We start from the raw sequence: 70680 nt of genomic DNA, 5'->3' as shown, positions 1-70680 counted from the left end.
TTGGAAACGAGCACATAAATGAACACTAAATAATATGTCTGGCCTAGATGCAGTTAAGTATAGAAGTGAACCTATCATGCCACGATAGAGCTTCTGACATACTTTACCACTTATATCTTCTTTTTCCAGAATGCATGTTGGATGCATTGGAGTCTTGGCCACTGTAGATTCCAGCATATTGAACTTCTTCAGAAGTTCTTTAGTGTACTTGCTCTGATGGATATATGTTCCTTCTGGTGTTTGATCAACTTGTATTCCCAGAAAGTACTTTAATTCTCCCATCATACTCATCTCAAATTCAGCCTGCATCATCTCAGAAAATTCTTTGCATAGAGATTGATTAGCAGAACCAAATATAATATCATCAACATAAATTTGCACAATTAAGATATCATTTTTATAAGTCTTGCAAAAGAGAGTTGTATCTACTTTACCCCTTACAAACTCATTCTCCAGAAGGAATGAGCTAAGTCTCTCATACCATGCTCTGGGAGCTTGCTTCAGACCGTAGAGTGATTTCTTCAATTTGAACACATGGTCTGGTTTCTTTTCATCTTCAAAACCTGGGGGTTGATGAACATAGACTTCCTCTGAGATATAACCATTTAGGAAGGCACTCTTTACGTCCATCTGATGTAAAACTATGTTGTGATTTACTGAGAAAGAAATCAATAGTCTGATTGCCTCCAGTCTTGCTACTGGAGCAAATGTTTCAGTGTAGTCTATTCCTTCCTGCTGGCTGTAGCCTTGAGCAACTAGCCTTGCCTTGTTTCTGACTACATCTCCTTTCTCATTTAGCTTGTTTCTGAATACCCATTTCGTTCCAATAACATGGACATTCTCAGGCTTCTTCACTAAGCTCCAAACATCGTTCTTGGAGAATTGATTCAATTCTTCTTCCATGGCCAGAATCCAATCCTTGTCCTGAAGAGCTTCATCTATGGACTTGGGTTCAATTAAGGACACCAATCCTTTCAGACTCAGCAAGGTCTCTTCAGAGGGTCTGAAGGCAGATCTGGTTCTGACTGGTTCATCTTTGTTGCCCAGAATCAATTCCTTAGGATGAGCTGCAGTGATTCTGCTCTTCTTCAGAGTTTGTGAGTTAGAGGGACCAGCTTCTTCCTCTGGTTCATCTTCCTCTGGCTCAACTTCCTCTGGAGCTTTGCCTTTGTCAGAAACATTAATGCTTAAATCTGCAAACTTTTCAACTAGCTTTGACTGGTCAGAGTCAAGCTTATCATCAAATCTAACATGAATAGATTCTTCAATAGTCTTAGCATCAGTATTATAAAATCTAAAACCTTTAGATCTATCAGAATAACCAAGTAATAGACACTTAGAAGATTTAGCATCAAACTTATGCAATCTATCCTTAGTATTGAGAACATAACAAACACAGCCAAAAGGATGAAAATAAGAAATGTTGGGTTTTATGTTCTTCCACAATTCATAAGGAGTCTTATTCAGAATTGGTCTCACAGAGATTCTGTTCTGAATGTAACATGCTGTATTTACTGCCTCTGCCCAAAAGTGCTTAGCCATGCCAGTTTCTTGGAGCATGGTTCTAGCCATCTCCTGAAGAGTTCTGTTCTTCCTCTCAACAACACCATTTTGTTGAGGAGTTCTGGGACAAGAGAAATCATGTGCAATTCCATAGGAATCAAACAGACTCTCAAACTTGTCATTCTCAAACTCTCCACCATGGTCACTTCTGACACGCACAATTCTACAAGCCTTCTCGTTTTGCACTTGAGCAATGAAGGTAGAGAACACAGCATGAGACTCATCCTTGCGGGTTAGAAACTTTACCCATGTCCAGCGGCTATAGTCATCAACGATAACCATCCCATATCTCTTGCCACCTATAGACTCAGTTTTCACTGGTCCAAACAGGTCGATATGCAGAAGTTCTAACGGCCTTGAGGTTGAGACAACATTCTTTGCCTTGAAAGGGACTTTTGTGAATTTGCCTTTCTGACATGCTTCACAAAGAGCGTCTGAAGCGAACTTCAGATTGGGTAAGCCCCTGACAAGGTTTAGCTTGCTCAGCTGAGAAATCTTTCTCATACTGGCATGCCCTAACCGTCTATGCCATACCCACTGCTCTTCATTAACAGACAGAAGGCACTTCACATTCTGAGCCTCCAACTCAGATAATCTGATCTTATAAATGTTGTTCTTCCTCTTGCTGTTAAACAGAACAGAGCCATCGATCTGACTTACAGCCCGGCAGGACTTTTGATTGAATATAACATCATAACCCTTGTCAGCTAATTGACTTATAGACAATAAGTTATGTGTTAAGCCGTCTACCAATAAAACATTATCAATGCATGGACTACTATCTACACAAATAGTACCAGTACCAATAATTTTACCCTTTTCATTTCCTCCAAAGCCAACTTCGCCTCCAGGCTTAAGTTTCAGCTCTCGGAACATACGCTTTTCTCCCGTCATGTGACGCGAGCATCCACTGTCCAGATACCATGATTGGTGTTTCAGTGGAGCTATCAAGGATATCTGCAACATAGATAATCTTGTCCTTAGGTACCCACTTTCTGGGTCCTCTTTTGTTAGTTACCCCAAAGGTTCTGATCACCTTGGGTGTCTCAACATGATATTTTAAAGGAATATTTGCATGATATTTAGTCATAGAGAAAGATCCCTTTTTAAGAGGGTTTTTAGCAACTTCAGCAGGTACAGGATCAGGCAATATGGTACCAGAGGGAACAAAGCATTCATACAAGGATTTAGCTTTAGACACAGAAGGCTCATTTCTAATTGGTTTAGAATAGCCAATGCCATGCATTCCATTTCTGCTTACACCATAGATCATTGAAGCCATTAAGCTTCTATCTACGCTTTTAGCCAGGAATCTTTGAAAAGATTTTTCATACTTAGATTCATGCTTACTATCAGAGGCATCGCAGGCAATAACTTCTTCTAACTTTGCAATTTGATTCTTAAGCACAGAGTTAGAATTAACTAAAACATGGTTATCATTTTTCAAATCAGATATGATTTTCTCATGTTCAGAAGGAGTTTTAGAAACAGCAGATAAGTTCTTTTTCAGCTTCTTATGCTTAGACAACAAGGAGTTATACTTATCCATGATATCAGACAAAGCATGTTTCAGTTCAGAGGTAGAGAAGGAAGCAAATACCTCATTTTCATCGTCAGAGTCTGGATCTCCTTCTGATTCTGAGTCAGAGTCAACAGCTTCCTTTGACTCTGTTCCTTTGTCTTTGACAATAGCCATGAGTCCTTGGACTTCACCATCAGAGTCAACATCCTCTGACTCTGATTCATCGAATGTCACCATCAGACTCTTCTTGGTCTTGAAGTGCTTCTTTGGCTTCTTGTCCTTCTTCAATTTTGGACAGTCACTTTTGTAGTGCCCTGATTCTTTGCACTCAAAGCAAGTGACTTCCTTGATTGATGACTTCTTCTGACCTGAGGATTCAGACTTTCCTCTTGCCTTTCCAGAGCCTTTGAACTTGCTCTGCCTGTGCTTCCAGATGCGGTTGAGTCTCTTGGAGATCAGAGTCAGCTCATCTTCATCAGAATCTTCTGATGCTTCTTCAGATTCTTCTTCTTCAGCTTGAAGAGCCTTTGACTTCTCAACCTTAGCCTTTTCAGATTTGGATTTCAAGGCTATGGACTTTTTCCTCAGATCTTGCATCTCTGAGCGCTTCAGCTCATGGCATTTCAAAATGCTGATGAGTTCTTCTAAACTCATATTCTCAACATCTCTCGTGAGCTCTATTGAAGTCACCAAAGGCATCCAACTTTCAGGAAGACACCTGATGACCCTTATGACGTGATCTTTTGTTGTGTAGCTCTTGTTGAGAGGACGTATGCCAGCTACAAGCAGTTGAAATCTGGAGAACATTTCTTCAATGGACTCATTTGGCTCCATGATGAAGGATTCATACTTTTGGATCAAAGACAATGCCTTTGATTCTTTGACTTTCTTGTTTCCTTCATGAGACATCTTCAGAGAATCAAAAATGCCTTTAGCAAACTCACGATCTGTAATCTTCTGGTACTCCTCATAGGAGATAGCACTTAGAAGAATTGCTCTTGCTTTATGATGTTGTGAGACAGCTTCTTTTGATCTGCAGACATCTCTGACCTTGGGATCTTTTTGCCATCTGCATCAACTGGACGCTCATAGCCATCCACAATAATATCCCAGAGATCTGCATCGAAACCCAGAAAGAAACTTTCCAGTCTATCTTTCCAATATTCGAACCTTTGACCATCGAACATAGGAGGCTTTGCGTTGTAACCATCTCTTTGAGTTTCACTGGTGGTGGCAGCCATTGTTTTTCACACCGGCCCGGATCACTGAACACTGTTAGGTGTGGTAATCAGAACTTGCGCTCTGATACCAATTGAAGGTATGAAAAACGGTAGAAAGGGGGGGTTTGAATAACGTTTTCAGTACAAAACTACCACCTTAAAGATTTTAACAAATCTTTTCGAGAACTAAGTGCAAAAGATAGAGATAGAAAAGCACACAAGTATTTTATCCTGGTTCACTTGATAAATCCCTCAAGCTAATCCAGTCCACCCGTTAAGGTGATTTCTTCCTTCTTAGAATGAAGGCAATCCACTAATCAGATAATTGTTACAACTGCACTTGAAACCTACAAGTGACTAACAATACACTGACTTAGCTCACACTAAGATTCACTCTCTTAGTCTTCTCTAGGATCCGATCAACCTTGATCTCCTAAAGGAAAAATCAAACAACTGTTTGAGGTTGGTGTTTACAAGGGTTTGCTTCTGAATAAGCTGAGTGTAAACTAAATAAATTACAAGATGAAAGAAAGCTTAGAATATTTTGAATGTCTTGCGCGTGTGTTGCTTCTTAGTTTCTTAGCCGCTTCTTTCAATCTTCAGCCTCTATATATACTCCAAGGATTAGGGTTGAGCGTTGCATGGGAAATGCTACCGTTGGAGGGCAGTTCTGGAAAATCCAGCTTCTGCTGTGTCTGAGACTGTTAGGTAGGTCGTCAGGATAGTACATATGCTTTTGTACTTGGATAGCGACGCGACCTTTAAACCTAGGAGACTTCTGATCAGAGGAATGCTTCGTATTGGAACTTGTGAAGCCGGTTGATCAGAGTCAGAGGGAAAGCACAGATCCTCTGACCATTGTATCTTCTGATTCTGAACTCAGAGGGAAGAACATGGCCTTCAGAGTTTCTTGCTTCTGGACTTCAGAGTTTCCACTATTCAGCTTCTGGATCTTCAGAGTCTTCTACACCATCAGAACATCTGAACCTTCAGTGTTTCTTGGTTGTCAGAACTTCTGGATCATCAGAGCTTCTAGCGACTGAGTCCTCATCAGAGTTTGTATAGCTTCAGATCTTCTGAAGCTTTTCCACTGTTCATACTGAACATGGTGAATGCGAAAGCGTTGCTTGGGTTACCCTTTATACACAGTGCTTCTGATTTGTGTGAAATTGAGTCAGGGTCAGAGCCTGTAAATAGCACACTCAGAAAAACACGTTAGAGTACCACAATTGTTCATATCAAAAGGTTAACTTGTAATCATCAAAACATAGAGTTGTACTACTAGATCAAAACTTGATCTTACATTTTCCCCCTCAGATCTCACACCAACCGTTTTAAAGTAATCTCAAACACTAGATGTGAGCATCCTATCTCTCTTCTTATTTTTAGCAACTTCTGCAGATGATTCAGTGGGATTTTCAGTTTCAATGTTCAAAGGATTAGCATTAGAATCACCCACATTAACAGTTTGATCCAGTTCATTCATAGAGTAATCAGAAGAATCAGATTCAGACATATTTCCTCCTATAAAACCAAAAAATAGAACAATTTTTAAAACAGAAAAATTTGTCAAAACTACATATTAGGAAACTACATATAATTTCAGCCAAAAAATTTAAAACTACGTAATCATATAAAGCAAAATATATATATAACTTCTGTAAAAAACAAATAATAACTAAAACTACATATTAAACAAAAACAACAATGAATGGAAGAGATATTAAACTACACAAACATTGTATGTGAACTTTCAGTGAATTCACAAAACATGAGGCCTATAATATTGAATTATTAAACTACATGTACATTGTACAACTTTCAGTGGCCAATAATATCATAAAACAACAAACACGAGGGGATGTGAACAAAATTGTGTGTGATTCAAACACGAGGAGGACTGATATGGTTAATAATTAAGTTGAAGAGATATTGTGTGTGTTTAATTGATTGGGGAGGTGAACAAAATTGTGCAGGAGTTGGTGAAGGTTGAATGCAGTAGATGGAGAAGCATAGGGGGGTCACAGTATGATGTGAAGGATAACAGAAATGGGTACAAAGCAGCGAACCTGGTAAATGCGGCATCGGATCACAGTATGGGCGTGGGCGGCGCGGTGGCATGGTAGGCGGGCGGCTGCTGCTGGGACTCAAGAGGAAGAGAGGCCGAAGCATGTTGTTTACACAGAGAGAGTTACAAACGTGTTTTTAAGAGAGAGAGAGAGAGAGAGAGGAACCCAAAAGTAATTTAGGGTTTCTTAATTTAGGAGTGAATTCAGATTTTAGAGAGAGGAATAAAAAAATCTGAGTTGGGAATTATTTTTTAGTGGGACCCGCGAGAGGATTGGGTTGGACTTTGGAGACTTTAACTTTTTTCTTTCTGTCGGGCCAGTACTTTAAGAGTTCAAGTACTTTTTTTTTTGTTATGTGGTCCAGCCCGTGAAACCACGGTTTAACCCGCCTGAACTTGCGGGTTGAGCGGGCCAAACCGCGTAGGCCTGCTTTTAAACGGGCCAGCAATCACCGGGCTATAGCCCGCGCGGATTGCGGGTTCAGCGGGCCGGCCCGCGGTATCCGATCCTTGCAAGCATTGCAAGAGAGTTGCTTGTTATAGCTATCTCTACGGTGGCTTTTGAATCCACCTTTAGTGCACGAGGAAGGGTGGTTTATCCGTATCGGAGTTCCTTAACTCCGAAAACATTGGAAGCACTTATCTGTACTCAAGATTGGATTAAGGGGAAATCTTCAAAATCATTACTTTTAAATGAGGAATTTATGGAGCTTGAGAAATATGAGCAAGGTATAATAACAAATTTTGTTTGATGATATGTTTATTGTTACTTATAATATTATGAATTTTTAGATAATTAGACGCATTTGTTTATTTTGCAGAAGTGGCCTCCACTGAAGATATTGCTACCACCTCTATTGCGCTTGATGAAGATTGAAGGGTATAATATAAGTTTATTTTTTTATGAAAATAGTTACACCTTTTTGTATATTCTTGTGCAATTGGGTATATTAAAAGTTTACTTGCATGTTTTGTTTTTATTGCTGTGCAGTAGGTGTAACGCCTCAATTTCTCAACAGAGGAATCGCATTAGAAACCTATCAAAGTCTAATGACTATTTTGCAATCCTAAAAAGCAAGGATATATTTTTTTCCTGAAAAACAACTAAACACTTCAACCATAAGGTTTGAAACATAACATAGCCTTAATTAAACATCTTATTCCCGACATATAATAATAGTAACTTACAATGACATAAGTAGGATTCCAAAATAAGTACGCACACTTAAACAGTGGTGAAACAAGGTTTTAGTAATAGAGTTTCAGAAGAGGAAGAAGACTCAAATGTAAACTACGAAAAGGAAAGACCAAACAGCTCCTTCCATCTCTGCTCCGCCGCTTACTATCCCTTTTCCATCTCATGCATGGCTAAGCGTTGTCGGAAGACTCTTCATCGCCTAATAGCGTTAAGCGCCCAAACAACAAGTAGCAAGCAGAAAGGGTTAACTCCATACAATTACCACATATAAAAGAGAAAAGCATGTTATTCGAATTTAAGTGCATAACATGGCACATAAGCTAGCAACTTAATTCAAGATAGATGACAACATATATCCAACAACATGAAATCAAATCATATATCAGCAAAATCAACAATATGGTTTTAACTCAGATATCAACAACTTAACAACATAGATTGACTCAGATATCAACAACTTAACGACATAGATTAACTCATATATATCAACAACTTAACAACATAGATTAACTCAGATATCGACAACTTAACAACATAGATTAACTCATATATCAACAACTTGACAACATAGATTTAAATCAGATAACAATAACCTTAACAATATAACATCAAATCAGATATCAACAACCTCAACACTATAACACCAAATCAGATATCAACAACCTCAACAATATACGACACATCAAATCATATATCAACAACCTCAACAATATAACATCAATCATTTCGAAGAATGTGACAATCTCATGGGACAAATTACCATTTCATTTTCAATACAAACAATATAGTCATTTCGTAGAATGAGACAATCTCATGGGACAAATTAACATCTCATTGTCAATACAAACAATATAGTCATTTCGTAGAATGAGACAATCTCATGAGACAAATTACCATCTCATTGCCATAGGAACATTCTGAAGAATGGGACAATCTCTTGGGACAAATTACCATCTCATTGTCACGCTATAACATCTCGAAATACGAGACAATCACTTGGGACCATACCCACCTCATTGCCACTTCAAGTCAGTCAAAACATCTCATCCAACTCAGTAGTCACTCAAACAACAATCTCAAATTCAACAATCAAATCAGAATAATCACATGTTATTCATATTATCAACAAGCATAAGTCTTATCAAAATGCATACTAACTCAGTTCACTATTTCAACATAACAACAATCAAAGTATCAACAATAACCAATGGCCAAAACCCCATAAAACGGAGACACACGTCTCTATTGTTTAACAATGGTCGAAGCCTCATAAAACATTTGGCGAAAGCCTCAGAAACAGTCAACATAAGCAAGTATACAACATTGCAAGCATACCAATATTTCAATCAAAACGCCAATCAAATCAAACACCTTCATCTCAAACGCAAGCAGTGCGATTAAAACATGCAAGACTCAAAGACGCTCTAAAACTGAGTTACCATTACCTTTTATTTCTCCATCCAAACTTAACATCACAATTCGATCCAAAAGCAAGTCCCCGAACTCAGCAAGTTCCCTTGAGCGTCCTCCTCCGTCGTGAAACTTCACCACTTGCTCCAAAATCTCCCCCCTCGGCTCAACTCGTTCCAAACCTTAAGCAAAGTATCATTTCTTAGTCACTACGAAAAGAAAAAAAAACTAATAACACTAAACGAAGCCGGTAAAAGCTTTCGAAGCTTCAGAGTTTGACATTTAGGCACAAATGGACAAAAGAAACTTCGTTCGCTAAAACGTGCATAACTCGAGCTACAACACTCGGAACGACACGAAACCAAAGCCAAAATTTCGACAACTGAAAGAGCTACGCTATAGCTCAGGCCATATAGACCCAAAAATTATTTTTAGACAAGGTACCATACCCACAAGTCTCGGCCACTACCAAAAATAGGGGTTTCCAAACTTTTTCTTCAATCTAATTAAATTCCTAGGTATTCTTACATGATATATAGGGCAGGGAAACACTCGGAACAATTACGGGAGCTAAAACTAGCATAGAGGCTTTTTGGTCTATTCTATCCAAGAACATAGAGATGAGGTACAATACCTAGAGTGAGAGGATTGCGATGTGAGAATCTTAGAGAGAGAGAGAGAGTGTAACCGCTTGGAGAGTGAATGTAACTGAATTTAACGTTTCTTATTTCTCAAATGAGCTAAGAGCCCTTTACAATTGGTAACCGCCCTATTTATAGGCTTGGGGTTGGGCCTAACGCCCCTAACCGTTCCTAGTGGGCCAGTTGGGCCTCTTAGGGGAGGCCCAAACTCCCTGGCTCATTCACTGCCCTGGGACAAGCGCCCCTGGGCCTCGCCCAGTCCATGGTCCAATAAAATATCCCGAAAAATCAAAGTCGATATTTTTCGAAACATAATTTGAATAACGATAAACAAGACCTTTAGCAACAACTAATCTCAAAGGCACTAGGCAAGATCAAGACTTTTTGAATCAAAAAACAAAGTCAGAGTAAAAATGGGTTTAAGGGCTCAAAACTCAGATCTACGGCGACTCGGTGAAAATCCGGGCACACCGACATCGATTATAGCATGTTGGGTTTGAAAAGAAAAATTGAAGCTATCAGACATTTTGACATTTTTCTCCAAACTTTGAGCACAAAAAGACATGGAAAAAGACATGAGGTAGTAGAAAAGGATGAAAGTGAAGTGATCCTTTCCTTCTAAGCTTTCCAATGCAACTGAAATCACTCCGTTCCGTCGAGAAACGAGCAAGGAATCACAAAAACTCTTCCTCCCCCTTTCTCTCTCAAAAACCCACAACCAAAGCTAGCAAATGAATAGAAGAAGGAAAAAGAGAAAAAAGAAAGGTTTCGCAGGTTCAGGTGTTTTGGTACTTTCATCTGCTGATAAAAATTGAGTATTCGGCGACAGAATGTCGAAACTCATTTCTATAGTTGACGTCGGATGAAGAAACTTCCTTCTGATGTATGGATCGATTTACGTCGGATGAAGAAACTCATTCAAACGCAGTATGGATCGATTTACGCCGAAAAACTTCTTTTTGTAGTTGACGTCGGATGAAGAAACTTCCTTCTGAAGAAATATTGCAATCGTCGAAAGAAGTGAAGCATTGCGGATGGAAACTTTGTTAGAAGCTCCAAATAGAAAAAATCTTCAATCAGGGTCTTAATTAAAGTCCCCGAGAAGTTGAAGTCTAGCTTCGACGGACTTCCGCAAGGCAAAACTTAACGTGCGTACAGTCCAAGGTTTCGTATCCGAATACTGGTCATGCGAAAATTACTCAGAGGTTCTTATTCTCTCTTCATTTCTACAATTCTCTTAAACAGTGCTCTAGGAGCGGATATAGCCTTTTCGAACACTCTCGACCTTGGTCGGGTGCGAATATGGCTCGTGCTATCACTTAAGTTGACTACAATATCATCCATAGTAATAAAATAAACATAATTATCATATAAATAATTTTCATGACTCGTACTAGGGTTCGAGTCAGAAAATAACATAAGAATAATCGACTATAAATACTCAATTAATTAATATAACGAATATAAATAAATAATCTAGTTATGAATTTCAGGGTCTTACAGTAGGGTCCTTCCTTGTAACACCCCGATTTCGGTGGCGTCACTTTAGTAACCAAAAAGAAGATAAAGCGGAAAAACGTGAATATTTTTTTTTTCGATATTTGTTTTAAGTAAATAAAAGACTTGTCGAAATAAAGACTCATCGACGAAAGATAAACATAACTAATGTACAATATATTTACAGCACCCGCTGTAAGTAGCATGCCACGTCACGAGTAACCTCCAGTGACGGGAAAGTAGTGCCCGTGAGCAAATATGTACAAACCAAAATAAAAGGTCAAGTATTCTGAATACAGTCCTCCAACGAAAGTAGGTCAGCCCAAAGACAGCCCGAAGACCTCATAGTCCGACCAACTCTCTATGATTCCCGAAAAGAGAACCACACAAAAAGTTAAAGGTCGGGGACCTACCCTGCCCCAAAATGAGAAACTGAAGACTAGAGCCACAACGTTACTCCTACCCTAATCCTGACTAGAGGAGCACACCACAGCACTCCCAACTATGCATCACCATGGTCGTCGTCTGAATCTGAATCCAAGACAACTAGGTCGATGTCTCCGATCATCTCTCCTCTCGCTACTGGAATCTGCTCCTGGGCTGATCTCACGGGTCCAGTTCTCGAACCAAGGTCGGCAGCAATGACAACAGTGGGTGAGCTAGAGTCCGATGAAGTCCCTCCCATAGGCACCTCCTCCGAGGGGTCCTCGTCGTCCAAAGGCGACGGTGGTACTACGACTCCAGGTCCACACTGCACACCTGGTGGTAGGTTGAAGCTGACGGTGTAGCGTCTCAAAACTCCGTGCGTCAAGTTTCCCATCCTGTCGACGCGATCCTCCATTATTCGCCCCGAATAAATGGCTCGGTGACCGGCGGGGTCGACCACCCATGAGCCCGGGGTGTCCTGATCCAACATCTCGAACCTAGTCCCCCCCGAAGGGACGACCATCTCGAACCAATCTGCCATCGACATCTGACAATAAGGCGTAGTCCGCCCAAACACACACAGAAGGCGCGAAGGTCAACTCCAAAGAATTACATAAGTAATACACCCAGTAGATAAAGATTAAGGAATAGCTACTTAGGCTTAGAAGCTTGTGATAGCATTATAAATTGTATAATTTCCAATGAATATAAAAGACAAATAATGACAATTAGCATGTATCAAATAAGATTAACAAGTAACAATCACACTCGGCAACTAAGTCAGTATGCATGGTGCATGAATGAGATGCCGGTTGACAAGATGCATTCCGGAGGGATGGGCACCATCGAGTCAGCCCTAACACCGGCCAAGGTGGGACCATTTCTGCTCGGGCGTCTCTTATACCAAACAAAATGTAGTCAGATCAGCAGTAAACCCGTAGGTCTGCCATTTCCGTCTGCTACTAAGAATCACCGTAGTGTTCTTATATGGAAATCCGGGTCTTAGGACCATTTTGGAATCCATCGAGGTCCGACTTCCTGCCGTGTATAAACCTCAAAATGTGTGCATGAATGCAAAGTGATTAGCCAAACAACGTCTCCGACCTCACTCGTCACGTCGTCACGTGTCCTAGCTAACTTATTGTCTCTAAAAAGAATACCCTAAGGTAAAAGTCGATTCTGCGACAAAAGACAATTAAATATAAAAAGAGTGCAACCACTCATGATGACTTCTCGAGTCATCTGACTCATCTAATTCCGATGGTCAAAAACTGCTCAGCGAGCGAAGAGTAACAATGTACTTGGAAACTTATAGTTCCCTGACTTATCCTTTAGATAGTCAAATAAATAAACTGCTCATCGAGCAAAGAGTATAAAATACTCAGAAACTTATTAGTTTTCCTGAATCTTGGATTCGGCGACACTTCTCATTTTCCAAAGCTAATATCCAAACCCTAAGCTTTCATCTGAGATTGTTATCATTCTTTAAAGGGTTCAGAGGTTGTTTAATGTATTATGAATTTTCCTTGTGAAATGGTTTCCATTTAGTTTTGTCTCTAATCTTATGAGTTTAAAAGATCCCATAATCCCAATTAATTCCCAGAGAAGGTCTCGATCCACTAAATATTACTAAGGGTCCGGACCTCGGTTCGTCCCGTCAATCTTTCCCAAAGTCTCATGATGAGTGTGGCATAACTGCCCGTTCTCCTCACTCTGACGTACAACAGATATATGTGTATTTGCATAATCAAAGTAACACAATCCAACAGTCATGGCACATATATCAACACATCCTAGATTAACCATTTTGCACATAGCATGTGAATCAATATCAACACATCCTAGATTAACCATTTAGCACATAGCATGTGAATCAATCTCAAAAACAATTCAAGCGATAAATGATTATCAATTGTCAGCCGTAGCCTCAGAAAACATTTTTCCCAGTCAAACACAATCAAGTGCATAAACAGTAAATCAAGTCGAATTCGTCGACACCTAAAGCATTATCTAGTATTCAGTGAGTAGCCCTCACCTGTAGTTCCTCCAAGGTGTTCCTCAAGTTCTCTTTCACAACCTTCCTCTCCGACTCCACAGAGTTCCTCAAACGAACCTTAGAGCAAATTCACATAAATCAATCACAATGAGTCAGAAACTCAGCAAACAATAAGTACTAGGGTTACACGAAGCATTATAAACTCCGAAGTACGATAATCTAACGCGTTAAGACAAGTTTTCGAAAAACAAAATTTTCCTCCCCCTATGGAGGAGCTCTCGGCCACACATCATAATTGTGTGCGCCGATTTTTCTTCGATCAAACTTGGTTCCTAGGTTATCATTAGTCGTAACTAAGACGAATCAAAGCTCGGAAAAATTTTTCGGATCGAAAACTGTCGGAGGGGTATTTTGGTCAATATTTTTAGCTCAGAATTTCAAAATTGGAATTTCGAAAAACAAATTTGATGGGGACGTCACCAATGACGTTTATGACAACTAATCCGACTGACACTAAGCTAGGTCGAGAGTTTTAAACCGAAAGAACGAAACTTTGGCTAAAAATGGGTTTTTTCAAGCAGAATTGGAATTCGGCGGCATTTCGGCGACATTCGGCAAAATGTAATCCGCTAAACATGCTCTTGGGCATGCAGGGAATAAGTTTAGACAGAGAAATCGAGTTATTTGGACAGTTTTACAAAAAGCTCAAAACTTTGAGCACAGAAAGACATAGAGAAAAACAACGGAATTGACGATCAGAAGTGAGAGATAGTATCTATACCTCGATGTCTTCGAGTAGCAACGAACGGTGCAGCGATCGGGCAAGAAATGGCGAAAATCTCTTCCTCCCTCCTTCTCCTTCAAGCTCGCGGGTTTGGGTTCAAAATGGGTGAAGGTTTTGAAAATTTTTCATTTTCTTGCTATTTATAGGTTTTGGAAAATGCGGAAAAATGAAAATTTCGCGATTCCGATTTTTCCTACGTATTCCTCTGTGAATTATAAGATAGGTTCTGGCGACAGAATTCCAGAACTCAAAATAGGTTTCTTGGAATTAAAGCAAACGATCCAAAGTCGGTGTAAATCAATTTTACCCGAAAAGTTACTTTTTGCAGTTGATGTCGGATGAGAAAACTTCGTTCTGAAGAAAGATTAGAAACATCGAGAGAAATAGGTGTTCGCGTGTGGAATCTTCATTTGAAGCTCCGAATAGAAAAAGTCTTCATCGTCCGTTGATTTTAGGGTTCTTGAACTATCAGTGATTTAGTTTCGGCAAACTTCCGAGTATTGGAATTTGACCTTCGTACATTCCAGGGTTTCGTATCGAAACGCTTGTTATGGAAGAATTTAAGAGAAGTTCTAACATTTCTTTGAAGATTTTTGGAATTAGTTTCTATCGTGTCTTTAAGTGCAAATTAGCTATTTACTAGCGTTCTTGCCCTAGGTTTAAGCGAATACTAATCGTGCTATAACTTTTATCGACTTTGATACAATCCTTAGCTTTTTCCTGAACTTTCTCCTTCACAAATTTATTCCATTCAATAAACACTTGTTCAGGTTTTCCTTCGCGTTACATCAAACTAATCGTGAATAGGAATTTTATTCGATTTATTCTAAGCTTAAAAACTTGTGTCTCACATTCCTTTACTTGATAGTTGTTTAATTTTGCTACTCTAATGGACCTTGTGGCATTTCTGTTGAATATTGCTATGTAGGTCAAAATGGCAGATTATTTGAGAGACTTGATCAACAAAACCTCCAGAGGTTGAATGAACTCTTTGATTGGTGGTGGTGGTATCATCTCTCACATTCACAAGTCCTTGATCAACAGAACCTCCAGAGAATGAATGAACTCTTTAATTGTTGCTTAGTTTATTATGTTTGCATGTTTATCACCGTGGCCCCTAGTGTAGTTTTGATCAGTCTAATTTACTGTTTGTTTACAACTCAAGTGTTAGAATGTAAATGCTCATTCTTAATTATGTGATTGCTTAACTGGTGTGACTTGGCACCCATACTCCTATTCTAGGATTGTAATGTCGTTGGATCCTTGACAATGCTTTGTTTTTAGCTGCTATGTCACTAGTTTTATCATCTTTACTCTTAGTGTTTGCAATATATAAGTGCTATATTTTTATTTTTCGGTTACATATAAGTGCTATGTTTAGCGATTACTGTTAGTGTAATTGCCAATGAGCAACATGAATATTAACTTTTAATTTTACTTGTGCCAAAATGTTCATTGTTAGTGCAATTGCCAATGAGTCATATACTATTTGTGTTATGTTTGTCTTATGAATCCAGTTAAAAATTCGGTTTTGAACCCAATCTAGTTTCAAAATCCAGTTTTAAATCCAGTTTTTTTAATTAAATCCAGTTTCAATAACTGGTTCTGAACTAAATCCAGATTTTAAACCGGTTTAAAACTGGTTAAAATCGGTTATAACTGTATCCATATTAAAAGCCGGTTTCATAAACGATTTGAGATATCAAAACTGGTTTGGTTAAAAGATCTAAATTGTAAAACTGAATTTAAAGTGAATATGGTTTGGTTTTAATCATGTCCATATTTTGAACACCCCGACCTGGAATAAGAGAATAAATGCATTTCTACAGCAGCTTGGATTCATGAAATGCACCGTTGAATGTGGTGTTTATGTGAGAGGAGCTGACGTGTCAGATATTCTCATAGTGTGTCTCTATTAGAGCGGGGGAAAATGGCCCGCGACCGCGGGCCAGCCCCCTAAACCCACAATCCGCGTGGGCTGTAGCCCGGTGATTGCTGGCCCGTTTAAAAGCAGGCCTACGCGGTTTGGCCCGCTCAACCCGCGAGTTCAGGCGGGTTAAACCGCGGTTTCGCGGGCTGGACCGCATAACAAAAAAAAAGTACTTGAACTCTTGAAGTACTAGCCCAAGAGAAAGAAAAAAGTTAAAGACTCCAAAGTCCAACCCAATCCTCCCGCGGGTCCCACTAAAAAATAAGTCCCAACTCAGATTTTTTTATTCCTCTCTCTAAAATATGAATTCACTCCTAAATTAAGAAACCCTAAATTACTTTTGAGTTCCTCTATCTCTCTCAAAAACACGTCTGTATCTCTCTCTGTGTAAACAACACACTCCGGCCTCGCTTCCTCTTAAGTCCCAGCAACAGCCGCCCACCCACCACGCCACTGCGCCGCCCGCTCCCGTACTGTGACCCGCCGCCGCATCTACTAGGTTCGCTGCTTTGTACCCATTTCTGTTATCCTTCACCTCATACTTTATGTTCACCTCTTTGCTTCTCCATCTACTGCATTCAACCTTCACCAACTCCTGCACAATTTTGTTCACCTCCCCAATCAATTAAACACACACAATATCTCTTCAACTTAATTATTAACCATAACAGTCCCCCTCGTGTTTGAATCACACACAATTTTGTTCACATCCCCTCGTGTTTGTTGTTTTGTGATATTATAGGCCACTAAAAGTTGTACAATGTTTGTGTAGTTTAATAATTCAATATTATAGATCTCGTGTTTTGTGAATTCACTGAAAGTTCACATACAATGTTTGTGTAGTTTAATATCTCTTCCATTCAATGTTTTTTTTTTGTTTAATTTGTAGTTTTAATTATTAATTTTTTTTATAGAAGTTATATCTATTTTGCTTTATATGATTATGTAGTTTTAAAATTTTTTGACTGAAATTATATGTAGTATCCTAATATGTAGTTTTGACAAATTTTTCTGTTTTAAATTTTTTTCTATTTTTTGGTTTTATAGGAGGAAAGATGTATGAATCTGATTCTTCTGATTCCTCTAGTACCCTCTAGACGTGCTTCCACCATAGATATTGTTAAGTTGTATGAGTGAGAAAAAAAATTTGAAAGAAGTGTTGGCCAACGTTCCGAGTAGGATAAATTTGACTTCTGATTTGTGGACTACTTGTACTGCTGCTGGTTATGTTTCATTGATCGCTCATTATGTTGATGAAAATTGGAAACTAAATAGTAAAATTCTTAATTTTTGTCATTTTCCTCCTCCACATAGTGGCAAGAGTTGGTTAAGACTGTGAATGGTTTCTTGGTGGATTGGGGAATCGAGGAAAAAATATTCTCATTGACTTTGGCTAATGCTAAGTCTAATGGCACAATGGAAACATTTTTTAGAGATAGGTTGAAGAATAATAAAAGTTTGCTATGTGATGGTGAATTTTTTCATGTTCGTTGTTGTGCCCACATACTAAACCTCATAGTTCAAGATGGTTTGGAGGTTGCTAATAATGCTTTATCCAAAATTAGAGAAAGCGTCAAGTATGTTAGGGAAACGTAAGGAAGAAGGGATGCTTATAAAGTTTATGTGGAGAAACATGGTATTAATAAGGATACAAAGGTTGGTTTGTGTTTGGATGTTGTTACTAGGTGGAACTTCACCTACTTGATGCTTAAAAGTGCACTTGCATATCGACGTGCATTTAAGGAGCTTGCTTTAGATGATTCAAACTACAAATCTCTCCCTAGTGATGAAGATTGGGAAACAGGACAAAAATTTGGTGATATTTTGCTTCCATTCTATGATATCACAAATATGTTTTCCGGATCCACTTATCCAACATCTAATTTGTATTTCATGCAAGTGTGGATTATTGAATGTTTGTTGTTTCAAAATAAGACTCATGAGGATGCGGTGATTAGGGACATGACAAAAGTCTTGCACTTGCCTCCATTCTTGATCCCCGCTTGAAGCTTCAAGTTTTGGAGTTTTGTTATTCTGACATTGGACTTGATGCAATGGCTCGCCAAACTAATATGAGGATTGTCAAACAAAAAATGTATGCTCTATTTCATGAGTATGTCAACAATTTTGATGGTGCAAGTCAATCAACAAAAGTGACATTGGTTACTAGTAGTTACATTGCTAATGTTTCTCAACCTAGTAGTTCTCTTACCAACTATGTTTTGGATGTAAGTATTTGTTTACTCCTTGTATTTAGTTTTTATCTAAATTTTTAATTAGTTTTTACATTCATTAATTCTTGTGTCTATTTTATTATGTAGAGATTTATCACATATGAGAATCAAAATATATCACTAGTAGGAAAGTCTGAATTGGAAACCTATTTGGATGATCCAATACTATCTTCACAATATCATAAGGATCTTGATCTTTTGCAATATTGGAAGGAGAATCAACAAAGATATCCAATTCTTGCCTTGATGGCTTGTGATATATTGAGCATTCAAATTACAACCGTAGCATCAGAATCCTCTTTTAGTATTGGCTCTCGTGTTCTCAACAAATATCGAAGTTCTATTCTCCCCAAGAATGTGCAAGCTTTGATTTGTACAATAAATTGGTTGCTAGGATTTGATGTTGAAGGTAATTATTGCATTCTTTTATGTACGAAATGTTTACATAATCATACCTTGAATAATTTTTTACCTCTTAAATTTATTATCAATTATGATTTATAACATTTGTATTTGAGTTGTAGGAGATGAAGAAGATGATGAAAATGAGGAGGGAGCTTAATCAAAAAATGGAGTCACCTACATTCAAGAATGTTGTAATGAAGAATTGATGATTGATGATTGATGCATGATTTGGATATTTGATGTTTTGGTTTGTTTTAGATTTTTATGGCATGTTTGTTCGACAAGATTTGTAAGGCTTGTATGCATTACTTAAGGACTTCATGTTTGGATTTGTAAGACTTAATGTTTGGATTTGTAAGACTTCTTTTATGTTATTTGAATTTATAGTAATGCTATGCAAGAAGTTAAGAATGAATTTGAGGTTACTAATTTTGAATTTATTATGTATCAACAAAGTTTGACAATCATGGTTCTAATGTAGGATATGCAAATCGATATCATTTGTGTCTGAATTCTCTGAGTTTGTTCTTCAAACAAAACTACCTAAGGGTTGGAAGGTTCCAATGTCTACTAAATCTTCCGTAGACACTGAAAAGTCAGTTGTTGAACACATTGCAAGATATCATATTGAAGCTTTGTGTTATTGCAAAATACTGCTTTTGATAATCCTGCAATTTGGGATCTTCATCTCTTAAGAATTGCGTGGTGGGTGAAAGCTTGGTGAAAGGATTGTCCATATTCAATTGAACACAGTTAACTCATCATTTTTGTGTGACATCTTTGTGCATTCCTATATGCCTGTTGTGTGATTTTCTCATTGGTGCCCACAACCTCAGGGGGTGTTGAAATTTAATGTCGATGGGGGCGTCTAAAGGTAATCCAAGGTCAAACGAGATTGGAGGTATTTTGCAAAACTTCAAAAGAGAAGTAGTGGGATATTTCTCTAAGCCGGTGAGACTTGTATGCAATTTTAAGGAGGTAAAGGCTATCATTTCTGCTCTTATTTTTGCAAGCAGTACAATCTAAGGGAACTTTTCATAGAGAGCGACTCATCCACTGCAGTCGGATGAGTTAATTGCAGAGAAAATCACCTATGAAAACTTTTAAATGATCTAGGGTATGTTTGTTTTTCAGTTGGAGCATCCAAAAGTACTTTCAGGTCTTATGTAACTTTGTGTCATTATGTTCGACAAATTAAAAACCACATTCACCCAACCCACTTTTAGCCCCAAACCAACTTTCATCTTAACTCTCCAAATTGTCACTTCTACATTCATCCAACATACTTTCAACCCCAAACTCTATTTTGAAATAAAAGTATCCAAACATAAATCACATTACAACCAACCCACTTTGATTCAAACTCTGTTTTGCAAACCCACATTCACTCAAACTCTGTTTTACAAACTGAAATCCAAACACACACCTAAACTATATTGATATTATTATGAATGAGGTTAATTGCTTTGGAATTGCTCATATTTATAGGGAAGCAAACTTTACAACGAATTCTTTAGCTAAAAAGGGTTGTATTGGGGATGAACCATTATGAGTGTTTATTTACAATTTACATGAAATTGTATTCTCCACTACTTATTAAGGGTGTTATCAAGTACTCGTTAAGAAATGATGGATAGTGCAATAGGAATAAGAGAGCGAAATATATAAAAAAAAATTAATGAAAATGAAAATAAGCTTAAATGTATCAAACTTGTTTGTTATACTTGGTATGTGAGGAAGTGCATGTACAAAAGATGATTACGATCACGCATAAAAATGAGATTCTATGAATAGTTAGATTCTCTTCTTTATTTTGTTGACATCATAAATATTAGATTCTCTGAAGGTCTTGATCTAGCTGACTCTCGATCTGAGATCTGTGACAACACAATGGCAGATCATGAGCTGATTTTGTTGGATGAATGGCTTAGTATGTTTGGTATGAGAGCTAGGATAGCACTAGCTGAAAAAGAGATCAAGTATGAGTACAAGGAAGAGGATCTAACGAACAAGAGCCAATTGCTTCTGGAAATGAACCCAATTCACAAGAAGATCCCTGTTCTCATCCATCACGGTAAACCCATTTGTGAGTCCATCATTATTGTGGAGTACATTGATGAGGTTTGGAAGGAGAAAGCTCCACTGCTACCCTCAGAACCTTATCAGCGAGCTCAAGCCAGGTTCTGGGCTGATTTTGTTAACAAAAAGGTAGGTGGTAGTTCAATTATTGACTTCAACATTTCCTAGAGTTAGCACCTTTCAATTCAACGTTTTCTCTTCCATTTTCCGATGCACCAAAAAGAGTTTTCTTTTCCTTTTTCCTTTTCTATGGACCTGTAGTTAATGAATTGAACAAGATGACGGCTGCTAATTGTTATCCCTTTCGTTTTCTTTGTTATTTTTACTTTTTCTAAGGATCAGTATAGTAGTTTATTAGTGATATGAAAACAAGATGGTCACTAGCCATTATTTTTATTTGTCTATAGTGACCAAGAAAAATCTGGTCATAAGTTAAAAGGGGTTCTATGTAAATTAATCTTAACAAATAAGGGGCATGTTGTAAATAATATGAATTAAATGTTAGAATAAAAATATGGTTTATGGATGAACCCGTTTTTAACATAGGTAATGTATGATTAGGAAACCATCACATTCATATTCTTAATATATTTAAATGGATGGTTTCTTGGTTTTGGTTAAGGACTAGTGGATTAATATTATTTCATTTTCATTTGTTAAAAAATGCAGGTTGGTGATGTTGGGGGGAGGATATGGGCTGGAAAGAGAGATGGGATTGAAGAGGCAAAGAAGGAGTTAATAGAGGGCTTAAAGGAATTGGAGAAGGTTCTAGGAGTCAAGCCTTATTTTGGTGGTGACACATTTGGGTTTGTTGACATTGCTCTCATCCCTTTCTATACCTGGTTCTATACTTATGAGGCACTATGCAAGTTCAAAGTGGAGGCAGAGTGTCCTAAGCTCATTGCTTGGGCAAAGAGATGCAAGCAAAGGGAGAGTGTTTCCAAATCTGTTGCTGATGAGAAGGAGGTCTATGATTTTGTTGTTAACTACAGGAAGAGTTTTGAGTTGGACCTGTGATGAAGTTGAGCTTGGATTTATTGGTTCTTGAATTGGATTTTGGTTCTTCCTATGAGTGCTTGGATCTTTGACTGATTGTATGATTGAGAACTGAAAATTCATGTTTATCCATTAAAAAATTAAAAAAATAAAATGATATTTCCTTGATGTCAATTTAGTCCTGGTAATTTCCAGGCTATCAAATAATGTTTTTTTGGCATGTGTCTTTTGTGAGCTTCTGTTTCTTGGGAAAGTCATCCTGGATTTTGAAGCTGCTGTCTCCTGCCTGTCTGTCCAGTTTGATTTTGTGACCCGATGGTCATGTTCTTATTGGAGCCCAATACAGTTGGTATTGGCCGGGTTTGAAAGAGTACAAAACAATTATGAAGGGTTTGGGTTATCCAAATAGTTTATGATCTATTGTTTACCCAAATTATTTGTAAAGAAATGAATCCACGAGCTGATTGAATTTAAATCCTTTTGTGATATAGGACTATATGCACTTCATTAGTTTTTTTCTCCTCTAGTTTGGTAGACTGCTTATGGCCTGATTAGCTCATTGGTTTTCTAATTGAATTGGCATTCGATCAATTTTTTTAACAATTTCTTTTAAGTTTTTTTGAAATGAATTTCTTTTAAGTTATCTTTTAAGCAACTAAGTTCAAAAAAAAAATATTTTAAGCAACTAATTAGAAAAAAAATAGCACATTGAATGCATTCTAAATATTTATGAAATGCAAAAATAATTATCGAAAATTACATGCATTCATTCAAAATTTCAATTTTAAAAAATCTCAAAATTCATTTAAATCGATAAAATATGATGTTAATGATGATTCACAAGCATCTCATTAACAATGTTATTGTAATTTACCATTTTGTAAGAAAAATGTTTTATTGACACTAAAAATACACTTCCACCACCAAGTTAGATAAGGAATAGAAGAGAAAAAAAATGAGAGATATAATTGATAATATGATAGAAAATTAGGAATAAAAGAGAGATATGAAAAGAAGATGAATGAAAATTATATGAAAAACAAAGTGAAATATGAATGAATCAAAACCGATTTTGTAAAGATATTTGTTCCCCACACAGGGAAAATATCGAAATACTGTAAAATGCAGGGACCAAAGTGCAAAGAAACCACTATTTTGATTCATTTGATTTCATGGCCATGTTCAAAGCCACTCACTCACAAGAAGAAACAAGAGCCTCAAATTTTGCTTCAGCTCCAGGAAAGAAAGAAAGAAAGAAAGAAAGACACAAATGTGAAACACTCAAAATTCTCAATCTCTCTCTTTCTCTTTCTCTCAATCGATTCAAACTCTAAACCATTGAACATTGAAAATCAATGGCTTTTCTTCTATCCAACTTCAAACCCTCTCTGCTACCTCAATCCAAATCGATAACCAAAGAGAAACCCATTCGCCAAACGTTATCATCAGCAAAACCCATTTCCCAAAACCCTTCATCTTCCACCTCGTTTTCTCCATTGGAAACGCTCCATAGTGTTTCTGCTCAGGTTGCTCAGGTGAACGCGCCACCAGGTGCTCAAGACAAGCAGCACCACCAGCAGCGTAAGGATGAGTTCTATGTCAATCTTGGTCTTGCTGTCAGGACCCTCCGTGAGGACATGCCTCTGATTTTCGTCAAAGACCTCAATTATGACATTTACAGGTGAGTTTCTCATCTGGGTATTTTAGGTTTTGTTGTTTTGATGTTTGTTTGTTTATGCATGTGTGTGTTTTTTTTGTTGGAATTAAGGTTTTTTATCTGAGGTGGGAAATTGGGGTTTTTTATGTTGAATTTTGATTGTTTCAGGGATGATGTAACATTCAAGGATCCTTTGAATACGTTTAGTGGTATTGAGAAGTATAAATTGATCTTCTGGGCATTGAGGTTTCATGGTAAAATCTTGTTTCGTGAGATTGCGCTGGATGTGTACAGGGTATGGCAGCCTTCTGAGAATGAGATATTGATCAGGTGGAACCTGAGGGGTGTGCCGCGGGTTCCGTGGGAGGCGAAGGGGGAATTTCAGGGTACGTCGCGGTATAAATTGGATAGGAAGGGGAAAATCTATGAGCACAAAGTTGATAATTTAGCATTCAATTTTCCACGGAGTATCAAACCGGTGTCAGTTTTGGATTTTGTTACTGCCTGCCCTGCAAGTCCAAATCTAACATTTTTATGGGGTGCCGCCGCGGATTCCAATTCATCTTCATGGGTAGAGTTTTATCAGGCAGTCAAGGACACATTGGATCAAGAAGGAGAGTTGCTACCGCAAGATGGACTGGCTACTTGTTCATAACAATCTCTTAGTAAATTGTCTCATAGGTGATGTATACTATAGATTATAACAGGTTAGATGTAATGGATTTGGTCAATCATATAAAATGGGTTTTGCTCAATGGTCATCAAGAGTGTATATAGATAGGGAGGGATTCCGAAGCGTTCAATTGCTCATGCTGATGTTGGTGGAAATAAAGCTTCATATCCTTGTCGAGTTTATACAGGTGAGATAGATCTATATGCTATAATCAGAATTTATAATTTATAATTATTTTGATTCTTAAAGAATTGAATCTCGTCCTTTTTCTCAAATGATTGTTGAACCATATGGATGGCACTTGCTTACACAGATCAGTGTTTGTACTTTCTTTCTGACTTGATGTAAGTTGTAATATAGCTTCATTGTACTAAGTTCTATGCATCTAATATATATGTATACACACACAATAGGTTTCAATTTTACATGAAAGCCATCTTATAATGTTTCCTTGATGAGTAATTTGTTTTTTAAATTTATGTACAAATGGAAGTCAGCATATATTCTATGGTTATTTCCATTTTAATACTTTTCTTTACTTGGTAAACAACAACTCCCTATATATCCCATTGAGACAAATGACAGTCAATAAGTTAACATCAATTTATATGGCAACCATATAACCTAGGTATCCACTTTTTTTTTGTGACATCTGTTATAATTTGGTTTTTCTCGTCTTACTTGACATATTATCATCATAACAGAGTGGTTTGTTAGTTTTCATCCAAAAAACATCTCTTAGTTTATATTACATTCTAGGTTTAGGCCACTACCATTGTTCTTGCCTTTGAAAGATCAACTTGTTTATGGCTGTATAGCCACTTTGCTTGGTAATTCAGATTCTTATAAAATTTGCGGTTTCAGCTAGTAATTGAACTTCTTCCCTTGTATTCGCTGGCAAAAAAAAAAACTGTTGTCTGCATTCTATATTCCTACATCCCCCCTGCCAATATTCTTCCTTTTACTATCTGAGATTATTCTGCATGATATTATGCTCAGAAAGAATCTGACATATATTTGTATGTCTTCTGCTTAAAAAGTGTTCCCTCTTATTTTTATCATGTGTTTTCCGTTATTTCAATGCTCGGAAAGATTAATGCTAATGGAAGTTATCATGTTCCTTATTCTTACTTCACTTCTTTCTCGAATTTATGTTAGTTTCTTTTAAACTGCTCTCAAAATCTAAGGTTGATAAAATTCCTTATAGATGGGCAATCCTCCCTTTCTTTTCTTTTTTGTCTCTTTTGTTTACAAGTGTTATATGGAATAGGAAATAAATCTAAAGACCAACATCCCCAGATGCAGGTTACTTTGGTGTGTTTATAATTTATCGAATCCATAACGTCAGCACCATGATTACTAAGAGCTTTAGAAAATTATACGGACCAATCATGCAAGGTACAGAGAATTTACCAGGATCATCTAGCCTAGGAGGAAATCTCTTGTTCATTTTTGATTATAGGGAATGCTTTTATATTTCTTAAACAACCTCTCTAAAAGCTTACTTTGTTTCTTCTCTACATCTTGCTTGGTTATTTCTTGAGGGGAGGCTACAGGTGGAACTAAGGATTTATCTATATTCTTCTCAAGTTCCTCACCTCATACTTTTTTTACTCACCTCTACTTCGGTTGGTTCATTCTCTATCATATTGCCCTTCACCTCTGATTCACTCTCATCCCCTTCTTCATCCTCTATCATACTGTTTTCTTGGTCCCAACTTGTTCTCTTGGAGACCAAAGAAGCGGACTTTGGTGGCCCGTTCAAATACCGAAACAGTGTATCAAAGTCTAGCTAATATTGCTGCTGAGCTGCTTTGGATCCAATTCCTGTTGCAAGAGCTTTCATATTCAGTTCCAAATCCCAAAAGGTTTATTGTGGTGCCCACTAGGGTGGACCATTTATATTTTGGTCCACCGGTGGTCCATTTTTTATAACCGTTGGATGAAGGAATCAAGGAATATTCTTAAATTTAATGGCTAGGATTGAATTAGTCTTAGAAGGGTATGATTGTAATACCACCATGAACAAGTTCTCTCTCCCTCAACCTCAATGGACCCAGAACCACCACCGCCGTGCAACCTTCACAGCGTGGTGGCCACCGCCGTTCTGACCCACTGTCACCACCGGATCTTCTCCCTTCCCCCCTACGACGACAATGCCTTAGTTCTCCCTCCGTTGCATTCTCGAATCTGGGTGTTTTTGTTGGTTTTTTGTGTTGCGTTGTTGATCCACTTTTGCAGTGCTTCTGAGCCACTCTCGGTGGATGGCAAGGTGTTGCCGTGTTGGTGCTCGACGAATCCAACTTCGATTCCGTTATTTCCTCCTTCGATCACATCTTTGTTGAATTTTACGCTCCCTGGTGTGGCCACTGCAAGCGTCTCTCTTCTTCTCAATTCCTCTTATCTAATGCCTGTGCTGTTTTTCAAGTTTCCGTTTTTATTACAAACCCACTTAGAAAACTACCCGGCTACCCCCTTATTTTGGTTGGTTCGTGAATGTGAAGTTCCGTTTTTTTTAATCTGGGTACTCATGTTTCGTTGTTGGGTATGAAAGCATGTCTTGATAATAGTGGATAATGCATCTTGAAAGATTGATTTTTTTAATTTTTTTGTGTGTGTTATGTGGGATATGATTGATGCGCTTTTGTAATTGGCATGTGCAAGATCATCAAGCATAATACACACTTTCTATGGCTCAGATTATGATTTATGAGGATTGGTTGTAAATGTCCCATCACTGATTTTGGCTTTTGCTACTTTCGTTTTTCTGTATCTTAACCAGAGGAGGTTTGTCTAAGATGTTTATGGTTGAGGATGGTGGATTTTGCATCTTGGGGGCATGGCTGGCTGGCTTGCAGGGAAGAAGGAGATGAGGGTGAAATAAAAAGAGGAGGAATGACTAAAATATCCTTGGTGCAAAGTCAAATATGCCCCTGGTGCACCGGTGGACCAAAATATAAATGGTCCACCCTAGTGGGCACCGTTTATTGTGATAACATGAGTACTACAGCTTGACTCAAAATCCTATTCTAAACACTCAGCACCAAAGCACATGGAACTGAATATCTTCTTTGTTTGCGAGAAGGTCACTTGAACAAGAGCTTCATTGTTCAACATATTCCCTCCCTGGATCAAAAGGCATACATTTTTGCAAAGGCTCTTTATACCTTGTGATTTACTTCTCTCGGAGACAAATTCAATGTAGTTGACAAATATTCATATGTCAAGCCACCTTGAGTTTGCAGGGGCATGTTAGAGCGTATTGTAGTGATAAAGCATGTGGCTCGGTTGTATGTTAGTTGTATTCCAATAGTTATTGCGCACATACACATCGGTTTTGTTAGAGTTAGTTGAACCAAAGGGACTGACTAACTACTAATGATTTCACGTTATTAATTATCTAATTTTCTCTTTAATTAAGTTGGATGTGTGTGTTGCTTGAATTGTAAAAAAAAAACGAGAAATCATGAGAAAGAAGGAGAAGAAATCATTCGGATAAGAAAGTAAGATAGGTAGAATGAAATAGAAACTAAGTAAACTAAGATAAAAGAAGAGGTCATGATTAATCTTCCAAAATCTCTGCAATTCTTGGTTATCATTGGCCAAGATAATGGAGCCTTGTCTATCTCCCTCGCCTATCCAGATATAGTTTATGCCATATCGTTCTCTGATGATCCTTGTAGTTATCGTCGTTGATATCGTGAAGGTAAGAAGAAAGGAAGAAGCGAAAGTTGAAGAAGGAAGAGGAGAAGAAGAGATGGGAGAAGGATTAAGATCTAGTGAAAGAAAAGAAATGTGAATAGCATAAAGATTCAACCTCACAAAAAATGTCTAAGACCAAGAGTAAATGTCAAACAGGGAAACCTCCCATCTTTATTCATAAGAGACTATCTTATAAAGTCAAATTAAAAACAATTGGGTGGAAACAAATCCACTACCAAATAAACAGAGAATAAATAACAAAACAGGAAAAACAATGTTGCTCGTTTCATAGTTGCTCTTTTGCTTGCTTTAATGCTCCAATAGTTTTAGTGAAAGAATTCATCGTTTTACCCTTGTATCTCTCTTTTCAACTTCTTTCACCTGCATCCAATATAAAATAGAATAAAGTGGAGATATATTTCAAAATAAATAAAAATATAATATAAATAACCTAAAATGTGCTAAAATTCTATGAAATATGTGGTAAAAATGTCTATAAAATGCACACAGTTAATCTCCCAATAGGAAACTTTTCCCTTTCAATATTTCCAATAAATGTCTTTACAAAATCCTACAAGAAATATTGAAATAAGTGAATGATATAATCAAAATAATGAATAAAAGAAATAAAAAAATATATTTAACATAATTATTTATAATCTGGATAGAACGAGAGCTATTAATTCAAGCTAGTCCAATGTGAGCTAATTTCTAGTAATACGAAATGAGAGAATTTGTACCCATAGGAATTCCGTAAAGCAGATTTCAATCAACAATTTGAAAGTCAGTCCCACAATTCTATGAGGCTCTTGGCAACCCAAATAATTTTGACCTAGCCATTTTCTTTGGCTTCAACCAATTTGCAATCTGAATTGTTGCTGTCTTCAACACTTTTCCACTTTTTAGAATATACCCTACAAACTCTAACTCGTCTTTGGAGTCTCCATATCCTCTATATGTAAACATAGTAAGGTGTGATGAAAGACAACTAGGTACCATTGTTGTTGGCTCTGTCCATTCAATTTCACTCTCTTCATCAACCTATCAAGAGAAAAGAGAGGGCACAACTATTGTCTTAACAAAGAAAGAAAGAGATAAATTAAGTATTATAAATGCAACAAAGTTGAAGTCAAAACCAACAAACCTTCTCAATATCAAGAACTTCAAGCTTGGGACATTTTTCAAGTAGCAATTCCACTAGGAAATATGAGTCAAGGGTAACTAAAGAAAGTTGTAGATGAACTAGATTGTGAAATTCTGGAAATTCTAGACAAGACCAAGTAAGCACCTGCGCATGGATAGGATCATGAGAATGACAAAGAATCATGAAAAATAACACACATTTCCTATTAAAAATATAATATGTGCACCAAATGAACATGTGATAACAAAGGTATTGTTGGTGTACTAATGATGAAAAAGGGGATTTACATAAGGAACCTTACCTCTGTGGAAACACTAGATAAGCATAAAAATCTAGTTTTTTGAATAGCACTGAAAAGCTTGGGTATGTTTTCTTTTTCATTCTCATCCTCATGATAAAAGAATATATCAATATATGCTTCAACCAAGTCATGTAAGTCCCCAACCAAATAGTCGACGACTGCAGTTTCTTCGAGTTTAAGGTACACAAGAATAGGGGTATCTATCCAAAGCCTGTCAATGTTACTCTTAACATGCAATTTCTTCAGTGAAGGTACACATATACGAAATAAGTCTGAACGATGAAAATGCACTTCTTTAAAATAAAGTTCTTCAAGAACCGGACACCCGGAGAGAAGTCTCATAATAGACTCATCATCAATGAAGTGAAGAAGATCGAGATGGAGAACCTTGAGCAAAGGAAGATGAATGGATGAAGGAAGATTCAAATTAAAATTACCTCTCAGCTTAAGAATCGAGAGTGTTTGACAATTGAAAAGCCTGCTTGGTAAAGTAGCCTCAAGAATAAAGTAATTGAGGTTTAACTCCTCAAGGTTATTTGTTACAGCAATAGAAACCAATAAGTTGACCATGTTTGGTGTCAAACGTTTGTGATAGGATTCAAGACATAGCCTTGTGATGAACTCTGTCTTGCGTTGACTCAAGACACTGGAAACAGCATCAACAAATAAGCTTTTGGAGAAGCACTGGTTATCATCATTGAAATCAAGAGCTGGCACCATAGTCCAAAGTGATCTCCATTTAGTGGACAAAACACTAGTAGAAACAGCCTCTTTGGTTTGAAGGAATGAAAGTATATGGGCGAGTAACTCATCTGGAAGAGAGTTGATCCCATCAACTTCTTCCATCTTCCTTTCAGCTAGGGAAGATTTTTTGTGTTTGCGTTTTTTGGCCATTTGGGATACAAGGTGGGAGAATGATTAGAGAAATCAGAGAATGATACCTTTGTTTTACACAAGAATGACTCTTTATAAACATTTTTGATTCAATGTATTTGTTTTTTGTCTTTAAATTATTGTACAAAAATGGACTTCCTCTTGTAAAAAATAAAAATATTCTACAAAATCCTAATCCATTGATTTGACCATTAATAATACATGAATTAAAATAATTTTTTATTAATTAAAAATATTAATATTAATTAAAATATTGACTACTTTTTAACTAATCACGACCGTCTAGAAAGTTCGCGCGCGGTCAAAAATTTATTTATAACTAATAAATTTCTCATTAACAGTGTGACTAAAATTAAAATATTAAAAAACATACACTAAATACTAAAATATATTTTATTAATACTAACAAAAAATTAAAATATAAAAAACATAAAAGTTTTTAAATTTTGATACTTTGAAGTTTGACACATTAAGAATGATATATATATATATATATATATATATAATAAAATTTAACTTTTTCAATATATTGTTGAAAAGGTGATTGTTCCTTTTCCGATGTATCAAAAAAAGAAAAAGTGATTGTTCCTAACTATCAGGTTAGTCTGGTCAATCTATTATTATTCTCAATATCTTTTGAAAATATAATTTATTTTCATTAGAATATAAGTTTCTTACTTTTTTCTATTTTATCTTTTTCATAACTACCCTTGACTAATGTTAAATATTAAATTTATTCAAACGAATAATTATTTAATCAATGTCGAGATTTTGATAAATACTCCCCCTTATGAGGTTCTTCACTTGTTGGAGAATGGCTGATCACCATAATCTTAAATTCCAAGCTAAAAAAAAACTTATCATGTCATTAAGAATATTGAGATATTTCTGTCAAAAAAAAGAATATTGAAATATTTAGTAAATTTGCTCACCTTTTTTTTGGTAACAAGGAGGGGCAAGGCCCCGGAAGCGAAAAGATGCTAAGAAACAAGAGCACGAAGGGAGGCTAGAGTCTCATGACATCCTGGTACAAAAGGTGACGACACTCCACCAAAGGGAACATCTGAGTCCCAAACCCAAAAACATGTGCAGACTTTTCTAAACTATCTGCTACAGAATTAGCTTCCCTAAGGACATGATGGAAACGAACCTCCACATGAGGTGGCATCGCCCGACGAATAGCACCAACCATCTCCAAATATGGGGTGATCAACGTGCCAGAAGAGGTAAGAGCCACAATAGCCTCAATGGAATCACTCTCAATGACAACCTTAGGACAAGGCTTCTTACCAACTACTTCCAACGCAGTGTGAATGGCCCAAAGCTCAGCCAATCCGAAGTGAAACACATAGCTGGCACGAACAAAGAACAACACAAATCACATATTGTAGGTACATATTAAGATAAAACCAACGAACAAGCTAAGAGAAAGAAAATAATACTCCCCTTCTGAATTCGGATGGCCTCAAGCTCTATGACGATGACGAAGAGGAGTTACCCTTCCAAATTGTGCCTACTGTGTGCGGTTTGCATCAAATTTCGGGTTCAAGTGACTCTAACGCATATCAACGCCGAGGAAGGTGCTGCAACGGTGCACAACCGGTGCGACGACGAGGAACTGAGTTGCGCGTAGCAATCAGAAGAAGCTGTTGATGACCACAATGACATCATCCAGTGATTCCTTTACCTTGTCAAACGCAAAATCTCCGGAACAAAGAAAGAGATCATGGAAAAGTTGCGGGCATGGAGAAGCTCGTCGTGAAATCTCGCTAGGAGAAGAAGAAAGCAAGCTCGCGAATCTCTCGCCCATCGCTCTTTTCTCCGTCTCTCTTCTCATCTTCGTCGCCTCCGATCTACTCTCTTCATCACTCTACCATCCCATTCCAGTCTCAGATTTCGTTACCTTCCAGCAACTCGATTCATGATCTGCTTTCTGCACCCAGCCGCAAGAACACCATGGATTATCCATGGCATGAGTTCTTTCGTGGTCTGGGAATCGAAAAATCTACCGATCCCCCCAGACGGTGCCAAATGTTCTTGAAATGAACATTCAAAGGAGGGGTTACCCCTAAAGTCTCAAGGAATCTTACACATGATGATGAATAAAAGTTTAGGGGACCCCCTTTTATAGAGGTTCCGTGGGCTTTTCTTAAATGTCCTGCAAATGGGCCTGTTGGGCTGTGCCATCCTGGGCCCAACTCCCTTTCATGTATCCCTCGCCTCTGGCGAGTGTTCCTAATCCCTTTTTAAACCATCCCTGGGCGAGTCCCTCTCGGGCCTGGGAGGCTCGCCCAAGCCACAATTTCACAAGACACCGAGCTCGAAGCATGAGAGCATAGTGTGTCTTCTAAAATGCCTTCAGTCGCCGACGCTCTTTTATTCAATCGCCAAGTTTCCTCATTCTTTGATTCCCTCGCCTAGTCCACAAGACACCGAGCTTGAACCATGAGAGCGCAGTGTGTCTTCTAAAACGCCCTTGCGGCGGTCAACTCGATGCTGCACCCTTCCACTGGCGATCGCAATCAGGGTAAGGCCTTACCCCAAACTCAAAAATCCTTCTGGCCTTTGCCATGTATGGACACCACTCGCCAACGTCTATTCAAACACAAGTCCCTAAATGCCGCGTCCCCATTCATGTGATTGATTTTATTAAATCCCGCAAAAAATGACACTGAAATTTGATTTTTGAAAAAACTTCCTCTATTACCCCCTGCCAGGTGTTTTCCCTCCTTTTACCCTAATTTCAACCACGCTTCTTGACGACAACATATCTTTTCCCCCGAAACGCAGCCCCCCAAATCCAAACGTCACATCACTCCTCATCATTGCAATTAAATCCCGCCACTTCCCAAGACCACCATCATTGAGGCCACCTCGAGCCCCTTCCCCAAAATTTATATACTCACACGTCCCTTCCATGCGCCCCCATACCAAGAGTTACCTTTGCCTATATAAACCCCACCTCCCTTGCCAGAAACGCTGCACTGAAGCTACTCCGCCCACTTCCACCGTAGAAAACCACGCTTTTCGGTGAGTTCCTCCTTCCCTTTCTTCTTTAAAATTTCTTTGAATTTCCTTTACACACCCTTCAACCACTTAGTCTTTCCTAAGCCTACCATCGCCAGAACCAAAACCACCTACCGACTACCTGAGGAACAAAGCTCCATTATTCCCCTGGAAAACCCTGATTCCACCACTGCACCAGAGAACCAAAACCTCACCACTGTACCGAAAAATCAAAATTCTCACACCCAGTAGCAGAAATTCCCCCGCCCTTAACGGAAAATGAAACCCCCTGTAAGCTCAAGTTTTGATCGAGTAGTACAGCTCTATGTTTTGATGATTACAAGTTAACATTTTAGTATGAACAATTATGGTACTCTAACGTGTTTTTCTGAGTGTGCTATTTACAGGCTCTGACCTCAATTTAATCTCACACAAATCAGAAGCACTGTGCATAAAGAGTGACCCAAGCAACGCTTTCGCAACATCTATGTTCACTCTGAACAGTAGAAACGCTTCAGAAGATCTGAAGTCATACAAGCTCTGATATGGACTCAGTCACTTGAAGTTCTGAAGATCCAGACGTTCTGACAACCAAGAAACTCTGAAGGTTCAGATGTTCTGATGGTGTAGAAGACTCTGAAGATCCAGAAGCTAAAAAGTGGAAACTCTGATGTCCAGAAGCAAGATGACTCTGAAGACCATGTACTTCCCTCTGAGTTCAGAATCAGAAGATACAACGGTCAGAGGATCTGTGCTTCCCTCTGACTCTGATCAACTGCTTCACAAGTTCCAACATGAAGCATTCCCCTGATCAGAAGTCTACTAGGTTTAAAGGTCAAGTCACTATCCAAGTACAAAAGCAAATGTACTATCCTGACGACCTACCTAACATTCTCAGCCACAGTAGAAGCTGGAATTTCCAGAATTGCCCTCCAACGGTAGCATTTCCATGCAGCGTTCAAACCCTAATCCTTGGAGTATAAATAGAGGCTGAAGATTGAAAGATGCGGTTGGAAGAATCTCACACGCGCAAGCTATATTCAAAACCTTCTAAGCATTCTTTCATATGAATTCATTGTGTTTACCATTAGCTTTTCAGAAGCAAATTCTTTGTAAACATTCTTTCTTAAACAGTTGTTTAGTTACCTTTAGGAGATCAAGTTTGATCGGATCCTAGAGAAGACTAAGAGAGTGAATCTTAGTGTGAGCTAAGTCAGTGTATTGTTAGTCACTTGAAGGTTCAAGTGCAGTTGTAACATTTACCTGATTAGTGGATTGCCTTCATTCTAAGAAGGAAGAAATCACCTTAACGGGTGGACTGGATTAGCTTGAGTGATTCATTAAGTGAACCAGGATAAAATCCTTGTGTGCTTTTCTATCTCTTATCTTTAGCACTTTGTTCTCGAAAGATTTGTTAAAATCTTTAAGGTGGAAGTTTTATTCTGAAAACGTTATTCAAACCCCCCCTTTCTACCGTTTTTCATACCTTCACCCCCGCCTTTCACCTGAGAACCTATGCCACCCTTCCTAGACCCGTAATTCCCACCATGTTGTCGATGGCGGTCTGCCAACCCTCCATCCACGCCACCTCGAAGATAGTTGAAGAATTCTTTAAAAAGGTGAAAGGATTTTTCCATGACACACGCTGTGACGACATCATTCGCGCCCTTGGCTGCAAAGCTGATGAATTGCCCTATGACCGATGACTGCCAACAAACACGTATGCCTACTACTTTTACCTTTATGACTTTATCTTTTTTGAGCTTTTCATCAAACTTCCTTTCTCGCCATTTTATTGCGAGGTCATAACCTATGCCTATGTCGCCCTTATCCAACTACACCTCAATGCTTGGGTGTTCATGCGGTGCTTTGAAATTCTTTGCGACGCCATAGGTCTAACCCCAACCGCCCTTCACTTCTTTTACTTATACAACATCGACCGAAAGTCCACAGTGAGCCCTGGGTAGATTTCCGTCAAAGCCCGGATCGGCCGCCGACGATTCACACCCTTTAAGAGCAACGCCAAAAACGTGTTCGCCAAAAGGTACTTCAAAATTGGGATTCACCATAAATACCTTGAACCCGAAGAGATGGTTCCATCCGATTTCCACTCTACTGGGCGGAAGAACCAACGACAATTGAGGACATCGCCGACGAATCTTTGACAGACCAAGATAAAAAGATGATATGCTTCCTCGCCAAAATCCATGTTTTAGACAACAGGGTCGTTATATACAACGCCAAGTACGGGGCTACCCCCAAATTTTTGGGTGAACGAAAAAATATTCCTGGGACCCTCCACCATTCTTCCTTTTGCTCGCCATATACCGATCATACTAACTTTGTTTTAGTTAAAATTTGATTCATTTAAAAATAATGAAATTATTGTTGAGTTGAGTAAGTTTTTAAGCAAATATGAATTTCACCGAGGAAGCTCTTCAGGCTGTCTTCGCCGCCGCCATTCCTCAATTTCCTCCGGTCTTCCCGCCTGAACCGGAGAAAAAACAGAAAAAAAAAAACGTTTCCTCAAAACGACATCCAAAGGGGAACCATTTACCCAAAAACAGAAAAAATACCACACTTCGCGAAACTTCATACTTGACCAATTCGACGTCGTTGCCGTAGAAAATGGTTCCGCTCACATTGAGAAAGAGTCTTTTATGTCGCTGCTTCACGCCGACAATTTATTTGCCCATACCTTCGCTCACCGCCAAGCTGCTGCGGTCAAGGAACAAGAAGCCTCCGCCAAAGCTTAAGAGGCAATCACGCTCGCCAAGAATTGTGAAGCTGAAGCCGCCAGCAGCCGTAACGCTGCGGAGCAAGCACAAAAGAAGATTGCTGATTTAGAGAAGTCTTTGGCTGATGAGAAGGTTCTTCGGGTGCAAGAAGTGAGATTGCGTTATCTGGCCAAAGAGCCCTCCATGATCAAGAGATGACAAGGTCATTGGCTAAACAAAAGGCCTTTCATGAGTAGGCGTTGGAAGAAGCTTTGGGCGAGCAAAGAGCTCGGTATGAGGTAAAATTGAACAAAATGGGTCTAGTAGCTCACAATTTGGAAGTTGATTTTGAGAACCAGGACAACTTGCTCACCGACTATGAGCGAGAACTGGAGGAGAAAAAACAAAAACATCGCCGAATTGGAGCAACAAGCAGTTAATGTTGACAAACTGAAAGAGGAGCTGACTTTGGCAAGTGCCAAACAACGGGTTGTGGGTTTTCTAAATGGCCAGGATCAAGTTCGTCTTTTGTTTCCCAACCTGGACTTGACGCCCATGGGGTTGTGGAAAAAAGTCACTGCCAACGGCCTGGAAGGTCCCAACGATGATCTTGTGGCCCCCCCAGCTACCTCCTCATGAAGAGAACAACGAAGAAGAAGAAGAGCAAAAAGGAGAGGGGGAAAAAGATGGCGAAGAAGACCACAATGGTGAGGAGGAAGACAACAACGATCAAAACCATGATGAAAATGGGCCCCAAGCTTGGAATTTTCCCTTTGTAATTTTTAGTTTTTAACGATCCTATCCGCCCATAGTGGCATATTTTGTAACCACTTCGGTTTCAACCTCTTTGTCGAATTAATGAACTTTATGTTTCGTTTTTTATTAATATCTCTGTACTTGCTTTACCATCGCCATCATTGTTTATTTGCACTTTTATGTCACGCTTTCATTTTGACTGAATTACATTTAACGACTTTACGTGTGTATAAACAATCGGGGCTTAGTGCTTGATTTAATTCGAACAAGGCATAGACTCACAAAAATGAGACTTTGGATTTCACAAACTATTCACCCATTTTAACCTTTTAATATCATATTTTACTTGAAAATATTACTTTTCTCATTTACGTGGAGATACACTTCTCTAATTTACCTGAAGGAGTTATAGTAAGGGATTGTTGGCTCGAAATTTCACCAAATACGAAAAGTCAAGAAGGAGGTAGACGTCGAGAAATAGCTATGCCAATGGGTCGCAGAAGCCAAGAAAATGGCTAAGTGTAAAACGATAACGTCATCGACAAGAGCATTTCGACAAGGCATGGAAATCGTCGTCAATCATCAGAAATGGTTTTTCACGATAGATCAACCTAGGAGGAAGAATTCGACCAGCGGTTACCACCAACACCACCGCCCCAGAACGTGGGATCATGGAGAACGTGGGCAGTTGCAGAGCGAGCGGGAAATTCAAATTGGATCGTGGGTGGCTTCTAGAATGAAAGCGGTTGAGGCAAGGAGTCTATAAATAGAAGGTCAGACATGAGAGAGGGGGTTCGCAATTCTAACACTCAGAAACACTCAAAATGCTCTCATGTCCGAATCAAAGAGACTTCACGAACTACGCCAGTTTGCCACTGAGTATGTAGCTGTTTGAACCAAGCCATGTCTTCGACTTCAATTTCTTCTTTTGTAATCGACACTTTGTACCTTTCACGCAAATTAATGAAGCTTGTTTCTCAGTTACTCACTTCCGTTTTCCTGCACTTTTGTTTAAAATGTTTAAGTTAAGCAATTTTGTCCCTTAAATTTTCATTTTTCGTTGTTGATTTTACTTCTGATAGCGTTTTCACCAAAAGAACTTCACAATCGCTCTCTTTTATTTGTTTACCAAAATCACTAGTAAACAAATTGGCACGCCCAGTGGGACAATTTTGTGAAAATTAAGTTTTTGCAGAAGTGCTATTGAATTTACTTGTGTATTTGTGTGCGTGCTTGTTGGTTTATGCAATTAAGGAGTGGCAAAACTCTTAGTATGGCAAACAATATGCACAAAAACTCTCCTCTTGGTTCAAATGTTGTGAACCAAGGAACTTAACTGGAAAAGAAGCAAGTATTGGGTCACTAATGACCCAATTTCGAATCGTGAATCTAGTGTGCCAGGGCAAAGTGGGGTTGACTCTGTAGTGGTAGAAATGCCATCGCCGTTACCAATAACAGCACCAAGTGTCCTAGTGGTTTCAGGGACAAGTGTTTATAACACAACTGCCCCAATGCCCACACCAGCAGTTGCTGGGGTTATTCGACCACATCATGTGTCAAACATAGGGACTAGTTTTTCTCAACCTATGAGAGAAATGCCTTTTGGCATGCCTACTTCGTTAATGTAGGGCCTTCAAACAAATTTTTCGACGTTCTTTGAGAACATCCCGCAGTTTGGCTCTCCTAGCCACGTGAGTCGTTTTAGCCCACCAGGGTTCCCAGCACCTAGCCAGGCGTATATTTCGACTGGCATGAACACGGGCTCCTTCCAGGCCATCAGGCATCAAGTTGATGATAGCAACCATGAAATGGTTCACATGTTGACTCGAAAAATGGGTGAGGTGTTTAGCCCAGTGCATCAACAACTTAACCACACCATGGGTCGCATTGCTGATGCTTTAGACCCTCCTGTCGAGAATGCTCCTCCTCAAGGGGGCAATGTAGGTCCCCAACCTTATCCTATCGAAGTCCAAGCCCCTTACTCGAGGAAGCATAATAGAGAAAAATAATAGTGGTCAAAGTTGTATAAATTTTATTGTCAGAGACCTATAAATTTAACGTGATCGTATAGTCTCGAGGGAATAGTCCTATGATTATCAGTTGTGATGAAACATTTAGAAACTAAATAAGTTGAATAAATTTAAATTCACTAGATAATTTTCTTTTTGAAAATGAAAAATATTATTGAATAGAGAGACAAAAAGTTGGAAACAACCTCTCCCAACTAAGGAACCAAACCCAAGAACAAATTGGTATAACAAACCCAATTGTTACAAAATAATTTATTATAATTCCAAAAGTTAAAATTAATTTACTCTTTTTGGTCTTGGCAGGTAACAACAAATGACTTTCCGTGTAGAAAGTATAAAAAATGATATTAAACACCTATTACTTAACCTTTTTTTACTTAATTTATATATTTCAAATTAACTTTATAATTTTTCATATTATTAAATAAATTAATTTTTAAAACTATTCCTATGCTAATAGTTAAATATAAATATTATTTGAGTAATTTTAATTATTTACAATAATTTTTTTTATTGAAATGTCTTAACACAATTTTTTAATATTTATAACTAAAACGCATTTAATTTTTAAACTGTAATAATATATAGACAATGTAAACCTGTGCAACGTGTATAATACATAGTTAAATAGTATTAGACCCAATAAGTCCTCAACACTCAACAGCATGCTTCTGATAATAAGACAACAATTACAGAAGGGACGGTTGTGGTTGTCAATCCATATCTCGACTAAAATAAAACCTCGAGATTTTATTATTTTTTTGAATTAAATTCCTTTCTTAATGCAAATTTATATGACATCACAAAGTGGTTACAAAAAACATTCTAATTTGATAAGAATGTTACCCTTATATTATAACAGAAGTTAGCACATAAGTGGAATCAAAGGGGAAGGGGAAGCCTATCCAACGGTTTCACTGCTGCAACCCCACTGAATTCCTGTCTGGAGTATTTTTCGTATGTAACTGTTAACTTTCCCACCCCTGCAGCTTTATGAAATCTCAATATCATATCCGCACAACCCCTGCAAAATATTGCAGTTAAGCATAAACAGAGATTACCAAAAAAAATTAAACTGAAAAGGACTAAGATGGAAGAAGTGCCTGATCTGTGAAGCTTCATAACGCGTATGCTTGCGAAGAAGTGGTGTCCATGGTGGGGTTATTTGCAGAGTACAACGTGCAACATAGAGAGCTGATGCACATAGTAATGAAGGCTTGAATGCTAAAGCTTCATATTCTACTAAGCATAGTTCGATGAGAAAGAATGCCATGTGTTCAAGCTGGGAAAAGCAAATTAGAAAAAAAGAAATATATTAGAATTCAAACACTATACTGCATAGAACAATCAACTAGAATGGCAGATGACTCATCCAAATTAACTGATCATTAGCCTATAAGCAATAAAAATTTGATAAACTAAATTGTGAAACTCAACAATCTCAATCTGAAAGATTGTACATTGTCCATTTGTGAAATTCATAGATGTTGAATTACATACCTTCTTATCTACTGTCTGCGCAGCCTTAAGAAACCTTACTAGAAAAACGTAAGGAGTCGGACAGTTAAGACGGAAGTTCAATTTTCTAAGAACAAGCTTCTCCTGATCAGCAAACAATTTCCATATATTAGTAGAATATAAAAAATGTAAGAACCATGATGAGCCTTGTACAGGTCTGAATAAAAACAACAGAATGAGCAGAGAATTGAACAAAACCAGCAAATTTATCAGTTGGATTGGACCCCCATGTACCCTTTATTCCCCATTCACCTCTACTTTATGTTCAACATAAAAAAATTGTCAAATCAATTTGAAAACTAGCAGAATGAAAATTTATCCAATTCGTACATTTCATGATTTTAAGTCCTTCATTCTTTTACATAACTTCCTATGAAATGTATCAAGACATTCTTAATCCTAAGGAGTGAGGTAGTAGTGTCATAAAAATGCTTAAGTCCTGCATACCATTCCAAGCATTTGATCTCTAGTATAGGACTCGCCCGAGATGCTAAGTAAATCTTTGACCTATAACAGATTAGACAAAAAAATAATTACAATCATCACAAAAAAATCATCCATTTTTTATTCAAAAGTATATGTTTGACAAGTGACTTGTTACCCTTGGATGCCAAAAATCCTCATATTTTGAAGCTAGCAGAAGTGTAGTTAGACCAACTAACTGCATATCAATCTTTTTGATAGTCACTTGGGAAAGATATTGATCCAACAATGTAATTGTGAGATACAGAGTTTCTGGCATCAAATCATATTTGAAGTGTACCTGTAATAACCAAGAATGACATGTGACCTAACTGACTATGATAAGCTATATGTACAACAATAGATAAAGGGATGATATGCAAAGAGAACTATGTTATGGAAAGGACAAAAATAAAAGAAAAGACATATGCTGGATGACTGAATCAGTTATATACTTCAATTAGCCAATTGACCAATATGCCTCGCATCTGAGGTGTAATGTCTGTCTGAATTGACATGTAATTTGCCAGAGTTGGACTATATGCCTGCAGGTAATATTGAAATAGACAAAATTATTAGTAGAAATTAGACAAGAAGGATAAAATATAATATGAAATTTTGTAGTGACGAAAAACTTCTGTAATATATGAATTCATAATTACGCCAATGCTAAAGTGTTGAAATTATGAATAACATAAAATTATGAGGATTAGAAATTATGTTTTATTGAAATTTTATAGTAAAGCAATATTGCATCATTTCATTCTGATAAGGAAATGAAGTATCTAACCAAAGCATATGGGATCAGAGATAAGAGTAAAACAACCATGATGACAACAAGCTTTTTCCCACCAGGTGGGGTCGGCTACATAGATCATACGGCACAATAAGAGTAAGACACCTAAATAAAATTTATGAATCATGCATGGTCACAATTTGGGACCTCCAATTGTAGGATTTTTGGATTAAAAATGTGGGCATTGACAGTGACGGTAGGACTGCCAAGATGCCAATTACAAATGTTAATTATGATAATTCCCACAAGAATGGGATGACACTTCCAGGCACAACTTCAAACAAGAGAAACAACATGAGCTGACAACCACTAAAAAGTGCAACAATACTACCCAAAAAATCATGTTATTTAATTATTTTCAAAAGAAGCAACTTTGTAGAGATGCTATGGGCTTCAAAGCGTACAAATTTTAAGGTTCAAATGTTTATTATACAAAATTAATTATAATATCTGCAATTAGCGGAGCCGTTAAAGCCTGCAGCATAGTTTGAGGAAAATTAAAAGATAAGAGGCAAACATGTTCATAAAAGAAGAAACTCAATAAAAAAACAAAAAAAATCTGCATATAGCACTGTCTAAACTACATCTCTATTCAAGGAAAAATGGTGGCAACAGAGGTGTGATTACCTCTGTAACCCAATAGTACTGATATATGTCATCAATGTATTCAGAAACTTCTAGTTGATTGCATTCATTATCTATATTTGGTAGGTTATCCTGCTCCTTAACTTCACCACTTTCCTTGAGAAACTGCAAAATAAGGCTACTGTCACTTTCAATTTATGTGGAAACTAAAAATGAAATTTGTTTTAATACATTGAGCATCAACCTTAGATCTTTCAATTAATGAAGTTGTATAAGATTTCCGGCGGGTGGACTTTTTCCTTGGAAGGAACTCTGACGAACTTGTTATCAGGTTGCCCTCTCCGACACATTGAAGATGTCTTTGATTTGCATCATCAGAAACTTTCGCTGAGCCATTCTCAGGAAGAGACAAAGAAGCTGTTTCCTCATCCTTAGACGACACTGCAGCAGTTGATTTTGATTTACTCTGACATGATATGGATTTAGATTTTAATGTCCTTCGAGCTGCGGAAGCCTTTACTGTGGTCTTAACAATAGGCTGTAAGCAAATAACCAATGAGGCAAAAAATCAGGTTCCCAGTTAGCACCCACATCTTTGAATAGAAAACTACTTTCAAAGTTAAGGAACAAAACCAAAATGTGGCAGGAAATTATTGACTACTGAGACGTTAAATTATGCTAAATGAACCAAGAAAAATATTGAGCACAACACCATCAGCATCTAATTTGTCAACACCATCAGACAAAGGGCAGTTAAAAGTGTGCTTCAAGAAAGAAAAGAAGTAGCTCAGAAGGAAAATCAGATAAACTTTTTAACAAGTCTTTCTCTGTCAGCCCACCATCAAAATCTTCAAAAACATGCGCGTCAACCATCTAAAATGTTTTTACCGAAGTTTTTACCTTAGCTCACAACAAAAGGCAGTTCATTACTATTTTTCAAGCATTACAAAGAAAATCTAAATGCAGTGAAAAATAAGCACTGATATTAAACTAAACTGAACAATAAGCAATCAAGTGCACTCCAACCAATCAAAGAAAGTACAGACAAAAAGTTTTAAAGTACAGGAAACATACCTTGATGGACTTCCTTGAGGATGCTTGTAAAACATTGCTTTGAACCCTACATCCCAAATGAATTGCTTGAACAATGAATAACAAGAACTCTCATCCAATGAATTATAAAATGATAAAATTCAACTCTAACTTATTTGTCAACAAATTTCTTGATGATAGAAGACTATCGATTACAAAAATATATGGAGAATCATCAATGTTCACTTGAGCTCCTAAGAGACAAAACAAAATAGCTAAGTTACAGCTGACACTAACTAACTAACTAACTAACTAACTAACTAACAGAAACCTAGGTCAATCATGAAATTTGCAACGATACTCTAGATCAATTAGTGTTAAAAAAGTGGTAAATATAGTGACATAAAATTTTGCAAACAAAAATCAAATCCTAGAAAGTTACAATTTTGTATGAAAAGGCCTAGAAACTTTATGCGCTAACATATACTTTATTCTGGAAGATTAGTAGCGAACAAAATCATGGCTTAATGTATTTTATGTGGCAATCATAAATATACCACCCTTCAAGTTCTTCTCTATGGTTCAAGCATCAATTTCATAGCTTCATAATTGTAATTGTAATTGTAATTGTATAGGCTAACTTGCAAGATTCTACCAGTTCTGCAACTTTTATACCAATCAAACAAACAAAATGTACCTAGTACAGAACCTATATAGGAGCAGCAAGAATTAACTAATGATAGGATTTATTATCGCTTACATTTGAACAAAGCCATCACTCACTCGAGTCTTCCATAGATGGCTTCTTGCATTATTTAGTTGGGAACTGACTCTTACGCCTGTTGTTGCCTTAGCTGAATTCAACAATAAATAAAGTTTAATCAGCATGAAAAACGTGACATTTTCGGAGTGCTTATCTTATCTATGTCACAGCTTCTTACCAGGAAGACCACTTTGGCCGTTAGCTGTTTCAGAACTTCCAGCATTTTCCTAAAAGGTCATAAATAAGTGGAGACATAAGAAAAGAGAGGAATTTGGAAAATCCTAATAAGCATAACTAAATGGAGGAAAAGATATTGAATTGACACTATCATCCACCAGGAAAGACAAACTGTGATAAGATTATAAATTTATAATAACCTTTGTGTTACTCATATCTGCCCTGTTTACCCTCTTCGGTACTGGTAGAGACATTCTTGAAGTGCTTCAAACAGACAAATGATATTCTAGTTTCAGTCAACACATACTTGAATTTCATTCATAAAACTTACATTAGTCAACAAAATGAAATACTATACCTTGTAGTTTTAGGTAAGATAGGCTTCCTTCCAAACCTGCAAGAAGAAAAAAAAGTCATAATCTCTAAAATGAAATGCTCAGAACCGTTAACAACCATGAATAGCCTCAATGTCCTTTTAAATGTGAGATAAACAAGAGAAAGCATTCAAGTACCTATCCTTTGTGGCACCTGATTGGCCTCCACTTGTTTCGTTCTTTTGATCATCTAAAGATGCCTTTAAATCTGTGCCTACTGCCAGACAAAAGGGAGAAAAAGTTCTAAAAATGTTGAATCACACAATAAAAAATCTAAGGGAAAATTAGTCACCTTTATTGGGAGCATGTAACTGAACTCCATTTTGCCTAGTAGTATTACTTTGCACTCTTCCCTGTGAACAAGAAAAGTGATCAGTAGTCATTACTTTATAGTATGGGTTCAGCCGCCGTAAAGGGCTGACTCCATTTTCAGTTTGGTCCGGTGCCCAAGGAAATACCACTGGCAACCTCAGAGGCCAACAATAGGTCTAACCACTGTTCATGTCACTGCAGCTTTTGTCACCAGCACCACCAACACTCCAGCCCAAAATAAACTCCTAGCATTTATTTAGTTGTATGTTTTTGTTAAGACCAATGACTTTTATTGCTATTGTGAATATGTTATGAGTTTTAAGTAATATTTTTCATTTTTTTGTAGCATTTATATGTATATGATTATATTATATAAAAAGAATTCAGTGTAGCGGTCATCTTGCTATGCACTATACCGCTGTAGCAGTTTCAGGGTCAGCTGCTATCCGAGATTGATAACTATGTGTAATACACATCAAACTATCCAAATTATTCAAACACTTTCGAGTTTCAAGTATAGCCACTACTCAATAGATTGTGGCATTTAGGGGCATAGAGAACATTAACTAGAGCTACTGAAAAAGAGCTTATTTAGGTGAAGAGCTGATTAAGTAAACAATAAAAAAACAAGGACTTAATTGAAAATTGGAAGAGCCATGACTTTGCATACCGTGATGGATTTCCTCAAGGAGACACTCACTACTTTAGTGCTTGAACCTGCTGAAACCCTAGAAAAACACATAAAATGTATAAAGTCAAACAATAGACACTCCATTAAGGAAGCAAGCATAAGAGGAAATCAAGAAGTGGAAAATTAGTAAGCTTCCATATTCAAGCAAGTGCAAAAATACAAATCAATCTCCATTTGGAAAAGCATCAGAAGACCAAGTTATATTATGTAAAGTATCTATACAGGTGAATTTCTTTTACTTTCAAAGGATCACATAACAAAATATGAAAGTTGCTGGATATAAAATCATGTTCTTTCACCCAACAACTTAAACTTTTGGGAACTTGGTTCGAACATGGTACCAAAGCCTCTATGACCAAGTTACCTAGAGTTTGCTCCTCATTGCCTAATTCTAAGTAAATGTTAAACACATAATTGTTGGGAAACACATTGCTAATGCTTCACAAAAGGCTCTTGATAAGAAGCCATATTAAAATAAAACCATTGTTGTAGGACAGCCCCAGCAGGATCCAACCAGTTCGACCGTGAAACCAAATCTATGACCAATCTGAACATTTTATTGGACCGATAATACATTTGAACCGGTTTAACCTGGTTTGTCTCGTTGGTTAATGAAAAATCAATGAACCCTGAGTACACTAAAACAGCTAAGTGATTGGTGAATCTCTAAGTTGTTCGACATGAAACATAGAAAGAAGGAAAAAACTTCATACTTTGTTTTGGAGCTGTTACGCCTAATAGCTGTTGCAGAGTCTCCTTGAACATTGGAAAGATCAGCCAATGCCTTTCTCACGGTCGTATTTGCTACCAAACACCCAAAAAAGTGAAAATGATAAATGTGCTCCACAACATATTATTCAATGTTTTAAAAAGAAAATAGTCTCATTAAAACTTACCAGAAGTGCCATATTTTCCACTGCTTTTCTCCATAGTTTTGAAACCACCCTTCATTAAGTTGCAGAATTTATACATACCGGTGAGTAAACAATGGCATACTCAAGGATGCAAATATATAGACACTTTCCAAGTAATTCTAGATATTAAGAGTATTCAAAAAGTTTAGAAATTTAGAATGTATATCACCTTCGGATTCGGATTACTGGTGCTATTGGGAATAGCCCCTCTGCTCGCTACTATAGCACTCCTTCTGCATATATTGCAAAATGAGGAGAAAAAAATAACTAGATAGACTAATATCTTGCTCTTTTACACTCAAGAAATCTCCAGAACATATAAAGGAAATAGATGTGATTGTGCCGCATGATGTCAAGGTTTCTAAAAGACTTCTGTACACATGGGAAAATACAAAACAAGGCTGCGGCTTAGGGTTTCATATGTGTGATATAAACATACAATCTTGGGGCAACCCTGTTAAGTTGGAAACTCAAGAGATTCTAAAAGAAAATTCTCAACACCAAGGAAACTAAAGTCCCTTCTAATAAAGCAGCACAGCTAGGAACTTCATTATTTATCTAATATCTCCAAAAGCACAAATAAATTTAACCAAAACCTCTGCTAGCTTCTCCAATAAATTAAAATCTTAGAAGCTAGAATTTCATTGTTTTCTATAATCTTAGCATCTGACAAAAACTACATCCTTTTGAAGTCATGAAAGATATAAAAGATACACCATACCTTGAAGTTGCACCTGTTTCTCTAGCTTCTCCAGTAGATGTCCTAATGAAGAATCAGAATTAGTTCAATAAATTGTAAGAGCATACCATAATATCATAATATACCCAGTTATGACACATTCTCAGTAATCACACAGAAAACAAATACATACATGAGTCCTTCTCCGACTTTGATCCGGTCAGTTCCCGAATAAATCTTGAAATTCCTACCACCAACTGTTCAATATATATTTCAAATACCAAAATTAAATAATATACAAAATAGTCTAATACATAACACTTCAAGTTCTAAGCACCCAAACGAAAATTAAAAAAAAAAAGGAAAACTGAAACCAAAATATCCATGTAAAACATACCACTTGGACGAGATTGGCCACCAACGGAGACTCGAGTTGAGTCAACCCTAGATTTTCCCTGAAACATGATGCAAGAACCAAACAAGAACGTCACAACCATGAACAAAGGAAAAAAAATGCAACAGAACAGCTATAATTGCTATGCGAACACGAATTAAGAGTGCTTGGGATTTCCAACTGTATCACACTGAGCATTTTTCGATGTAGGGGAAAAATCGAAGGTTAATCGTTGGATTTGTGCGAAAATTGAATACAAAAGGGGTGAGAAAATTGAAAGATGAAAGTGTGGAACGATAGAAGATGGAGTTGAATCGTTACCTTGAGAGAAACCATTGAGGTTTTGGTTTCGATTGGGTTTGTTTGAGCTTCGGAGAAGAAAGAAAACAGAAAATTGTACCGTTTGGCGTTGCCGATTGAAACCAAGACGACCGCGTAGTCAGTCACTTTAGATTTTGAATTCACGTGATTTTACGTCAATACCCATCCTCCGTAGAGAATTACAAATCTAATTTTTAGTCCCAAAATATTATGTTATTTTTTTTTTTGAAATGATGTTGATTTTTTTTAAAAAAATCAATATTAGTTTTTTATGTTGATTTTTTTAAACTAATATTATGTTGATTTTATTAGTTATAAAAATATTTCTTTTTTTTTTGTCGGAAAATTAATATTCTTAATTTTTAATTCCTATAAAATTCGTCAACTTTTTTCTATAAAAATACATTGTTATAATGCATTAATAAGAGATAAGTGGTGTAGAGACCATGATCTTGGTGTCGCTTTTGCAGAAGCTATGGTTGTTTATCAAGGTTCATGTTGGCTATTAATCATGGCTTTCTCATGCTGGTGGTTGAGTCGGATTCTCAAGGAATTATTAGGCTCATTAATGATCAAACATCCCACAATTCTTACCTTATGCCTCTTATTCAGAGGATTAAAGATTTGATTCCTTTGTTTAGCTTTGTCTCGTTTGGTCATGTTTGTAGGGAAGCTAATAAGGTGGCTGACACCATAGCTAAGTATTTGGGGTCCATAGGAAATGAGGTCTGGGTAGGGAACTTCCTTCTTGTTTTAATTCTTGTATTCTCTCAGATGTATTGACCTTTCAAATTCAATGAAGTATTCATTTGACCGTAAAAAAAAAAAAGTGGTGTAGAGACCAATACATCAAGTTGGATCAAGGAAACAAATTCTGAAGAAATTTTCTCAATCCAAATAAAGTCTCAAATAAAAAAGAACAACTTAATCAAACTATCAGCCACTAAATTACTAGTTTTATGGACAAATCAACAAAGTTGAAACCAAAAATCAAATCATAATATTTATGAACAATAGCAGATAAATAAGAGTGTCCTCCAGAATGTTTCATCCAAGCCCCCTACCGTTAAGTTTTGCTTATAATACTCACACAATTAAGTTTTGCTTATAATGCTTACAAAATGATGACTCGTCCTTCCTATTTGGAATTATATGATATGGACCGCAAGACTCAGTCATTAACACAATTCAATGCACAAAGGCAGTTGTAACGCCCCAATTTCTCAACTGAGGAGTCACATTAGTAACCTAACAAAGTCTAAGGACTATTTTGTAATCCTAAGAAAACAAGATAATTTTTTTCTTTTCAAAACAACTAAACACAGTTTAATACATAACATAGTCTTAATTAAACAACCCGTTCCCGGCATATAATAATAGTGTCTTACAATAGCATAAGCAAGTTTCCAAAATAAGTACGCACACTTAAACAGTGGCGAAAACAGGGTTTTAGTAACAGAGTTTTCAGATTAACGAAGATGACACAAAGCATAAACTACTAAGGGGAAAACTATACAGCTTCTTCCATCCTTGCTCCGCCGGTTACTATCCCTCCTCCATCTCAGCCTGGCTAAGCATCGCCAGAAGGCTCTTCATCGCTTAATAGCGTTAAGCGCCCAAATAACAAGTAGCAAATAGAAAGGGTTAACTCCATGCAACTATCACATATAAAGGAGAAAAGCATGCTAATCAAATTTAAGTGCATATCATGGCACATAAACTAGCAACTTAATTCAAGATGGATGTCAACATATATCCAACAACATGAAATCAACAATACGAACTTAAATCAGTTATCCACGAAAACACCAATATCAATCGACCAAATAACGTCTCGCAAGACGGGACAATCACGTGGGACAATATCCACCACACTGCCACTTAATAACGTCTCGAAAGACGGGACTGTAAGACCCGGATAATTTATGCGATTAATTAACTAGTTATTTATCGGTTTAATAAGTTGATGTGTTAATTGTGCCTTGTGTGTTTATATAAATGAGTGTATTATTAATAATATTATTTTTCTAAACAAATAAATAATAGAAAAAGAAAGAAAAATGCTGCCAGAAAGTTTAATATATATATCTTATATAACTTGTTAACACTTCTACACTTGATCACTTAAACTTACTCAAAGTGATCATAGATTATATCAAAGAGTCCCTAATAATTTTTAGGATAATGAATCATCTTCCTAATATTTTTTTCTATAGCTCTATGAGTTAAATCCTACACTATCCAGTTAACACTAGCTTACACTTTACTTTATCCTATAAGTCTAACCATTCTGATTCCAACTTTGTTTTAGTATTCATTTACCATTCTTTTGTCAGAATTCTCGTGGCCTTTGGGTGAGTACCACGTGCCCAACTCCCCACTCAAATCTTGACACAACACACACTACAACCCATGACTACTCGACACCTAGACCAAGGACAACCGTTCACCCTCTCATAAACCTCTAATTAAGAAAAAGAAACTGGACAGATCCTGCTTATTTGCATGTTTCTAACATGGCACCTCAGGCTTGTTTGCATGGTGGATTTCTTCCAAACACACCACCTCCTCCTTGCTTCATGAGTCATCACCACCTAAAAAGCTTGCTTTCCTCTAAGCATTCCACCTCCTCCTTTTCCTCAAGCTGGACGTGCCAATTGCTGGGTGATTTCTTCACTCCGAAGCATTGAGACTTCATGCTATTTAAGGAGCAACGTGAAGGCTTCCAAAAAAAAGAAGAAGAAAACACACACAGAGCTTTGTTCTCATATATTACTCCTAATAATACTAGTTGTGTCATTAGTTGTTGGTGTAAATTCTTGAGTTTTTATCTTGAGTGTGAGAAGATTCTTGAGTTTTGGAGCGGAAGCTAGGATCTTGAAGCTTAGTATTTTCTACAACGATTAATTTTTGATCTGAAAGATCACGAGGTTCGCAACTTCTATGCACTACTACTCACGAAGGTAAGGGTAACTCAGTTTTAGCGCGTCTTTGAGTCTTGCATGTTTTATCGCACTGCCTGCGTTTGAGATGAAGGTGTTTATATTGATTGGCATTGGATTATGATTATTATGCTGAACTGGGAAAATGTTTTCTGGAGGCTTCGGCCGAGTGAACTTATTGAGACGTGTGTCTCCGTTTTCTGAGAGGCTTCGGCCGTTTACTGGTTTCTGTCATTTAACTGAGTTGGTATGCAATTGAATTGATTTATGTTCGTTGATAATAGGAATAACATGTGGTTACTCCGAATTAATAATTGGTTTGGGCATTGTTGTTGACGGACTTGGCATATAGGGCCTAAGCCTGAGAGGCGATCAGGTGATTGTGTTCACCTGGTTGTTCCGCCTTGTGTGGCGATAAGCGGCAATGAGGTGGTTGTGTCCACCCGAATGTCCCGCCTTGTGTGGCGCAATAAGTGGCGGTCAGGTGATTGTGTTCACCTGGTTATCCCGTCTTGTGTGACGTATAAGCGGCGGTCAGGTGATTGTGTTCACCCGGTTGTCCTGCCTTGTGTGGCGCAATAAGTGACGATGAGGAGGTGTGGTCCTATCATTGTCCCATCTTACGAGACGTCATTGATTTACCCATATTGTTGGTTTTACTGATATCTGATTAGATGTTATAGTTTGAGGTTGTTGATATATGATTTGATGGTATATTGTCAAGGTTGTTGATATCTGATTTGATGTTATAGATTGAGGTTGTTGTTATTTGATTTGATGTTATATTGTTGAGATTATTGTCATATGATTTGATTCTATATTGCTGAATATATGTCGTCATCTATCTTGAATTAAGTTGCTAGTTTATGTGCCATGATATGCACTTAAATTTGAATAGCATGTTTTTCCCTTTTATACGTGGTAATGGCATGGAGTTAACCCATTCTATTTGCTACTTGTTGTTTGGGCGCTTAACGCTATTAGGCGATGGAGATCCTTCCGCCGAAGCTTAGCTGCTCGAGTTGGAGATCGGGTCGTAGGCGGTGGAGTAGAGGTGTAAGAAGCAGCTTTGCTTCTCCTTTGTGGTTTTGTTTTGAGTCTCCTTTTCTATATGAGAACTCTGTTATTAAAACCTTGATTCCGCACCTATTAAAGTGCGCATACTTATTTTGAACCTTACTTATGGTGTTGTAAACTATTATTAGAGTATATCGGGAAACAGGTTATTTAAATAAAGTTATGATATGTTTCCAACCTTTGAGCTGAAGTGTTTAGTTGTTTTTCAGAAAAAAATTCCCTTGGATTTTAGGGATTGCAGAATAGTCCTTAGACTTTGTTAGGTTACTAATGTGATTCCTCAGTTGAGAAATTGAGGCGTTACAGGGACGATCACGTGGGACAATATCCACCACATCGTCACTTCCAATGCTCCAAAACATTCCGATAAATAAGCTAACAATATATTTCAAGACAGATATCAACAAAATCAACAACATATAATTGAATCAGATAATAACATAATTAACCACATAGAATTAAGGCAGATATAAACAGAATCAACAATATATAATTAAAGCAGATATAACATAATCAACAATATATAATTAAAGCAGATATAACATAATCAACAATATATAATTAAAGCAGATATAATCATATAAACATAATCAAATGTTAGTGTCTTATAGTGCGACTATATGCTTCTACCAATATGGATCAATCAGCAACGTCTCTCAAGACAGGACGACCACGTGGGACAATCACCACCACACCGCCACTTAACGCCACTATGGACGGGACAATCACGTGGGACCATCGCCACTACATTGCCACTTTAGGACATCTCGAAGGATTGGACGATCACGTGGGACAATATCCACCACATCGCCACTTTATAACGCCTTGAAAGACGGGACAATCACGTGGAACCATCGCCACCACATTGCCACTTCAAGTTCAAGCCCTAAATGTCAAGTTAGTCAACAACAATCCTCAACCTCAGTAATCACTCAATCAACAATTTCAAGTCAGGTCAAGTATCAACAATAACCATGTCTTATCTACTAGAAAGCAGTAATGATAGAAACCAGTAAACGACCGAAGCCTCTCAGAAAACGGAGACACACGTCTCAATAAGTTTACTCGGCCGAATCCTCCAGAAAACATTTGGCACAAGCCTCAGAAACAGTCAACATAAGCAAGCATACAATATTTCAATCAACGCCAATCAAATTAAACATCTTCATCTCAAGCGCATGCAGTGCGATAAATACATGCAAGACTCAAGGACACTCTAAAACTGAGTTACCATTACCTTCGTGAGTAGAAGTTGTGCATGGAAGTTGCGAACCTAGAACAAGGAAACACAATCATCAACACAAGCCCTACTAGAAGTAATCAATCTAATAACACTAATCGAAACCAGAAAGAAAGCTTTAAAGCTTCGGAGCTCCTATTTAGGCACGAATTGACAACAGAACTTCGTTCGCTAAAACGCAAATAACTCGAGCTACAGAACTCGGAATGACACGAAACCAACGCCAAAATTTCGACAACGGAGAGGGCTACGCTATGGCTCAGGCCATACTAACCCAAAAATTATTTTTGGACACGGTACAGCTCCAAAAAGGTTTCGGCCACTTTAGAAAATAGGGCTTTCGAACTTTTTCTTTGATCTAATTTAATTCCTAGGTTAATAGGTGATATCTAGGCCAGGGAAACTCTCAGAAATATTTAACAACTGAAAATACGACTTAGGGGTATTTTGGTCCAGAATTAATGACCAAAAACTCAAAGTTGAAATTCTGAAAAACAAAATTGATGGGGTTGTTCCCAACGACGTTTATAGCAATTAATCTCAAGGGTACTAAGCTTGGTTGCGACTTTTTGATAATAAAGTAAGCACATGTGAAGAAAATGAGTTTTTAGTCAGTTTTTCAGATCTACGGCAACTCGGTGAAAATCCGAACGATCCGACAGTGATTATAGCATGTTGGGTTGCAGTAGAAGATAGTTGAAAAGAAAAATCGAAGTAATCGGACATTTTTACAAAAAGCTCAAAACTTTGAGCACAGAAATAGATAAAATAAGCCGACAAAAAGCAGAAATAGAAGTAAGATTAAGCATCATTACCTCTGTGCCTATGCGTAGCTTCCGAAATCAGGACGATCGGGCAAGGATTGAAGAAAAATCTCACTCTCTCTCTCTCTCTTGGAGCTCTCGACCACTTTGGGAGAAAATGAGATATTTTCTCATTTTTTCCCTTTTCATAGGAGAGGGGAAAATCCGAGAAATCGAGATTTCGCGGTTCCGGTCATTTTGGTACTTTCATCTGCTGATAAAAATTGAGTATTCGGCGACAGAATGTCGAAACTCAAATCAAGGTTCATTTAATTGAGAAAAACGTCTCAAAGACGGTGTGAGTCGATTTATGCCGAAAAACTATTTTTTGCAGTCGACGTCGGATGAAGAAACTTCCTTTAGGAAAAAGATCACAAACGTTGAAAGGAATGAGGCCGCGCGGATGGAAACTTCGTTAGAAGCTCCGAATAGAAAAACTCTTCATTCAAGGTCTTAGTTAAAGTTCCCGAGAAGTTAAAGTCTAGCTTCGGCGGACTTCCGGAAAGCGAAACCTAACAAGCGTACAGTCCAGGGTTTCGTATCGGAAAGATGGTCATGGGAAAAATACTCAGAGGTTCTTATTCTCTCTTTAATTCTAAAATTCTCTTTAACAGTGCTCTAGGAGCGGATATAGCCTTTTTCGGACACTCTCGACCTCAGTCGGATGCGAATATGACTCGTGCTATCAATCAAAATGACTATAGTGTCATCCTTAAACATACTGCGAACTTTCGTCTTCATAACATTAGTCAAAACGTCAAACACAAGTCAAGTTCCACTCACGCTTACACAGAGTCCTATGCGTGAGTTGGAAATTAATTAATTATAAAATCCTAGGTCTTACAGCAGCGCACGTGTGAAGCACATCAGGGCCGTGTAGGGGGCTAGGAAAAGTAGGCAATTGCCTAAGGCCCCAAAAATATTTTGTATGTATATACTATATAAGATATATTATAGACTTGATAGAGTAATGAAACAATATAAAATTATGCAACATTAATCGTAATATGAATAATGTAACGTGAGAACTTAAAAGTTCAACGTGGGATGTGCAACTTTGGTAGTTATTAGTAGTATTATTTTGTATTGGCAAATTTACATTTTTCCGAAAAATTTATAAATAAAATAGTTGTTGTTTATACATTTCGAAAACTAAAAATATTAAATAGTGTCACTCATAACATTTAGATTTTTAATCACTTATATATATATATAATATAATATTATATAAGTTTGCTCTTCACTCGTTGTTTCTTCTCTTAAAAAGAATTTTTTTTCATTACTTCAACATTTTCGCCTTAGGCCCCAAAACCTCTCTACACGGTCCTGAAGCATATGAATTTCAGTGGAACTTTAGATTAGACTGTGACACGTAATTAACTTTAAATCAGATTAGATTATGTGACACATTGATGTGATATACGATAAAAAAAACTATATAAGAATTAAAAAATGAGAAATATTAATTGAGCGACTTAAAATAATATTTTCTATATTTTCAGGACTAAAGCCAAATATAAAAGCAAACAGTGAAAAAAATTTATGGAAAAAAATGTATTGCAGTGAAATTGGGCTGGGTGATATAGATAAAGCCCAAACCAGTAACCTCGCGGCCCTTTTTCTCTCATAACAGAGCTCAGTTCACCGTCTTCTCCCAAGACGGATGAAGAAATGAAGCTGCTTCCAACGCTCCTCATGAGGTCCCTCTCAACGTGTTCTTTGCCTGCTACTACAACCGCCCTTCAAGAAATTGCTTCATTTCAACCCAAAGGTTGTCGTCACTTCCCTCTATCTGTATCACTGAATGCTTTATAACTCAGAAAAGCTTGTTTTTTATTTACAAGTGCATTAACTATAAAAAGAAGATGAATTTTGGCTCAAATGCATAGATGGACATGGTCATTTTTTTTTACTAATTCTTTTACCAAATTTTCAAAATATAAATAAAAATGATTGATGTGTAAAGTAGTACTGTTGTTAGTAAATAGATTAATTCAACTAGATTCTTAGCTCTAACTTTGGTTTGTCTCATTGTCTGTCTAGGCTTGTTACATGTTTAATGTTTTCCCCTATGTATTTTAAGCAAAATGTCATATAACAGTTGCAATTGTTTTGAATTGTGTCTATCATTTCTAAATTAGTTGCTGGTGCTCCACATTAAAAAAAGAAGGAAAAAGGACCCTAGAAGCACCAACTTTGATGGCTTCATGTATGTGTTCTAAATATACATACTTGCATATAGTAATATTGGTTGCATCAACAGTCAATGTCATACATGGGGAAAGTCATTCTTTTAAACTCACTGAAACATTTTATGAATAGTTTTGGTTTGGTAGGTGTTGCAAAGGTTGTTCTGAAAAAGGGGAAGACACAACTCTTCAAGGATGGAAACCCAATGGTGTACAGCGGAGCCGTTGATAGAATTATTGGGAGGCCGCCTCCGAAGACTGGAGATATTGTTGTGGTAGCAGATGGGACTGAGAAGCCAATAGGATGGGGCTTGTACAACTCAGTTTCTATGTTCTGTGTTCGGCTTATGCAGTTTGAGGATGAAGCTATCAGGTTTATGGATATGATTAGTCATTTCTTTCGTTTCCATCTTAGCCCATGGACCAGACCATTGATCTATAATTTTTTATATACAGCGATTCATCATTTCCATTGAACATGGAAAAACTGCTTGAAACTAGAATTCATGCTGCCGTTGAATTGCGTAGAAGGCTGGGTCTTCCTTCAGTCCATACAAATGCATATCGTTTAATCAATAGTGAGGGTGACAGGTGAGAGATGAATGGTTTAACTTTTCTTCTTTATGTTAATTTTTAATGTACCCACCTCACTAAATGATTGGTCTATTTGAGCATTACAGTTGAGGATGCAATATATTATATTTTATTTCAACAATGATGCCTTCTAGTTCTAGCTCTTTAATGATACATATATGCATAGCCAACATTCTTCATTTTGGTTAACCATCCTTTTGCAAATAAATGCATTATATTATTTATTTACTGTCATCTTGGAAAATTGCTATGGAGAATATCCTTGATGCATTGTGCTCCTAGTGATCCTTTTGCATATCTCTTTTAATTTGAATGCCTTTCCTTGTACAGCTTCACAGTTAACACTCTAAGTATGTCTGATCACTGATAATCGCTCTTTCTAGTTCAAATAATAATGCCCCCAAGAAGTTCACTTGCATAATTTTCAATTGGGTTTTACTGGTTCCCTGCAGATTATCAGGATTAATAATTGATGTCTTTGGAGATGTAGCTGTGGTAGCATCATCTGCTGCTTGGGTTGAGAAGTACAAGTCAGAGATAGAGGCATGCATCAGGAAAATTGATTATATCAATTATATAAATTGGAGGCCATCTATTGATATATTAAAGGAAGATGGAGTTGATGTGTCTGATTTAGAGGATTTGAATTCATCTACTTGTCCTGAAAGAACAAAGGTATGAGATGATCCATCAAAATGCTGTTCATCAAAATTTTGTATTGTTTTTAATGTACTTTTCCTTGGTAGCTTTTTATGGAATGCTTAAGCCTGATATTGCACTTGATAATTAAACAGGTACTGCTAGACAATAGCCTTATATGCCCTCCATTTATTTTTAGTCTTTTATCACATAGATGCATGGCACAAGATAGAATATCTGCAATAAATGATAAATGCTCCTTAAGGGTCGTCACAAAGTTGAAAAATAGCTGAACCAACCTTTCTACTTTATATTATGTCTAAAGAAGTTTTAATTGGACCTTATCAGTTAAATGGTAACTGTTTTGTGTTCTGTACAGAAAACACACGCTGAAATTTTTATTTGGATCGCAATAAATTAATCTGAAGTTTTTTGTTATTCTTTCATTGTACACATTATATATTTTGCTCCATAAATTATGCTATTATGTCTCTAGAGCTACAGGCCTTAAAAGATAGGGCCTGCAGATTCACCACTAGAACTTTTTGTGTATGTGTTTTATTTTGTGGGGGAGGGGGGTGGGCGGGGAATCAAAAGCTAGTAGATATGGAATTTACTGAGTTTGAGATTTTTGGGGCATGTTTTTCCTATTTGACAGATCATGGAAAATGGAATTGTGTACACAATTTCACTGAACGGCCAGAAGACTGGATTCTATGCAGATCAGCGTGAGAATCGTCAATGTATATCAAGTATATCAGATGGTCAAAAGGTTCTTGATCTATGTTGCTATAGTGGTGGTTTTGCTTTAAACGCAGTGACTGGAGGTGCTCTTGATGTTACTGGTACATTATATGTTGCTGATTCATTTAATAATTAGGTTGTTCAACTGAGTCATGCTTGAAATTAAGATGGAAATGATGCATACATCGAACCATCATTTAACAAGTCCAGTATGATTGATTGTAATCAAGTTCTGGAATTAAACTTGTATTAGGAAAATTTAAGGCACTTAAACCTACCAATCCTGGCTTTACTTTATACTGTATTTATTTGTATATCAGCTTTTAGTGTATCCCTGGTGGTTAGAGAAAATTATGAATGGCAATGAGCCACTGGCTAACTCAATATTTTTAGTCTTACTGCTCTATTTATTCAAATAAATAAAGAGTAGTACAAGAAAGATTTGCCTGGCCCAGTAACTCCTAATAACCTGAAGCTATTCTCTATCGCTGCTAATAGGATTACTTATATTAGGTGAACTTCTTAACCATGTATGGAATACTCCAAGTAGATTTTAGATTCGTCACGAGAAATGGAGAATAAAATTAGAGTTTATATTATAACTTGATCTTTTCAAAAATACTTTGCAGGAAAAGAACATATACAGGGATATTTTAACTGATTTTTACTATATCATTATTATGAGTACTAGACTGATTTTATTACTCTGATTATGGCCACGATTTTGATAGGTGTTTATGACTACTAGACTGATTTAATTACTCTGATTATGGCCACGATTTTGATAGGTGTTGACACATCACTACCAGCTCTAGAGCTTGCTAAAGAAAATGTTGTACTTAACAACATTGATCCAGGAAGAATATCCTTTTTGAAACAAGATGCAACAAAGTTTATGAAGAATGCTCTCTTGAGAGATGAATCCTGGGATATTGTCATCATTGATCCTCCTAAAATGGCACCATCAAAAAAGGTATCAATTATGGTGGCAAACATATATTTTGCTATGTTTTGACATAATTTGCAACTTGTGTTCAGTTAACTAAAGGAGTGCCTTTTGAATTATATTAAATTAATACTCGTAGCCTACCCCAACCTAAATGATTTTTTGTAAGAAAATTTTGAACCATGTCTTCTTTCATGAACCTACTATCTCAAAAGCTTAAATTGTTGGATAAAGATACATGGGTGGTTTTGTATATATTTCTAACACGCTCTCTCAAGTAAGAGCTCATCGGGCATGATGCATGGACAATGTAGAGGCCGACATTCCGTGTGCTGAAACACAAAATCTATACAATAATTTGGGGTGGGGGGGGGGGAATAAGGATCAAACTCTAGACTACTTGGTCACAGAGGCTCTTTGATTCAATGTCATGATCCTGCTATCCCAAAAGCTCAAACTGTTGGGTGAAGACATATGAATGGTTTTATATTATATTTCTAACATCTTCTAACATAATTAAAGAGGATGAGTTCCCTATAATTAGGGTTCTTCCCTAAGCTGCAGTTTTTTTATGGAATTTCTTATTTGGCATTTTCAATGGAAGTTGAGTGTGTACTATGTCCCTAGATCAGTTCTTTGTCATTAGCTTTCGAAGTATACGTAGAAGTAAAGAAGCTAAATTTTTGTGGCAATGTGCAATCTATTCCACACTTTGATGCATTTTGTTGCCATGAAAGTTAGTATGCATGAGGAGGTTTCTTTTGTACAACATTCATTAGGTGCTTGGTATTTGGTGTAAAGTACATGATCTTTTTAATGGTGGTTCTGATATGACGAGGGATTGAGCAGGTTTATCTGTTGATTTTTCCTTTTATTTTTCTTGTTTTTTTTTTTTGTTTAGCGAATTCCTTATCTTCCCATCTCTTTTGTAATTTTTTTCTTCATCTTAATGAAGTTCTTTTAATAAAATAAAAATGTTTTGTATGATTGTTCCATTTTTACACCTGTTTTTGGAGTAGTTGATTTTGAAACAGTACTAGTGGAAATTGCAAAAGCAGCTCTGACTTCATGTGATGGACGTAGACATGCTTACTGCATGGGAAATATGATTGAGAACAAGGATAAGAATAAGATTATGACTGATTATGACTTTTATGAGCCATTGATTTTCAATGACATTGAGATATATGATTACTTGTGTTCTAAATATAATATTAAACCATTCATATGTCTTACTCAACAGTTTAAGCATTTGGGATAGTTGGTTTCATGACACACTATGGAATTATGCAGTTAGTGCTTTACTTCAATTTCCTTGGAACTAAAAGCAATTACACGAGAGTAGATCTAGCAAATTCTTGTATGATCTGATGTTGTCTCCAAAATTTTGCAATTTGCAATACCATTGTTGCTTCTGCTCATTTTCAGCTTTCATCTTTCTATCTTCGAAATGTTTGATTAAGATTATGTTACAGGTTCTACATAGTGCATCTGGTATGTACAGAAGTATGAATTCGCTTGCGATGCAACTTACAAAAAGAGGTGGTCTTCTGATGACCTGTTCTTGTTCTGGAGCTGTGACCCAGAGTGGGATATTCCTGCGTATCCTTCAGGTATTAACCTATATGCTGGAGGTTTTATCTGAGATTTATCACCCAATCACTATTTTATTACAGAGAAATTCTTATAGGTCATAATTTTATGTTCATGCTTGAACAGTAGATAATTCTGAAAATAAACAAAATGATTAGTGTAATATCACTATTATATTAATCTGTCTTCCCATGCGCGATTACTTTACTGGGAAGGCCTTGCAAGTTGCTTAGTGGATAGAAATTTCATGACTAAGAGTAACCTGTCAAATCTAAATCAATGAAATGTTTCTATTCTTTCATTTTACCAGGGTGCAGCATCTATGGCAGGGAGGAAAATCACTGTTCTAAGACAGGCTGGAGCAGCTTGTGATCATCCTATTGATCCGTCATACCCAGAAGGCGCATACCTATCCAACGTTCTATTAAGAGTTTCATGACTATTACATCAATTAAATTTCTCATATGTAACTTAATATTTTGATGCAATTTTGCAGGGTTTTTTTTTTTTTTTTTTTTTTTATGTTAGAAGAAATGTCTTTTACTCAAATTAATTGAAAAAAAAGAATCGGTTTATTTCATTTGATTATCTATCATCAAACTGATTTATTCATCATTGAAGTCAAGGTCATGATCCTTAGCATAACATGCTCAGCCGCAACATTAGATGAACAAGGGATGAAATCAGCATGAAACCTTGTAAATCAGGATGCAATCTCAAAGATGTCTCGGAAGATTGTTCAGTTATATATTGAGATCCAAATACAATATTGCTGTTAACATTATTTTGGGTTGCCCTGCAACTATATGTCTGAATTCCATTTATAAATTAGCCTCTCTTTCTACCTCTTATTTCTTAAGCTTTTGTTGCCATGAAGTCACGAAGAATAATGATCTATAGAGGGGCTCATTTGGTATGTTGCATACACTAGATAACCTATCATATCGTTTAAACAAAATTTATCAAATAATTAACTTTTAAAAATACTTGATAATGTTATTAAATAGTGGACGTAGGCTTGTTGCGGTGAGGGAGGGTGGTGGTGATGATAGCGGTGGCAGCAGCGTTGGAGAGTGATGGTTGTGGCAATGGTGGTAGTGGTGGCGACGATGGTTGAGGGTGGTGGACACAGTGCTGAGGGTAGTGTTGGTGGCGGTGGGGATGGTGGTGTCGTGGCGGTATTTGTAGTGGAGGTGTGGTGACAATGTTATAGGGCAGTGACAGTGGTGGTAGAAGGTGGTAGTTCTAGTGCTGACGGTGATGATGGTGGTTGTAACCTTTGGAGTGATAGTGATGGTGAGGTGGCAGTGACGGTGGTAGCGGCAAACGTTGCGATAATAGTAGCGGATTAAATATTTTCAAGTAATTTATACGTCAAAATCTTATCCAAGCCTAATCTCAATAATGTTAGCATCAAATCGTGGATAAACTCATTTATTTTAATAGGAAAATGTTAGTTGTTAGTAATGTTAGTAAATTAGTCATCCTCAGGGATTGAACCCCTTCACCCTTCACCTTTTATCCCACCCAACTTTTATGTCCATATCTCTTATCACTTGAACTATCCTTCATGGACCGTGAATAAACTCATCATATAATTTTATAAACTTAATCACTTCATGGACCGTGGATAAACTCATCGTATAATTTTATAAACTTAAACAATCATATTTGATACCGCATACTAAATGAGTAAAAAAAGTTGTCAATTTTTGATATGAGTATACACACGTTCAATTCTAGATTTCTAGTATTATTTATGTTAGACGTGTGTTTGGGACAACAAACATGAACGTGACATTGAAGTTTCAGCCAGGTCCATTGTCCTCCACATTCTGGAACGTTTGGAAAAAAGAAAAAAACAAAGAACCAAAATTAGAAATAAAAAAACAAAAACAAATGAAATTGGCAGGCATGATTAACCAGTTGAATGAATTGAAAACGTTAATGCAATGTGCATTGGTATTTATTTGACTGGTCTCTGGGTCCCTCTCGTTGTGCCTTTCTCTCTCTCCTCCTTTCTTTGAAAGAAAATTCAAGAAAGACAGAGAGAGAGAAAGGGTCACCGGCCGCCCCCACCAAGCGAAACCTCCTTCCCCGTTCCTTTTCTTAATAAAAGTCAATCCGCACGCTCACCTGCTCAACCGGTAACCCTTCTTCCCCTCAATTATAACACCGTTCTTCTCTTCTCTTCTCTTTCAATCTTCATTCATTCGTTGAATTTTTCTTCTTCTTCGTTGTTCTCAATTTCTCTTCTGCGTTTCTTGAAGCTTTTTCGAAAAACTCCAAGTGTTCGATCGAATTGAATTGGATTGGATTGTGCTTCTTCGTTCATGGCTACTCCCAGCGCAGGATCGAACGACCCCACTGCTGCTACCAGAAGACAAACCAAGAGACCCAAGTGTAAGGGTTTTTTTTTTTCCCCTTACGATGATTTTCATGTTTTTAGGGTTTAAGAGCTTAATTTTTGTTACTATGCTTTAATTTTGGTAATTTTTATGTGTTGATGTGAATTTTGCTTTTGTAAAGGGTTGATGCAATTTTGAAGTTCATTTCTGAAGGGTTTTGGTGATCTTTGTTTTCATTCATTGACCTCTCTTAAGCACTGTTTCATGAATATATAAGACTTTGTTATGGTTTTTATTGTGTTGCTATTTTTTAGGTAAGGAAAACAGAATTGACTTGATGATATTTATTAGTTGAGCTAGTTGAGGAGTTTTTTCGATTTCGATAGTATGTTTTGATTGGGGAACAATTGCTAAGCTGACTAGAGTTCTCATTGATTTTTTTGTTGTTGTCAATTTCAGATTCTAAGTTTACGCAACAGGAACTTCCAGCATGCAAGCCGATTCTTACACCACGAGCGGTAAATAAATCTGCGCGTATTTGTATATGCTGTCTGTGATTAATTTAATTATCTACTTAAGCTACATGCTTGTAAAAGAAGTCAATATTTACACAGTTTATTACTTTCCCTGCAGGTTATTTCAGCGTTCTTGATTGTGACCATCGTATTCATTCCTATCGGAGTTGCTTCCTTGATTGCTTCACGAGATGTATGTATGCTTGAGCGTTTAACTGTTTTAATATTTTTTTTCTTAAAGCTCTATGTAGTATTTTATAATGCTGAGCGCTGACTTTGATTTTCTTATGGTTTATCAGGTTGTTGAAATTATTCATCGGTACGAGGCAGATTGTGTACCAGGAAACTGGTCGTCGGACAAAGTAGGATACATTCAGAGTTCTGCTGATAAAACATGCACGAGGGAGATACATGTATGGTCCCTTGACATCAATTTCTGTTCTTAGTTGTTTGACCACTAAACCTGTTCCCAAATTCATGGATTATGGATTTCAAAATTTGATGATTGTGTTTTAAACATTGCTCTTATAGGTGGAGAAGCGTATGAAGTCTCCTATTTATGTTTACTACCAGCTTGACAACTTTTACCAGAATCATCGCCGGTATATACCCCTTCTATTTCACTTGAATCATGCATTCCTTTTATCTGTTTCAATTCGATATTTACCAAGCTAGAGGAAATTGGATGAAAGTGGCAAAGTATCTCATGTTCTTTTTTCCATGGATCTTGACATTTTAGCTCTCGTGCTTATTTCCCTCCAACAATAATGTGCATTTCTTGTTAGTAACTGCTAACTAGGCTATAGACAAAATGGGGTCCCTCAAGAGTGGGTCTGTAGAAGGATCAGTTCACACCATTGAGCTCTGAGATATTGTTTTGTTTATGCATGTCAAAAGGATTCAACAAAGTTTTGTGCTGGCTGGCAACTATCTAACAAAATCCTCCTCATTTGTTGACAATTTTGTATATTTTTCTCATGTGATAAATGTTGTTGAGTTGCACTGCACTTTGGCTCAAATTTCATGTTTTTCCACTTTGGTTCTTAATGTGCAAAAGAGATTAATTGTTACCATTTGAGGTCGGAGAAGTAAAACTGTATTTCTGTTTCTTGTTTTCTTCTTCTTGAGTATGGCTGAGAGACTGAAAAAAAATGCTGTTTTTTGTTACCATTTTATTGTAGAAAGTTTCTGCCAACCGTTTGATCTAGCTCTTTAAACTGTCTAATGAAATTTTCTATAGCCACTGCAAAACTATATTCAGTTCTGGAAGGAATGGATGTGATAATATGAATGTCTGTTAAGTGGTGACTGGTTAAAATGTGCACACACTACACCCACACACCCATACTCACACTATGCTACTTTACATTTCTATTCATATTTTGTTCAATGTACTAGAGCTAGAGCGATATGTTTTTATCTTCAAAAAATTTAAAAATGAAACATTGCTGTGCTTTAAATCCTTCGACAGCTCTGTTTTGCTACAATTTTTCAGTGTTCCATATTGCTGCCAAATTGTATGGGTGGAAATCTGGTTCTTATAGTGCATGTTTGAGTTTTGTATCATAGTAATTCAATGGTAACTTGAAACAGTCAGCACATATTACAATGTCGGATCTATGTATCTGTTTTCCCTTGGTTGTGATAGAGACAGGTTTAGATGTAAAGAATAAATCACAATAAATGAAAGCAGAAAAGTAACTATTTTGACAACTAAATGATGTTCATTTACAAGCTATCATCTAAAATGCCAAAAATACTTTATTAAATTATAATGATAACATTTTTGAGTTGTAGCTTTGATTGTGTTCTCCAACTTATAGAACTTCTCAGAACTATGTCAGTGATGACAATGAACTATTTGTATGAGATGAAGTTCTTAGAGACATTAAGAATGGACTTTCTTGTTTTTCATGCATTCATCTTAATCTTATATTTGGAGTAGTTTATATTTTTTGGAAAAATATATATAGTTATAGTAGTTTATTACTTAGTGTCTTTGAACGACTGCTTGCTTCTGTAATTTTCAGTCTCAAAGTGTGGTTGGCTACTTAACAGTATAATATAATGCATATAATTTATCGTACATTAGTGTTCATATTATTTTAATATGTGTACTTTTTTTTTTTAATTTAGGTATGTTAAAAGCCGAAATGATGAGCAATTAAGGGATTCTTCAAAGGCAAACTCAACAAGTGGTTGTAAACCTGAAGATTATGTAAATGGAGTACCAATTTTACCTTGTGGGCTTATAGCTTGGAGCATGTTCAATGATACATACAGTTTCTCCCGCAACAACAACAATTTGACAGTGAACAAGAAAGGCATCTCATGGAAGAGTGACAGGGAGCACAAATTTGGAGATGATGTTTTCCCTAAAAATTTCCAGAATGGTACTATTATAGGCGGTGCTCATCTTAATGAAACAATACCAGTAAGTCTTGACATGATTTCAAATTTTGAATGAATTAGGCTAAGCATCCATATGTATCGTTGTCTTTATTCTAAGGTTCAGAAGCGAAAATAGAGTTGTTTTGATATGTGCAGCAGTTTAAATTTAATAACTAAGTAAATTTTTGTGCAATATATTTTTTGTGTAAATATCAGAATTGTAAAAATAAATATAGAAAGGAACATCTAAGTCAAGATTTTAATCTCTGTGAGGATCAAGTTTTTGACCTTTTAAGAATCCAGAATTCCCAGTTAAGTCCGTAGTCCATAGTCAAAAGGTCCACTGCTAGAGAACACGAGAAGCAGCTAGTGATGGACCCAAGAGTTATTGGTGCCGAGAGTCCAAAGGTCATTCAGATAGTCCAAATTTCCCTCAGCATTTTAAATTGTTACAATTAGATTCCTTGTATTGAGCTTCAGAAACATAATGCCGAGAGTTACAGTACCCCTTCAATTCTCCTCTACTCTGAGCGGAACTAGAAATTCAACTCTACTTTATTAAACTCTTGACAAGGACATTGCTCCACTCAAATTGGCACGCCCAGTTAATCTCTATTGCTATTTATTAGTATGGAGTTTGACTAAACCCAGTTGTCATTATAACCTCCTATCGTTTCATACACTTGTCTCAAATATTAGTATGGGTAATACTCAATGTGTTTTGAGGTCCAGATTATCCCAGCTTATGTATTTATTAGTAATTTTCTCCTAGTTGTGATCAATTCTCTTCTCACATGTTCCACGCTTTATGTTAATAATAACTGTCAATGTTATCCAAAAACATAAAAAAATAAACAGCTGACAAGTTACAACTTGGAGAGAGAATGCATTTGTGCCTATCCATCTTTTGGGACCTTTGGTCATCCAGTTTTTCATCCTTTCATGACTTTCAATAAACTAATGATGAATCACCTAGTGAACAAAAAGGCATATTGAGTTATGCACTGATATAGCTGTCCTTTCTGATGATTTACTGTTTATTCTAAAAGCCATTGACAAATTTGGTAGTTAATGATCCATTCTGCTCCACATGCAACTCAATCATATATGTTCACTTGCTGAGTTCAATCGTGAAATAGATCAATCATTTTCGAACCATTTATTTATATAAAATTATACATTTGTTCATCTTGTGTTGTCTCAGAATTCTCAATTGAGTTGCATGAATGAGGTAAGTTGCTCACTATTTGAATGTTTATGGAACAGTTGAGTGAGCAGGAGGATCTTATTGTTTGGATGCGAACTGCTGCTTTGCCCACTTTTAGGAAACTATATGGGAAGATTGAGATGGATTTGGAGAAAGGTGATGTCATAAAAGTGGTATTGCAGAACAACTACAACACGTATAGTTTCAATGGCAAAAAGAAGCTTGTACTGTCAACTACTAGCTGGCTTGGTGGGAAAAATGACTTTCTTGGCATTGCCTATCTCACTGTGGGAGGACTGAGCTTCTTTTTGTCTATGGTTTTTACCATTGTATATTTTGTCAAGCCAAGGTAAAGAATCCCTTCTTCTTTCTACAATTCAAGTTCCTTTTGAAACCAGGCTGCTCATGGGGTTGCTTAATGGGCTTTCTTGTTTTGTTGCTTGATTTCTTACATACTGACATGACTACAAATGGTGTTGAATGCATTCACTCTATGCATACATTAGTGTACAGATCTTAAGTTCTCCTGTTCTATGATTTTCACGTTGCAACATAGTATTCATTAGCACACTGTTAGTCAATTTGATTAGAACAGATGTCATAAACCAACTATTCTAAAATTTTAAATTGTGAGGTCAAGGAACAGGTATGATTTTATATCTGGAATCCCCCTCATATAAGAGCCATTTAGGTCTGAAACGTGAAAAATGCACAAGCCGGATCCAACCTTGTGCTGAAATTTGATGTTTATATTTAGAAAATTGTGTCTAAAGGATTGCACAATAAACCACAAGGTCATTGATGGGAACCAATGAAACAGAGAAAGGAACAGGGAATAATGGCAGATAATTGCTAATGGAATTATGTGAAAAGGAGAAACAAACACAGTAGTATCACTACTACTCCAGAGCTAAGCTCCTATAGAGAAAGCATTTCTCTATTCACTCTTACAATAACAATACTCTCAGATACCTCTCCCCTACTAACAGAATTCCCTTTATACACAAATTCCCCTAATCCCCGTAACTAACTCTTCCTAACACCCTTTCTCACACTGCCAGCTCACTCTTCTTCTGGATGCTTCCTTCCTTTCCCCTCCTCACATACCCGTGCCATACCTTGGGCCTTGGATTAATTGTCTCAGCCCATTCTCTATTTGGGGGCCTATCAGTCATAGAGGTCCTGATATCTTGTTGTGTCATGAACCAATAATCTTGCTCATAACACCAGTTGATATAAATAAACATCGTAATGGAGAGGTTGTTTAAATTTGTTATAAATTTGTGATGAAAATCTTGGACTATATAACTTGTGTATATAAAATAATAGCAAAAGCTGAGAGGTTGTTTAAATTTTAAAATAAAGGAGGAGGTTGACATAGATTTTGTTGTACATGTTGTATGTTTGGTTCTGTTTCTGCCAATTACCAGTTGTTAATTCAAAAATTTATATCAGTTGAAACTGTGAAGTAGTTTACTTTATTGTGAATTCTTATATTGGTTGAAATTTTGAATATGATTAGCTCCTAATCTGTCTGTGTCTTTTCATTAGGCAACTTGGAGATCCATCGTATTTGTCATGGAACAGGAACCCAGGAGGTCACTGAGCAGAGAAACTAGTTGTGATTTGGTCTTCCACGATTGCATATTCTACAGACTACAGTGGCAGTATAATTTTGTACATCGATGTTACTAATACATATTAGGAGTTCTTATCCACCCCTTCCCAAAAAGATTATTTTTATTTATTTTGTCTTCTGCCTCAGGATTGGAATATCTTTGTATATTCTGAAAAATAGTGACCGATATACATGTACTTACTTTTCATACTACTTGGAAAACATATTCTGTTTGCTACACTTTCGGCCTTTTTTTATGCAAATATTAGAAATGGTATGTCTTCCTGAGGTGAAATGCTCCTTTACCGGAGGTTTTTTCTTTTTCCCCACTTGATTTTATAAATCCAAACTTAATAGAAAAAACATAGAGGGCTGTGTCATTGCAAAGAAAAAACATAGAGGGTTGTGATTAAAGAAAAACTCAAGGATCCAATTGCAGAAATCGAATGGTGGCAAGTTGTTGTTTACTTAGACTACTAAGTTTCTATTTTCCTGCACAGACTCCTGATGATGAAAGTGTCAAAGTTTTACTTATGGCATGGTAAAGTACATAGTGAACGTTCAAGAAGGTACTGCCTCAAGTTATAGAAACATGATCTTAATTATGGAAGTGTCTAAAGATATTGACGACAGTTAAGGAATTTTTAGTGTAAGTTCTCCCTTTTGCTACTGCTATTATCCACATTCAGAAATTGACATTCTACACCGAAAAAGATTCCAAGCAATAACATCCAATTAAGTGAGGAAGATACAAATAGCATGCACGTAATTCAAGATCCACTAAAATACAAATAAAAAGGAAATGAAATGATCATAACGAACTGAAAGGGCTACTGCATCCGAGACCTTCTGACATAAAGACTAGATGAACCAATAACCTCCATAGGAACGATGAGGTCCTCTCTTGAGAAGGGAACATGCCCATAGTTGCGGGCAAGTCTGGTAATGAAGGAACCTAGGCGGCCTGTGTCTCCCTCACTCAACATAGTGTCAAGAAACATGCAAGTCTTCAGAAACAAGAAACTTGCATCCATACAACGACGATGGTACATGCACCACAAGATGAATAAGTCTCGTGAAGTAACCACATCATCCCTATGCCAACGATCATAGATAGAACCAACCACCCATTGATGTAATATTCGGATGATGAGGTCGTTGATGTTGCTGGCCTTTGAATATAAAGGGTATAATCAGAAGAATCTGTAAGTGTGGTCCAAAACACTGCCTCATTATATTCATTTAGCGGGTCCCGAATTGCAACAACATACTCTGGAGAAGCAGCAGACTCCTCAGTCTCGAAGCCTAGGTTAATATTAAACCTTGCTAGAGTCATGTACCTCATCTGCCCCGTAAGAAAGAAAGACACCATGTGTCTCGGGCGAAGCATCCTCATTAATCCTAGCCGCTCTCTCCCATCCAATGCCCTGGAGATATGGTTCAATATACCGTTCAATGTTTAGTCGCTCCAGCTCCTCCATGTCAAACCGCCTGGTGGGGTGTAGTGTGAATGCAACATTTTATATTTCTCCCTATATTCTCCAGGCATCACCTGTATACGCAAGAGTGAGGGCATCCTTTAATGGCTCAGTCATAGCTCTGTTGCTTGGCTTAGCTCCCCCTGGGCATGATCCATGTACAAAATAAAGAAAGATTAGAACAATTAAATTTTGAAAACTGAGTTCGTAAAATATTGAAGCACATCAACCAACAAGTGATAAGTTAAGCAATAAAAGAAAAAACATACAATGTTTATTGTCGCGGTTCTGTTGTGGACCCATAGATCATTCATGCTTTCTCCAATGTAGTTTAATAATCCAATGCTAAGCATAATGTAAATGATAACATAAGCTTTCTCTATGCGGTTTTGACCAGAATAATCCCCAAACCCTACAGAACTAAGGGTTACTGTAGACCAGTAAATCGAGGTTACATACCTCATCCAAAGTTCTAATTCCTTGAAATTT

General features: G+C 37.0%; 6 protein-coding genes across 10 annotated transcripts; 4 read left to right on the top strand and 2 right to left on the bottom strand.

Annotated features, from left to right (window-relative positions):
• The first annotated feature begins 20620 nt into the window (after positions 1 to 20620).
• Positions 20621 to 22453, top strand: LOC130745170 (probable glutathione S-transferase parC). Its single transcript, XM_057597315.1, has 2 exons — positions 20621 to 21102; positions 21643 to 22453. The coding sequence occupies exons 1-2, from the start codon at positions 20785 to 20787 to the stop codon at positions 21988 to 21990; spliced, it is 666 nt and encodes a 221-aa protein (XP_057453298.1). The 5' UTR covers positions 20621 to 20784; the 3' UTR covers positions 21991 to 22453.
• A 711-nt stretch (positions 22454 to 23164) lies between these two features.
• LOC130745169 (uncharacterized) lies at positions 23165 to 27574 on the top strand. 2 transcript variants are annotated; one of them, XR_009021584.1, is made up of 3 exons: positions 23165 to 23650; positions 23795 to 24486; positions 27082 to 27574. XR_009021584.1 is itself a non-coding variant. In XM_057597314.1 (2 exons), the coding sequence occupies exons 1-2, from the start codon at positions 23325 to 23327 to the stop codon at positions 24279 to 24281; spliced, it is 813 nt and encodes a 270-aa protein (XP_057453297.1). In that variant the 5' UTR covers positions 23165 to 23324; the 3' UTR covers positions 24282 to 24757. The 2 variants fall into 2 exon arrangements, 1 of the variants encoding a protein (XP_057453297.1); XM_057597314.1 differs by lacking the exon at positions 27082 to 27574 and having other exon boundaries at positions 23795 to 24757.
• Positions 27575 to 28798: 1224 nt separating this feature from the next.
• On the bottom strand, positions 28799 to 30351 carry LOC130744470 (F-box/LRR-repeat protein At4g14103-like). The gene is made up of 3 exons (XM_057596652.1): positions 29447 to 30351; positions 29146 to 29289; positions 28799 to 29042 (listed from the first exon to the last, which is right to left on the bottom strand). Exons 1-3 carry the CDS (start codon positions 30338 to 30340, stop codon positions 28800 to 28802), a joined length of 1281 nt encoding a protein of 426 aa, XP_057452635.1. The 5' UTR covers positions 30341 to 30351; the 3' UTR covers position 28799.
• A 9202-nt stretch (positions 30352 to 39553) lies between these two features.
• On the bottom strand, positions 39554 to 48018 carry LOC130745168 (putative cyclin-B3-1). 2 transcript variants are annotated; one of them, XM_057597311.1, is made up of 23 exons: positions 47868 to 48018; positions 47550 to 47607; positions 47346 to 47409; positions 47195 to 47236; positions 46643 to 46706; positions 46456 to 46504; positions 46273 to 46363; positions 45539 to 45596; positions 44849 to 44909; positions 44695 to 44773; positions 44541 to 44576; positions 44383 to 44446; positions 44184 to 44232; positions 44003 to 44096; positions 43285 to 43330; positions 42455 to 42748; positions 42253 to 42375; positions 41285 to 41374; positions 40969 to 41130; positions 40815 to 40874; positions 40350 to 40451; positions 39953 to 40131; positions 39554 to 39873 (listed from the first exon to the last, which is right to left on the bottom strand). In XM_057597311.1, the coding sequence occupies exons 1-23, from the start codon at positions 47880 to 47882 to the stop codon at positions 39732 to 39734; spliced, it is 2022 nt and encodes a 673-aa protein (XP_057453294.1). In that variant the 5' UTR covers positions 47883 to 48018; the 3' UTR covers positions 39554 to 39731. The 2 variants fall into 2 exon arrangements, with proteins under 2 accessions (XP_057453294.1, XP_057453295.1); XM_057597312.1 differs by having other exon boundaries at positions 44695 to 44770.
• Positions 48019 to 55542: 7524 nt separating this feature from the next.
• Positions 55543 to 61491, top strand: LOC130745166 (uncharacterized). Of its 3 annotated transcripts, none has more exons than XM_057597308.1 (8): positions 55543 to 55700; positions 56266 to 56491; positions 56575 to 56709; positions 57165 to 57387; positions 58010 to 58196; positions 58884 to 59068; positions 60517 to 60654; positions 60945 to 61491. In XM_057597308.1, the coding sequence occupies exons 1-8, from the start codon at positions 55601 to 55603 to the stop codon at positions 61071 to 61073; spliced, it is 1323 nt and encodes a 440-aa protein (XP_057453291.1). In that variant the 5' UTR covers positions 55543 to 55600; the 3' UTR covers positions 61074 to 61491. The 3 variants fall into 3 exon arrangements, with proteins under 3 accessions (XP_057453291.1, XP_057453292.1, XP_057453293.1); XM_057597309.1 differs by having other exon boundaries at positions 55569 to 55700; positions 56252 to 56491; positions 60945 to 61490; XM_057597310.1 differs by lacking the exon at positions 55543 to 55700 and adding an exon at positions 55732 to 56138 and having other exon boundaries at positions 56252 to 56491; positions 60945 to 61490.
• A 1337-nt stretch (positions 61492 to 62828) lies between these two features.
• On the top strand, positions 62829 to 68953 carry LOC130745165 (ALA-interacting subunit 3-like). The gene is made up of 8 exons (XM_057597307.1): positions 62829 to 63037; positions 63442 to 63500; positions 63616 to 63690; positions 63797 to 63910; positions 64029 to 64099; positions 65634 to 65931; positions 67155 to 67444; positions 68647 to 68953. The coding sequence occupies exons 1-8, from the start codon at positions 62968 to 62970 to the stop codon at positions 68699 to 68701; spliced, it is 1032 nt and encodes a 343-aa protein (XP_057453290.1). The 5' UTR covers positions 62829 to 62967; the 3' UTR covers positions 68702 to 68953.
• Positions 68954 to 70680: the final 1727 nt, after the last annotated feature.

The sequence above is a fragment of the Lotus japonicus genome, chromosome 3 (genome assembly GCF_012489685.1).
Source record: "Lotus japonicus ecotype B-129 chromosome 3, LjGifu_v1.2".
Taxonomy (NCBI): domain Eukaryota; kingdom Viridiplantae; phylum Streptophyta; class Magnoliopsida; order Fabales; family Fabaceae; genus Lotus; species Lotus japonicus.
Note: the sequence above shows the minus strand (reverse complement) of the source record. Positions and strands in the feature narration are given on the sequence as shown.

What these genes read in the sequence shown, in the direction of transcription:
- LOC130745170 (XM_057597315.1), top strand. Translation starts at nt 20,785, where the DNA reads ATGGCAGATCATGAGCTGATTTTGTTGGATGAATGGCTTAGTATGTTT. An exon ending in CTGATTTTGTTAACAAAAAG is followed by an intron (nt 21,103 to 21,642) that starts GTAGGTGGTAGT and finishes TAAAAAATGCAG; the next exon opens with GTTGGTGATGTTGGGGGGAG.
- LOC130745169 (XM_057597314.1), top strand. Translation starts at nt 23,325, where the DNA reads ATGGCTTTTCTTCTATCCAACTTCAAACCCTCTCTGCTACCTCAATCC. An exon ending in CTCAATTATGACATTTACAG is followed by an intron (nt 23,651 to 23,794) that starts GTGAGTTTCTCA and finishes TGATTGTTTCAG; the next exon opens with GGATGATGTAACATTCAAGG.
- LOC130744470 (XM_057596652.1), bottom strand. Translation starts at nt 30,340, where the DNA reads ATGGCCAAAAAACGCAAACACAAAAAATCTTCCCTAGCTGAAAGGAAG. An exon ending in TATCTAGTGTTTCCACAGAG is followed by an intron (nt 29,290 to 29,446) that starts GTAAGGTTCCTT and finishes ATCCATGCGCAG; the next exon opens with GTGCTTACTTGGTCTTGTCT. An exon ending in AAGTTCTTGATATTGAGAAG is followed by an intron (nt 29,043 to 29,145) that starts GTTTGTTGGTTT and finishes TTCTCTTGATAG; the next exon opens with GTTGATGAAGAGAGTGAAAT.
- LOC130745168 (XM_057597311.1), bottom strand. An exon ending in ATCTTACCTAAAACTACAAG is followed by an intron (nt 44,447 to 44,540) that starts GTATAGTATTTC and finishes GTCTGTTTGAAG; the next exon opens with CACTTCAAGAATGTCTCTAC. An exon ending in AGGATTTTTGGCATCCAAGG is followed by an intron (nt 40,875 to 40,968) that starts GTAACAAGTCAC and finishes AATCTGTTATAG; the next exon opens with GTCAAAGATTTACTTAGCAT.
- LOC130745166 (XM_057597308.1), top strand. Translation starts at nt 55,601, where the DNA reads ATGAAGCTGCTTCCAACGCTCCTCATGAGGTCCCTCTCAACGTGTTCT. An exon ending in TGCTTCATTTCAACCCAAAG is followed by an intron (nt 55,701 to 56,265) that starts GTTGTCGTCACT and finishes TTGGTTTGGTAG; the next exon opens with GTGTTGCAAAGGTTGTTCTG. An exon ending in TTTGAGGATGAAGCTATCAG is followed by an intron (nt 56,492 to 56,574) that starts GTTTATGGATAT and finishes TTTTATATACAG; the next exon opens with CGATTCATCATTTCCATTGA.
- LOC130745165 (XM_057597307.1), top strand. Translation starts at nt 62,968, where the DNA reads ATGGCTACTCCCAGCGCAGGATCGAACGACCCCACTGCTGCTACCAGA. An exon ending in CGATTCTTACACCACGAGCG is followed by an intron (nt 63,501 to 63,615) that starts GTAAATAAATCT and finishes CTTTCCCTGCAG; the next exon opens with GTTATTTCAGCGTTCTTGAT. An exon ending in CCTTGATTGCTTCACGAGAT is followed by an intron (nt 63,691 to 63,796) that starts GTATGTATGCTT and finishes ATGGTTTATCAG; the next exon opens with GTTGTTGAAATTATTCATCG.